The 72,089-nt window shown below is 38.5% G+C and overlaps 1 protein-coding gene across 1 annotated transcript; it reads right to left on the bottom strand.

Moving 5' to 3' along the window:
• Nucleotides 1-1,821: 1,821 nt before the first annotated feature.
• Nucleotides 1,822-55,840, bottom strand: il12rb2 (interleukin 12 receptor, beta 2a). Its single transcript, XM_039735517.1, has 16 exons — nucleotides 55,060-55,840; nucleotides 35,132-35,248; nucleotides 33,882-34,154; nucleotides 32,148-32,262; nucleotides 30,920-31,089; nucleotides 26,732-26,874; nucleotides 24,097-24,238; nucleotides 20,886-20,965; nucleotides 17,943-18,147; nucleotides 17,330-17,518; nucleotides 16,594-16,692; nucleotides 16,350-16,505; nucleotides 9,402-9,542; nucleotides 7,925-8,015; nucleotides 4,306-4,405; nucleotides 1,822-2,309 (listed from the first exon to the last, which is right to left on the bottom strand). Exons 2-16 carry the CDS (start codon nucleotides 35,214-35,216, stop codon nucleotides 1,836-1,838), a joined length of 2,463 nt encoding a protein of 820 aa, XP_039591451.1. The 5' UTR covers nucleotides 35,217-35,248; nucleotides 55,060-55,840; the 3' UTR covers nucleotides 1,822-1,835.
• Nucleotides 55,841-72,089: the final 16,249 nt, after the last annotated feature.

A 72,089-nucleotide genomic window follows, 5' to 3' on the forward strand; every position in this document is an offset into this window, starting at 1 on the left:
ACAGACCTCTACAGGCTAGACAACGGCATCTTGACTGCCATTAGGTATCGAGATGAAATCCTTGGACCCATTGTCAGACCCTATGCTGGTGCAGTAGGTCCTGGTTTCCTCCTAATGCACGACAATGCCCGGCCTCATGTGGCAAGAGTATGCAGGCAGTACCTGGAGGATGAAGGAATTGAAACAATTGAATGGCCTTCACGATCCCCTGACTTGAACCCAATAGAACATCTGTGAGACATTATGTTTCGGTCCATTAGGCGCCGCCAGGTTGCTCCTCAGACTGTACAACAGCTCAGGGATGCCCTCATACAGATCTGGGAGGAAATGCCACAAGACACCATCCGTCGTCTCATTAGGAGCATGCCCCGACGTTGTCAAGCATGCATACAAGCTCGTGGGGCCACACAAGATACTGAAAAGCATTTTGAGTAGCAGAAATTAAGTTTTGAAAAATGGACTAGCCTGCCACATCTTCATTTCACTCTGATTTTAGGGTGTCTACACAATTGAGCCCTCTGTAGGCAGAAAACTTTTATTTCCATTAAAAGACTTGGCATCCTTTTGTTTCTAAGACATTGCCCTGTCGTTATTTGTATAGATATCCAACTTCATATTGAGATCTGATGTATCTAATGTGTTTCTTTAAAGTGTTCCTTTAATTTTTGTGAGCAGTGTATTATATATATATATATTTTATTAAAAAAAATCTTGAGACGAGACTATTGTCAAGAGATTTTATTAAGTCCTGCCCTCCTCTCAGCCATTTATGGTTCACAGCCCACACTCCTGTCACTTCTCAATCGTGCAAATGCTTTTGTCAGACACAGCTCCTGTGCTCTCGGCTCTTATCATTTTTTACGTTTTCCTCACTTTAAATTTCCATTAGAACAAGGCTTATTATGTTCAAATCTTATTGAAGAATTTCATCCCGAAGGGTTATCAACAGAAGAAATGAGTTCACGGGCAATCCTAGCACCGAGAATCGATGAAGTCAAGCGAATTTACACGAAAATTGTTCATCGGTTACACAGTAAATTGTTTAAATGTGTATCAATAGACTCTTCTAGACAATAGAAGATGAAAACATCAACTTACAATAGCCCGTAGAATATCTACAACCGTTAACACCATCAGGTCTTCCACCAGCCGAATTACTGTTGAAAGGAGGATGTATTGTAATGTTATTTCGTAATTTATGTCTGAGTGATGGGTTATGCAATAGGACAAGATTAGTTGTATTCAAAATTGGTCGAACAATTCTGACATGTAGGCGACAAGAAAGGTAATGTAGTAGATCTTCAGGGGACAACATTAGACACCAAAGGAGATCTTGATATGCCATTCGTATTAAAACATTTACAGTTTCCTGTTAAAATACTTTTTGCTATGACAAAATAACAAATCACAAGGACAAACATTCGGTAAAAAGTCAGTTTATTTATTAGAGAGAAAGAAACGATATTCACTCATGGGCAGTTACACGTTGTGTTGTCTAATTACTCGCTGTAATGTAAAAGAGTTAGTTATATTATGCACATGTAACAATTATCATGAAAATAACAATCTGTTTAAATTGTACATCCGCTTCCTCATACGTGAGCGGCAGAGCCGCGAAGTGGCCAGTGCGTAGCGCCTGCACAGGGGTTGGCAAGCGAAGCGAGCAGGGGGAAGAGCCCCCTAGTGTGTGTGTATATATATATATATATATATATATATATATATATATATATATATATATATATACACATATATATACATACACAATATATATATATATATATATACAGTATATATGTAGGTATATTTTTCCACAGCCTCATAAATGGTGAAGTTCAGTCTAAAAAGGAGTTACAGTCAATTTTCACTGCGTCTAAGGTGAGTTTTCCACCAAACAAAATGAGAGGTTCACTAAATGGACTGCAGGGGAAAGGTGAAAATGAATCCTCCATAAATTCACTGCTTTCCTCTTGAGATGATTCCATATGTAGCAGATTTGATGGTATGTAATCCACAGTCATGTCCACATCACAGAAATCTGGGGCACAGCTGCTGATTTCGGTCTCTTGTGACATGTTTCGAATATATGGACTAGGTAACTGGTGTTTATATATTATCAGATCCTCTGGCCTACAAGTTGGTAACAGATCCAGCCTTACGTTACCTTCATCATTAGCTGTATTTTCATGAGTAGAATCCCACATTGGTTCATTATTCTCTAAAACCTCTTCAATTTCAAATGTTTCCGGTTCTTCCAAGCTTGACAGCGAGTCATTTTTTTGTGGGCTGTGAACAAACTTCTTTTGATCCTGATTGAAATAAAAGGCATCACATATATATTACTATTTTGATCTTTTTACATTAACGTATTTGGCTGACATCTTTATCCGAGGCAACTTAATAACATTTATGATACATTTGTCTCCATTTTTTAGTTTTCCAGTTGGACACAGGCAGGTCAAGTGCCTTGCTCATGATCGCACAGTGACAGTAGCAGCATATAAACCCACAAACTCAGCATTTGATGTCCAAAACCTTAACCACAACACTGCCTGCCTTTATACGTTAATAAACAAATGTGAACAAGTCAAAAACTAAAGGCAATCTGTAGGTTTTTAACAATACAAGATGAAACTTTACGCAAAGTGATTATAGTTACTTCCCCATCAGCCAAATCTAGTAAAGCATTGCCAGTTCCTTGCACTCAGAATGCTTTGTATATTTGAGCTGTAATTGTGATCAGTTTTCTCCTGTGCCAAAGGGATCAAGCCTTTTCAGATTTACAAAGGAATGTTATTTAAAAAAAGTTAATGAATGGACAAAGGAGAATTATTCAAAGAAAGATAATTAAAAATAGACGAAAACTGTTATAACTGTCAGAAAAAAAGAACAGAGTTTCACAAAGAAAATTTAAATTGGCAATTGTTTCATCTCAAATTAATAATGATCAATGGCAACCTTTGTAAAAAGTATGTGTACAAGTTAGTTTTTGTGTTACTTTTGCAAATTAGTGTGGTGCTCTAACAACAAGAGACTACTTGATGAATGCATTGCAGTCAGACATTCTCTTGGAGATGACGTGAGTAAAAAGATCAGGACACACAATGAGATAAAAGGTGGTGTTGTGTGGTTTGGTGTGCTGGTGAAGGCTTTGGACCTCAGACCTTGAGGTGGTGGGTTCAAATTCTGCTATTAATGCTGTGTAACCCTGAGCAAGTCATTTGACCTGCTGTGCTCCAATTAGAAAGACAAAAGAATTGGAACTCATTGCATCATGAATGGTGTAAGCCTCCTTGGTTAAAGGCATCAGCCCAATACCGTATATACTTGCGGATAAGTCGGAACTTGATTTTACCGTATAAATTCTGGTATTTTATAATGCTGGTCGTATAAGTCGAATGTGCAAAACTCACCCTATTGGTCCAAGAGATTACGATATGCTAACGCCCACCTGAGAGAGTAACCAGGGAGCACACAGTCTTTTTTGTCTATGTGGGTACAGCAATGCGCTGAATCTGTGTGTGCTCTTAACCTCTCTGTGCCTACGTAAACCACTTGGTAATACCCAAACTATTCCAAAGCAACGTTTGCACCGATTTGTGTTTTTTTTTTTTATCTCACACCCTAATATACCTTTAACATAAGAGCATCCCTTATCTACGATGGAGTGTTCGATCAGAAGAAAATATGAAGCTGGTTTTAAATTAAACGTCATTGAAGTAGCAAAGGAAATTGTTAACTGCACTGCTGCAACAAAATTCAAAGCGTCTGAGAAACTGATGAGAGAGATTGGAGGAGGCAAGAAGATATATATATATATATATATATAAAAAGGTGTCGCATTTTTAAACGGGCGTATAAATCGGGGTCTGATTTTATGATTGATTTTACGTATTTCAAGACACGACTTATACGCAAGTATATACGGTAAATGAATGTAGAAATAAAAGGATTGCAAGTCTTACATGACTAATTTTGTTGGTTTGACTGTAACTAGATTAAATTCCAAATATAACACATTAGAATGTACCTTTCGTTCAGTTAAGTTTGTTTGCGACTACAAGATATAAATTATCAATTTATTAATGGTAACTGAAAAGAATTTAAATGAAGGATGCACAAGAGTTTGTAAAGATCTTCTGTTCTTATTGTAGTTCAGCTAAGGCAAAGTATATTTATTTCAACAGGTTTCCAGAATTAATTATCATTAAAAAAGCAGTGTAAACAGAAGTAAAACATCTTTCAATCATCAGCTGGTGAAATCTAAATGTGTTTCTACAAATAGAGAATCCACCGTGCTCTTACCTGGTTGGAAGAAAATTCCTGTGCCCACTTGCAGTTGGCAGGATCAGGCACATGGTAAGTAAACCACTGAGGCAGCAACACAGAACACCATCTCATTACCCTAAAAAGGAACAGAGTCAACAGCCTTTATGCACTCATCCCTTTGATCTTTACGTTACAATATTCATTGTATTGTTGAAAAACTGATCTTCTTTTCTAGGATTATTAAAATAAAACAAACATATATACAATTTTTTAAAGCCAATTTTTATTAAAAGGTTGTTATATATTCCAATTATTTATTTAATTTTGCATAGTGCCCTCCAAACTGACTGCTCTGTATTAATTTATGAAGACAGTTAAAATAAAAAAACAAATACTATTTGATGACATCATTAAAACATTGATTACAAAAAAAAAAAAAGACCAAATACTGTATGTGGCAGAACACATAAAATTCTCAAAAGCCAACAATCTAGTCTTGAGGGTGCTTCAGCTAATCTATGCTGCATTTGCTGTATGGCAGGAAAGAAAATGCTGACACAGCATTAGTTTCTAGGTATGAAAAATAGTTTGTTAACCCTTTGGAAATTTCCAGATTATTGGATGAATATCCATCCATCCACTTTCTAACCCGCTGAATCCGAATACAGGGTCACGGGGGTCTGCCAATCCCAGCCAACACAGGGCACAAGGCAGGAACCAATCCAGGGCAGGGTGCCAACCCACCGTAGTTATTGGATGAATAGCAAGATGAAAATAAGTCAATCAGTGTTATTGGCAGCATTACTGACAGCTGAGATATGAAAACATTTTTTTAGCTTGAGATGCTGAGGTGCTTGCTCTCTGCCTGACGCACACATATTTTAATATTTAAAATGTGGTCATGTTCTGTCTGAATATTGCAATTTAGCTAAAGTAAACTATTTTGCCGGCATTTGTGTTGATACAGGAGGTACAGGTGCAGTCACAGGACATCTTATTTAATGTCACTTGTCAGAACACTAATACGCAATACAAGCAGTTGTGTGCAAGACGTTCTCAGTAAAATGTCTGTATATGTTACTAAAATGGCAAATTAATCACAACTAAAATGTAGTTTGAACAGATTTTTAAGAATAAGTCAAACATGTAAATTGGCGCCGATATATGTGAAACATGTAAAGTGACCTTCCCGGGGTCAAATAGCAAGTTGGGAGGGGAGGACTTATGAGTGGTCCTCTGAAGTAAATACAAATGCCCTAAGCCAGTATAGCATACGGCCTGCTCAGTTTTGTTGGGGTTGTAAATTTCTGATGGACTGTCATCCCATTCTGAAAAGGGTATTTCTGTGGCTGAAAGAAGGAATAGTGTAATTAAGTATCGCATACCCAGACTCTGGAATGTTCTACATCAAGGGTGTCAAACTCCGGTCCTCGAGGGCCGCAGTAGCTGCAGGTTTTCATTCTAACCATCTTCTTCATTAGTGGCCAGTTTTTGCTGCTACTTAACTTCTTTTGCCTTAGTTTTAATTAACGTGATTCAGGCCCCTTACTTGTTTCTTTTTCCTGAATTAGCAGCCAAACAATAAGACACAAAACGAGCTGACATATGACCAGCTCACCTCACACAATATCTGAAAATAAAGAAAGGTGAAGGTCTCAGTAAGGTTGATCTCTTGGGTCACCAAACCATTTTGATGGTGTTCTTAGAAAAAACAGAAACTCAACAGTTTTGGAAATGTTTGCTGTGGCAGGACGAGAGCAGCAACAAACCATGGAATTAAATAACGGGTTTAATTAACAGCAAGAATTGGCTTCTCGTTAAGAAACCGGTTTGAAGCCCCAGCTGGTCATCTGTTGGCTCGTTTCATGTCTTTATTTCTGTTTGGCTATTATTTAATGAAGAAACAAATCAATTCAGAGGACTAAACCCTTATAAACCGGTCCATTAAAATGAAGGGAAAAGGAGTTAATTAGCAGTGAAAACTGCTCACTGATTAGGAAAAGGGTTAGAATGAAAACCTGCAGCCACTGCGGCCCTCCAGGCCTGGAGTTCGACACCCCTGCTCTACACAGAAGTTCCATTGATCTCTCCATGTATGAAATCAGGGGTTAAGACTCGTTAATATAGCACAGCATTAATGCTCAGGTCATTTCACACTCTTACGTTACTTTTGATTTTTCTTGATTTGATATTACTTGGCCTTTCCATTTTTCTCCCTTCTTGGTGTCTGTGGTTTCAGTGGAAGTGTTGTTTACATTTGAGGCTTTTTCTATGGAAAATTAATATTTAAATTGTACTAAAGAGTAAAAAAGGTGTCCTTCCTTAGTTATTGTATCATTCCACAGACATTCCACTAGATGGCAGCACCACAACATTTGAGGTAGTTGACAAAATATTACAATTCTCTCTGTAGTCGGACTCAGTACAATTGGGAGGGAGGTCATACAAATTTAATCAAATGCATAGCTATGCACATTTGTTTATTTTTTCTATTAAAAATCTACATAGGGTACTGAAAAAAACAAGTTACCATTCACATGAGAAATGAGCAATAGTACAGTCTGTTGATGTTAGATTAGTCTCAGGCTCATAGCTCTCTCTATGGCAGAGAATCAGTCTCCACTGCAAGGGCCAGTCGATGTTGATCACAATACATTATCGAAGAACAGTGTAAAAGGTTTGTATTATTTACTTGTACATTAACTTTGCTAGCAAGCATCATGGTTTCTCCATTTTGTTCCATTCACCACCCTATGCATAGTAAAGTAGGGCCATTACTTTGCTTATATACATACAGAGCTGACATAGCTTAACTACTGTAATTCACTACTATATAGTGTGAAGACTATTTGTCACATTTTTAGCACAAGCTCTAGTTAGTTATAAATACAAAATATGCAACATGACCTACAGGAATCAACCTCTAAAAACATTTAAACGTTTTTATTGTTGGAACGTTTTTAGGCAAGGCACAAAATCAATAAAAAAAATGCTGAATATAGAGAAGATTAAAGGAGCTCATGAGAAGACTGTATATTGAGCTGGTGAGACTGCATCAGGAGTTCTGCACAACATTAACAAAATGATATCGGCACTGGAAGCCAAGGGCTCCCTGGACTATAAAGGGTTTGTCCTACGTAACTGCACTATGTTCATGTACCATGGAAATGCATAACTCAAAAGCTGTGTTTTAAATCATGCATGCTTGACCCATTTTACTGTAACTTTTGCACAAGTTGCACAGATACAGGAATTTTAAAAATATTTATGCTGCAACTGGAAAACTAAGATTTCACAATAAAAACATCATGTTTTACTATACTGAAAATAAAAAAGCTAGCGGAAACATTGGTTGCAATATGCAGTATCCTAGCCTACCTGAACAGATAAAGAAGACATCTCTTTGTGCTCCTTAAGTCGCTTGTTTTGAACTTCTTCAATCCTCTCTTACATTATCATGTGAAAGGTTTAGATATTTGTTTCCTTACAGTTTCTCACCAGTTAGTATATCCTGATGGAGTGCTGGCCAGTTATAGTTAGAGCGCTGAACATAACTTTCTGCTGATTGCTACGTGTTGTCTTTTAAATTGCCTTGTTTTGTTTTAAAAGCAGTTTTTCGGTATACTTGTGTTATAGCAAGATGGAACCGTCTTACCTTTGTCTGTCTAGTATTGTAGAACATACACAGAGCAGCAAACACACAATGACAATCCCAGAGGCCTGCATGATCAACTGGTCATATGTTTCTGAAAGACAAATACATGATCCGTTTTAATTGTATTTATAACATTGGTATCCATAAATGCAATGTCTTCCAAAACTAAAAACAGATGCTTAACAGATGTGTTTCCCCAGCATGACCTAGAAATCCCATATATGTGAAGTCAAATATTCTACTACAAACTGAGATATAATATCAGTTACACTTTAAACCAGTTCACTAGTTACTGTAAGTCATAACACAACTTCAATCCACGTGTAATAAAAAGACTAAATGTTCACAGTGATAGTTTGAGTGTATCACATATATACAACAATGTAGACCAAAGAATATTTAATGCACAAGCTGAATTCTGAGCAAAAAGAGCACAAACACGTCTATATTTATCATAATTCATCTTAATATTTCTGTGTTCGTATATTTTCACTGAAGCTGATTTGACACAACAATCTGACCATTTTCTAATCTACTCAAAACATTTTAAATTTACAGAACACTGGAACATACTGGTATAAGACAAGCCAAAATGTGAATAGTACTGTTGTCTCACAGACCCATTGTCCTGGGTTCAAATCTTCTTGCACTCACCTTTTTGCTTAATTTTGTTGTCAGTAATGTGCGTTTTTGACCAGCTAATAATTTATTGCTTCTAGTAATGAGAATCCTCCTTGTCTATTGTCTTGGCTGATTGTCCCAAGATATTTCGAGCATTTTTGAGCTAACTAAACTGCTTTGTGTTAAATTCTTAAAAATCCTGACAAAATTAAAATTTGTTAAAACTATACTTGGATATTGAGTAACAATTTGCAATGTCTTTGCACTCTAAGAATAATAAAGCAGAGGAATCCTGATTATTCTCGTCAAATATATTATAGAGAAGTAAAACTGAAGTTTAACACAAGAAAGTGGAGACACCCATTCACTTTATTATTTAAATTCTGATTTGTGGTACATGATTTAGAAGATCTGGATAAATTAAAATTATATTCACCTTTTTTAAACAGTTGTAACAATAAGAGACCACAGTCATCAAATCAAGAACCTTTTGGTTAAGACGCCATGCCCCCAAGCCATCACACCACAGTAACATCTGGAGCTAATTCCAGACATCCAGAGCCCATCCCAGTTATATTTCATGTAAGACCGATACCAGGCCGGACAGGACTCCAGTAGATCACAGGGGACAGTTGGATGTACCGATCTGGGGATGCCACTCAACCTAACAAGCATGTGAAAGGAAACTTGTGGAGGGCAGCTGGGCTGACTACTGTGCTACCATTTGCCTGCACAGTACTACTGAATATTAAATACAATGTGTTCATTTATCCAGCAAATTTGAATTGAGACAGATAATTCTGAAATACTGTAAACTATTACTATTTAATTCTTCTTTCATAATTGGACAACATACCTTCCTTATTTAAGAAAATAGTTTTCTTCTCGCTACTTTGTCCCTCGGCAGATCCCATAGAAGCAGTCATCCAAACCTGGTAATGTAAACCTTGTTCCAAGTCTTTAACAATGAATTCATTCTTTGAACTGTTTATCGAACCTGAAACAAAAATAAATCAAATCTGGTATAATGTTCTTTTACTAAATCACTGCAAAATTCTTGAATCAGTGCAACTACTAAAGAATATCAAGTAGACTGAATTTATTGACAGTTTAACTTGGGACGTCTGTGAATAAATAAAAGGTAGAAATTGCTATAGTTGAATTTGAACTAAAGCCTTGTTTAGTACATTTAACGATTTATCTTTTGTCCCTTTAGTCACTATGGCAGTCAGCATGAAACAGTAGCACCATTTTGACTAAAGTGTAATTCATGGATCAGTACAGACAAGAGACTTCAATTTCAAAAGGTAGACACTGACATCTGGCTCACCATTTTCCCCAAACTATACACTTGTGATCTATAAGCTTGTTAATGCTGGAATGAAAGTGCTTGTCACGTACATTTCCATTGTTTGAAATATTAAAATTTGTAACCTGGCACTGCAGTTAAAATGCTTTCCTAAAGTAAGAGTATATTATATTGAATCTAAATTGAACCACCAAGTCACAAATGAAGTCTACACTAATTTGTTTTAAATTGCAGACGGTATATGGTCCTGTCGTAACTTTTCCTCTTTGTTTTACCCTTTTACCTTGTTAAAAGTGTTCAGAAGTTGCTTTATGCTACTAGTTCAAATTAAAACTGCACTCAGTTTGTGTAGATTATACCTAGAGGTTTAAATTGAAGCAGCAACGCTGACCAGTGTGTCCATTTTAATAATCTGCTGCATATACTGTATAAGCTTTACATGCAAAGTAAATTTTTCACATCAAAGCATTTTAAAATATTTCCTTCTTCTTAACATCCACTGTTTAGTAAAGAGGTTCTGGTTGTTTTAAATTGTTTTAAGTTACAAATCTGATATGTTTTCTTACTTAAAATGACTTAGGGGTCTCACCTCCTGCTTTTATTTCTTTCAGTAAGTTGCAAACTGCAGGCTAAGCATGTGAACTCTGATTTTTACTGAACAGGTTTTAACACTTTCAAAGACTGAGACTGAATGCTGTTTATCAACTAAAAAAAATGAACACGTTCCTGACATCTCACAAATAAACTGCTTTAGCAAAAAATCACAAGTCTGGAAAAAAAATAAACCCAGAAGTTTAGTTAGTGGGTGATGATTTTGCAAATAGAACGATTGTCAGGACTTGAACAGTATCAGTAACCTGCAGGAGGCGCTGTGATGATCAAAGTCACTTCTTATTGTCTCACTTTCACAATATCCAATCCCGACATTCTCGTCTTTGGAAATGTAACTGAAAACCTCAAGTGCTTTATGAAATATGCAAGATATAAAAATGTAATTTTTTAACTTAAATCAAGTATAATTGACTTAAGCAATGTTTACTGTCAGGTTGTTCAAATGGTTCTTTTTCACCTAATGGTAAATTTATCAAGGATGATATCTCGAATTACACAATAATGTATTACCATGACCCTATAAATATAGTTATTCATTTTCTACACTGGTCTTCCATGAGAATCAATTTTAAAAACCTTCCTTTTTAAATATACTGTAAAGTGGTCAGTGGTTTAATTTTTTTTTTTAACTTACAAAGGCTTACTAACATCTACACTCCAGAGGACACATTACAATCACAAGATGTAGTGTTTTCTCAGAATTTCAAGGATAACTTCCTTCCTCCTTATAAATATACTTGTTTCGTATATATAAAAAACACTAACTTTCAATAGAGGACTTTTCCTTTTCCTTTATGGTTCATTTATGTATTAATTTTCTGAATCTGCATATTGAAATTAAGGGTGGTGAGAGTCTTTCATGGAAGCATATTGAGCAAGGCAGGAACCGACCTAGATGGGGTGCCAGTCTTATGCAAGGCACACTCGCACACCTACACTAACATACAGGGCAAATTTAAAGTTCACACTCAGTCTAACAGGCTACTGTACTATTGTTTGTGGTTTAATTAAGAATACCTGTAGCACAAATTTTTCCATTGAAGCACATAATATCACTCAGGGAATAACAGTTTATATGGACTGCACTGAGCAAATATCTTATAGTTCTTGAGTTAAGAAAAAAAGTAGCAATCCATGCTGTTTTAACCATTACTCAATGTGTGCGTTATTACAGGCAGAAGTCTGTTTTTTCTGACAAAGTCAATAAATGGTAGAAATGCAGTGCACATAGCTAGTGAAAATATTTATGAAATAGAAGTCAAGCCTGAGATGTTTTTGTAGGCACAGAGGAAAAGTAAGCCATGGAAACAATCAAAATCAAGTGCCCTTTGTTAGCAAATATGTATAAAAGACTGCAATTACCATTTGAAACAAAAAATATGTCCCATTTTATATGAAGTACAGTATCCTACACTGCTCGGTTTCCATTTCATTACTGTAATTCACCTTTTTAAAAGAGTTTCATGGAGTTATAAAAAAATTTTATTTTTTTTTAAATTAATTTCAGTCTGTTCTATGAAGGCGTGTAATGTAAATGTACAGTTATAATACAATATTATTGCACAGATAACTAATACAGAAAGAATTAGATTTTTATTAAGCTGATGACTTGACATGCAGCTAACCGAACCTCTCAGAGTGCAAGGCTTTCTGAAAGGAGCTCCTACAAGTAATTGGAGGTTAAATAATATTCTGGTTCCTATGAATAAAGCATGGTAACATTTAATTTGCTTATTTACACGAGAACAGTTTGCACTGAAAATCAGGTTTCTCATTTAATTAGCTATTTGCAGATCCACAGTGCATGTATGAAATTATTATGCAGAAAAAAACAACATTTTCCCCAATTCAATTGCCTCTTCATTTTTCTGTCTTATGAACATTTTCATTCCAGCACAGTGCCTTGTGCTTTTGGCTACTAATGATGATAGCTTGTCATTGTGCTACCTAAAAAATAATGGATGCTAAAGCCCAATTATACAACAGACACAACAGCAAACATATGTTAAACAACTGTAATGGAATTACACTTTAATTGGGGAGGCACTGTTCAAAAAAATTAGAAAAAGCAGGACAAAAGCAAAAGGGGAGCAGACACAGTTCCAATTCCATTATTATATTTGCAGATGACACTACTACCATAGTCTATCAATGTCATCATACAAATCAGACTGTACACCTGTACACACTTAATTAGTTATGACATTAATTATGACAGGTACTAAGCCTTTACAACCAACATTCTCTTCTTGGTACCTAGTAATGGTGCATAGCATCCCTACTTTGAACAAGAACGGTCTTCTGACATTGGAGTGCACACGAGGCATTAACTTTACTAGTTGCGCACCCACCATGAAACCTTCTACCAAAATTATAACAACAGCCTACACCGTAGCACGTTGGAAAACATCCATGGCGGTGCAAATCATGTCAAACCTGTTTAGAGGGAAGCTTTGCTTTCTCTGCGGCCAACTAGCCTTAGTGATGTAGTTGGCATTATAATTTACTTAACATTTTCAATGTCTTTTCTGAATGTTAGCTTGTGTTGTAGCTTTATTGGATTCATTTTTCTAAACGGTTTCATGGTACAGGGTGTATTCCAGCAGCACTGGGCGCAGGCCATGAACCAAACCTGAATAGGGTCCCAGTCACTGCCAAACATATTTACAGTAATCCCTCCTCGATCGTGGGGGTTGCGTTCCAGAACCCCCCGCGATAGACGAAAATCCGCAAAGTAGAAACCATATGTTTGTGTAGTTATTTTTATATATTTTAAGCCCTTATAAACTCTCCCACACTGTTAACATTATTAGAGCCCTCTAGACATGAAATAACACCCTTAAGTCAAAAGTTTAAGCTGTGCTCCATGACAAGACAGAGATGACAGTTCTTTCTCACAATTAAAAGAATGCAAATAGATCTTCTTCTCTTCAGGAGCAGAGAATTTCAGAGGGAGAGAGAGAGCGCTCGCTAAGAAAAGCAAACAATCAAAAAATCAATACGTGCTTTTAAGTTTGCCACGGCATGAGCGTCAGGATCTTCTAAGCAAACATCCTCTGTGCAAACAGCCCCTCTGCTCACATCTCCTCCGTCAGGCGCAGAGAACGTCAGAGGGAGAGAGAGAGCGAGATTAAAGCAACAATCAAAAAATCAATACGTGTGCTTTTAAATATGCCGAGCACCACAATAAAGCAGCATTTTTTAGAGGAGCGTCAGTATCTTTTAAGCAAACAGCCTCTGTGCAAACAGCCCCTCCGCCAGGCGCAGAGAATGTCAGAGAGGGTGAGAGAGAGGCAGAGACAAGCAAACAAGCTCCGCGCGGGATGCATATCTTATAGCATTGAGGAGTTTTAGTTAATATGTAATACATGCTCTGATTGGGTAGCTTCTAAGCCATCCGCCAATAGCGTCCCTTATATGAAATCAACAGGGCAAACAAACTGAGGAAGCGTGTAGCATAAATTAAAAGACCCATTGTCTGCAGAAATCCGCGAACCAGCGAAAAATCTGTGATATATATTTAGATGTGCTTACATTTAAAATCCGTGATAGAGTGAAACCGCAAAAGTCAAAGCGCGATATAGCGAGGGATTACTGTATACACACATAGTTCGGTTTAGAGTTGCGAGTCGCCTTAGCATACGCATTCTGACGAAGTGCACGTACAAATACGCAGGGAGACAGTGAAAGCCAGGAAAGTGAATGCAGTTTCAATGAGCTGTGAGGCGGTAGCACTGACTTCTTCATTCCCATGACACCCTTTCATGTTATGTATTATTTTAATTTGTAGATGTTTGGCAAATAAAACAAATTGAAAATGGAAAAATAAAATACCAGAAAACAGTCTGAATGCCATTTACGGTAAGTAGATGGCATAATCTACCTTTCACACAGCACTTTAGGAAGTGGCAGGATACTAGAGTACCTGGTAAAAGCTCGTTGTATCATTATAGAGCGTGCCAACACTGGGATTCAAAACTATGACTCTGAACCTGTGAGGCTGCTACAGGGCTGTGCATTTCAGGTTGGAGTTGTGGGGACAGCGATTGTTTTGATGGAGTCGGTGTCACAAACTTTTTATTTGACTCTGACTCCAGGACTTGAGTCTAAAGTGCTTTAATAATCAGGTGTTCTGCAGGAGAAATAAAACTCCAACAGTGCCATCTGTCCAGTTTTTAGTGGTTAACGCTCTAATAAAAGCACACTGTTATGCCATCTGCAAATATAATTTGCATTAAACTTAATTCTAGAATGTTGACACCCACACAAAGCTGCTGGGCTGGAAAGATGTACAAGGTTATTTTACATGATAAAAGCTATGCAGCACAAGTGAAAGATGCAAAAAAAGTAATGGGGTGACCTCGAATGCCAGTGCACATCTTATATGCACATCACAGGTGAGTGCGGAGCGATTTTTAATCCAGTTTCCACCGATATTCTGATTTCTCCCATTTGCTGCCCTATTTTACACTGAGGTCTGTCTGATCTCACAAATAATAAAAAGAATTTAAAATCTGATACCAGATGATTTTTATTTTAATGAAATGGACAAGGACACGATGGCGGCTTAGACTTTTACACAGGACTATCTGCTCTAAGCAGCTTTACAAAAAAAAGAGGTAAGTGCCTTCTTTATACTTCTTGGGAAAAAAGCCAAGAAGTGTGCCATTTATTGTACATGACAACACATGGGTTACTTAGATTTTATTTGGGGATAACCATTACAAACTTAAGATGCACAATGTAGGCATGCACTTTTGACACAAACATACGTTTTAATTTAGTGAAAGCGCTAGTTTGGCTTGAAAGAGCAAGTTCCTCTTTTGTTTAAGGAAATTGAATCCCATGCAGTAAGATGCGTATTAGTCAAAGACTCATTGAAGTATTTCTTATACAGTTACTTCTACATTTCAGAGATACTCAGAATTAAATTACAACAAAGCTTCTATTGTTTTAATAAGCAGAAATAGAATATGCCTGGTTATACTTTGATATATGCTGTATTGAATAGCTTTAAGCAAGCTGCACAATACCATGACCAATACCATAAGTTCAACATTTTGCTTCTAATGAAACACCATTTGCTTTGGCCAGTAAGTATTACAATGGCTCACATAGCCCGGACGCTTTCTTCTGAAAGTAAAACCAAACAAGAGTTTTCATAACGAATTTTGTTTTTACTGGAGCTCTGTTACATATTATAGGCAACTTGTTATCCTTCCATTTCTCAATGCTAACTGCTAATTCTTGTTGGCATGTAAATAAAGATCCTGCATCATACATTTTATGGTGAGCCCCGGCACACAACTCAAATGCACCCTTATTCACACACATTCTATATAAAATGAGGGTGTACATTGTGATTTACAATACTATAAATTAATCATTACCGACCCATTTGAATAATAATATCTCCTATTAGACTACAGTCAGAAACATCCTAAAGCTAGAGTTGGAGTCATTGTCATTTTTTTTTAAGCTTTCTGTAGTCACAGGCAGGCATTTTTAATTACTCTACAACCCTGGGCAGCACTGATAATAAAGGATCACTACTACTTATCATCTGTATTTCCCCACACTTTATAATGATATATTAATAATATAACAAAAATATAGTAACACAGCATCACCACTAGAACTTGTCACATTTGTCTGCAATTATGTATACATTTTTAAACCCACATATTTAAATACAGAGTTGCAAAGTTTGCTGACATTGAACTGGATAATCATCTTACAAAATGGATGGTTGGGTTTGGCAGCACCAGTACGACCAATTTACTAGGTTGGTAACAAAATGCATAATACATTATGGAATCAAATCTGAACGATTCAAGCAAGAACTTTTAAAAAAAAAAAAGAATGTTTAAATAATTTCTTTACCATATTTTAAAGGCTGTGAGACTTTATCAAGTCTATTAACATAAACATTGTAGCTTATGCATCCTTTTTGATGCTCAACATGGATGGCTTTCCAAGATACAATTATGCTGGTTTTGTTGAAATGTCGGACTTCTATTTCAGGGGCTGCTTTAGGAACTGTAAAGAACAAAGAATGGAGATAAACTGAGATAAAAAGGGCCTTCATAAATACCAAGTCTGGTCAAATGCAGATGATAATTTTTACCTGATTGAGTAGAAATTGCCTGTACAAAATCAGCTATTCCTATTCCTTGGTCATAAAGTGCAAATACAGTGATTTTGTAACAAACATTAGGATGGATTTCTGTGAATACAAACATTAATAAATAAAGCAATACTGTAAATTATTTCTTCAAAAGCAAAAGTAACACAGAGATGTAATATTTGATTTTAGTCCAAAATGTATCATTAAAAAGACTCAAAGGACTTGGCTGCTCTAAATTTTTTCATGTTTCAAAAAAATCAACTAAAACACATTTGCTCTTGATATCCTGATCTTATCAAAATAGTTATTCAGACCAGCGTCAAAGGCATCAACTTTGTTTTACAAAATGGCAAAAATCACATACATCTCTGTTTTACAGGTTTCAACCTTTTGCTCTGAAATGCAAATATTTTAAGATAATGTGAATTTCATACATTACAATACAGAATTTTATTATAAGAAATTTGACAAACTAGAGGAGACCATTCAGTCCATCAGGCCCAATTTTTTTAGCTGATAGCTAAGCTCTCCCAGTATCTCATCCAGATTCTTCTTAATGGCTCTCAAGGTTTCTGCTTCAACTCCATGTCCCAGATTCCCACAACTGGCTTCAGTTTTAAATGCATTTTCCCTTAATTTACACTGATGTCATTGTTAATATACTAATGTCTAAAATATAAACAAGACTTTTATGCTTAAAATTCACAAAATATCACAGCATAATTCAGATTTATACCTGATATATTCAGTGACAGTTTATCTTTTGCGAGTCGGATCCAGTTGAGATTACGTCTTTTTCGGCTATGCCGAGTCCATGACACAACATAGCTTTGCAATGGAGTCATTTCTTTCTCTGGTGGATTCCAAAATACTGAAATACTGTTGATGTTAGGCTTACAGGTTACTGTCTGTGGAGGAGGAAAACCTGAAAACCAACCGACAGTTCAATATAACAAGCAGAACAACACCTCACTTACTGTAGCTCAACAAAATATCAAGAAAGGTAAAAGATTTATGTAAGTATACTGTACTGCACAACTGTGTTTTTGAAATGTTCTAAACAGGTTTTGTAACTTGTACACCAAGTTTAAAACAGCATTAAAAAAAAAAAAAAAGGTTTACAGAGTCCTCATATTTTTATATTAATGAAATCAATCACTTTCTAAAAATTTAAATTAAATGTCAACCATAACATAAATGATATGTACAATTCATAAAGTATCAGTATGATTAAAAACTAGCCTTTTTGAAATCAAAGTTAAACAGAATCCACATTGATGTCTTACATTTAGCAGATATAATTAATATTCTTACAGACTGTCAAAAGACGTGTGAATGACATTTACTACCTGTGTTTATTGGTAAAGAAATGACTGCAGCCGGGGACTTTCCTTTAGAGTTGATAGCAGACAGCAAAATACTTCCAGATGCTTTTGGAATATGGATTTCATAATTGTTTTTTGTGACATTTTTTACATCATTGGTTTTACTTTGTATCTGAAGCTCCACTTCGTAATATAAGATAATGCCTCTTGATTCGGTTTCACTTAGGTTCTGTAAAGTAGTGTCACATATTCTCTAATTAGTCTAAATTCAAAAAAATGGTCATGTGAAAACTAAAATTAAAAGCTATATACGTAATAACATAAAATAACCTGTCAAATTCACATATTGTGTTTAATGATGCAGATTTTAGATTACCTAGGCAGGCCCTGTTCCTGCACATGAGAACAAATAAAATACACAGTATGAAAACTTCAACACTCGACGTCAACTAAAATTCTGTTTAAGGTAAAGGGGTGGGGGTTTTCCTTCTCACAAATGGTGAGAGTGTGCTGTGTAAGGTTTCTCATCGAGGGTTTTCAATTGTATGAAAAACAAGGTGATATGGAGACAGCATTAAAAACACACCATAAAAACTTACAACACAAGAAGACAGGGTAAGGAAGCCAAGCACAAGATCCCATTACATTATCCTATTGGACTTCACGAGCTCTTCTCTCAAACTATATCTGAGGATGGAAATGATCACTAGGTGTGAAACGTTTTCAGTCATTTTTCTCGAAAACCGAAACTGTTTCTTATAGTGAGACTTTCACACTACATTTTTATTGTTAAAGGCTGCCTTTTCCTTTTCCTGTCAAAGCAGTAAGTATAAAAAAAAAAAAACAATTTCCACAACATCCAGGAAAAGTATGTTATATAATATATTTAACAACATTTATTCTCACACTAACAAACAAACCAGTTAACCATGAATAGTTTTCATTAGTATTTTAATTTGGAAGGAGTTTGCACTGGACAGCTGGGAGAACTGATCATTTTATTCCACTTTTACTCTTTGTGTTGCACGTATATACCCCTTAGGAATAACATCAGTCCCACATCTGTACAAGGTAAGTTAGTTTACAATCCTACAAGGTGTGTATCAAGAAAGAAAAAATGTAATTTGATCAATAGAGCTGAAAACATTGATTTTATAAAGATTTACACATTGATTTAAGAGAGAGGTGCTTCACAAAAATAAATGCTGTTGCTTTTAATGTATAAAATATGACTTTATACAGCATATTCAGTACTTGGTTTGACCAAACAGAAAAAAACAGCTTAATGTATGCCTAAGGTTAAAACTAAATGTTAAGACTCGTTAGAAATTTGTTGGTTTATTATTCATTTATAATACTGCAATCGTTTAATGTCGAATCAGGTAGCTGCAAACTTTTTTCATACTAAACTGTGTTAACTTATGGCCATTAAGATGTTTTTGGCTAGTCTTTATATCTTTATTACAAATGTAAAAAAAAAAAAAATGATATCTTAAAATACACTACCGTGGCTGTCCATTTGTCTGTCCAGGATTTTAAATCACCTGTAGCTCGCAAACCGTTTGAACTATACTGACCTGAAATTTGGTACACATATACTAATTGACCTTAACTGTGCGCTTTCAGGTTGAGGATTTTTTTATTACTCTTTTTATTTTTGTTTTATTTTATTGTAGAATCAACTCTCGGCAGCAGCCAGCAGGGCGGCCATGCGCACGGGTGCCGCTCTCATTCCCTACCACCTTCACTTCCCCTAGCTCTTCATATCTTAAATCATTCTTGAGGCAGCTTAAGTGAAAAATGAAGAAAAACGTACCAAGTAATTGCAACACAAACACTGACTTAATCAGTTTCAACGTGAAAAGATGCTGACAAAAGAAGAGAAGAAGTGGGCCGCTAGGATGGAGAAAACAAGAGCTGCTCAGGAAGCAGCAAACAAATGCTAAACGTACAGAGAAAGAGTATGAAAACTGTAAGTCAAGTGTATTCATTGCACGTTATCGTGTAGTACACCGTTACTGGTGATTAAACAGTATATTCTTTGTGTATGATCAATTCCAGGTTCCTGCAGCCTATTGCAAGTCAAATAATCAAATAAGAAATATTTCACTTCAAAAACGAAAATGATGCAGATCATAATGGAGAACAATTCCTAGAAATCATCATCAAAAAGCAAGCAAGATTACAACTCATTCAATTCACAAGGCTACTTTAAGGGGCTCTACATACTGATGGATTCAGTACGCATTTTACTTTCTGAGAAGGTTGGCATCCTTCAACATCTGCAGTAAGATGCTGCAGATGTTCTACCAGACGGTTGTGGCGAGTGCCCTCTTCTACGCGGTGGTGTGCTGGGGTGGCAGCATAAAGATGAAAGACGCCTCACGCCTGGACAAACTTGTTAAGAAGGCAGGCTCCATTGTAGGATTAAAGTTGGACAGTTTAACATCTGTGGCAGAGCGACGGGCGTTAAGTAAACTCCTGTCAATCATGAAGAATCCACTGCATCCACTTAACAGTGTCATCTCCAGACAGAGGAGTAGCTTCAGTGACAGACTTTTGTCACCGTCCTGCTCCACTGACAGACTGAGGAGACCCCACACTATGCGACTCTTCAATTCCACCCGGGGGAGTAAATGCGAACATTAATTTTATTTTAATTTTTTTCATTTTTATTACTATTTAATTTAATATTGTTTTTTTGTATCAGTATACTGCTGCTGGATTATGTGAATTTCCCCTTGGGATTAATAAAGTATCTAGCTATCATTTGTTCCCCATCATGTCATGCATTAACATTTTAAAAGCAGAGGTTACAAAATTAAAAGGCACTTAAACTGAATCATGATGTTTAAATAATGACTGAGACAGAAGCGGGAGAATCAAGTTTTTGTTTGTAATATACATCAGACATAATCTAATTACCACATTTTTGCCCATCTTTTCTTACATTTCATTTTTACTTGCCTTCCAGAAAACAATGAGTGACTGGTCTGAGGACTCTGTATATTCCAAAAGAAACCAATAATCCAGCTTTGCCACAGGTGCTGCTCAAAGAAAACAAATATATATCTACTGTTACTGTTTATTTACTACACAATAACACATTGAGAAGCACCAGGCTAGTTCAGTAACGATTATCATAGCACTTTTGGTTTGTACATAACAGCTAAGAAAAAGACTTGTTGGAGTATAGAAATAAGTGTACAAACACTTCAATTTTTTAACCAAATAAACACTTTTTTTCTTAATCCGGATACCTTTTGATAGTATCTGCTGCCTAACAAAATAATTAACTTATTTTCCACATAATATATGCTATATATATTTGAAATAAGACATATAAATATGAATTCTGTATGTGCCATTCTTAGTGGCCTCAGCAGTCTAAAAGAAAAGTAACACCTTTCTGAATCATAGGGAAACTAGTGATGACAGCATTTCAGTACATTCAAGTCATTGTGGTTCTTTCTTTTTGAATCATTAATGCCACACTGGGATAAGCATTAAAATTTGAAAGACTGAATGGCATTTGATGATGCACAGTGAAAACAGAATCACAGCTACAACCTTAAAGTTAATAAGGGAGCTTTGTAGTAAAGTTATGGCTAAAACATGGCAAATATTCACTTGCTAAAGTGAAGCCATCTAATAGACTGTAAGAAAAAGCTGCTTTCATGGAAAACCCGAGTGGAGTTTGCATGTTCTCCCCGTGTCTGTGTGGGTTTCCTCTCACAGTCCAAAGACATGCAGGTTAGGTGCATTGGCGATTCTAAATTGTCCCTAGTGTGTGTGTGTGTGTGTGTGCGCCCTGCAGTGGGCTGGCACCCTGCCCTAGGTTTGTTTCCTGCCTTGCGCCCTGTGTTGGCTGGGATTGGCTCCAGCAGACCCCTGTGACCCTGTAGTTAGGATATAGCAGGCTGGATAATGGATAATGCCTGCTACAACAACAACAACATTTATTTCTATAGCACATTTTCATACAAAAAGTAGCTCAAAGTGCTTTACATAATAAAGAATAGAAAAATAAAAGACACAGTAAGAAAATAAAATAAGTCAACATTAATTAACATAGAATAAGAGGAAGGTCCAATGGCCAGGGTGGACAGAAAAAACAAAACAAAAAAAAAACTCCAGATGACTGGAGAAAAAAAATAAAATCTGTAGGGATTCCAGACCATTAGACTGCCCGGTCCCCTCTAGAGACCAATTCGAATTCTAGATATCCTAAAATATAAAACTATACAGTAAGCACAGTTTGTTGTAACATAATCTCTTGGTTTTCCATATTTTAAGGCACTTTTAATAGCACAATTACATTTGTTGTGAATAGATTTAAATTGAACATGCTATATTCTGAAAATAAATGTTACAGGAATATCTGCTTATATGGGGAAAACGCAAAAGGTTAAGTAACTTCCTAAAAGCAGCAGGCTTGTATTTAATAAATGATTTCATGAACACAGCACCAAGAGTCTGCAGCAGACTTTAGGACTTCAAAATAAAGAACAAACATTATATTCAGTTGTACTATACACCTTTATAAATAAATAAATAAATAAATAAATAAATCTCTTGTTCAAAAATAAATTATAATTATAGTCACTAATTACTTAATCTGATATTTTAACTAAAGCAAATTCACAAGCTGATATTAATTTATATTTATTATTTTCAAAGGAAGGTAAACTATATTAAAATGTTGTGGATTTTTTTATAATATTCAGCCAATGACTGTACATCAATTTATCTGTTAAATACATCTGACCAAGTATAGTATAAGTGGTTTTGCTTAAATGAATTCATTACACAAAACATGAATCCATAAATCCCTTATTAAAGCAGGTTAATCCAATGCAAAGCTTCAGGAGATAACAGAAATAGTTAACCATATTTTTAGATTGCGTTACTTTATTTCAGAATGTTAATAATTACAATTCTTATTAAAAAAATACAGAGGAAACTCATTTGTTGCAGATTATAATAAAAAAAAAAATCTGCTGATGAATTTTATTACCACGCATCTTTTAACTTCACCTGTTTGTTGTCCGGTACAAATCTTGCAATCGATATTTAATCCACTTCCTATTGTCCAAATGACTTGAAATTTTGCACACTTACTCACTTCCGATGACAATACACGAATCAATAATCAGTTTCACTAATTGATCGATTAATCCATGTTAATTAAGAAATGACATTTTCATATGAAGAATAGTTCAAGATCTCACCAATAGATGGTGCTAGTAACAGATAGAAATATTAAAGGAAGTGTTAAAATATTGATTACAAAATTATACTAAAACAAACCCAAGACTAAAAAGTTGAATTATATATATATATATATATATATATATATATATTAAATACAAGCCTGCTGCTTTTAGGAAGTTACTTAACCTTTTGCTTTTCCCCATATAAGCAGATATTCCTGTAACATTTATTTTCAGAATATAGCATGTTCAATTTAAATCTATTCACAACAAATGTAATTGTGCTATTAAAAGTGCCTTAAAATATGGAAAACCAAGAGATTATGTTACAACAAACTGTATATATATATATATATATATATATATATATATATATAAATACTTTTTAAAAACCACGCTTATATGAAGTTAAAAAGTGTACTAAAAAGTAAAAAATAAAAGTCTCTCATACATCACTCATAAAATAAAAGTGTGGGCATTTTTCATCAATCAATAAAATCTTAGCAAAAGCGACCACGCTGTTATTTTATGAGTGATGTATGAGAGACTTATTTTTTTACTTTGTAGTACATTTTTTAACTTCATATAAGCGTGGTTTTTAAAAAGTATTTTTGTATATATACATTTTCATCCATTCATTTACTTTCCAGTACAAGATCAAAGGGACATGTGCTATTGGCAGCAATCAACTCTGACCAGGGCTCCATTGCTGGATTCACTCACACAACCACATTCATTTACATTAGGCAATTTAGTGGGGTCAGCTCTCCTTAAATAACACAGAGCCAGGGGGAAGCAGACTCAAAGAAAACACTCGGCCTCCAAATAGATATTAGCTGAGTCAAATTAGGAGACATAACTCTAGGGATGCAAGTTTTTAGCACTAATTACTGTGTACTCTGCTACCGGTTACTGAGCATTTAGAAAACAAACATACTGTAATAATGAAAAAAGTCTATGCTTACCAGCTTCTTCAGTTCTATTAAGTATTGGTTTGCTCCAGTCACTCCAAACTCCTTTCATGATACTCATCTTGCTCCGCATCTGAATTTCATAATTTGTAAAGGGTTGCAGGTCTGTCAAAATATACATTCTTTCAAAAGAATCCTTGAAAAAATAAAAGCAACAGAAGTTACAATTTCACAAAGGTTCTACAAAGAGAAGACTTTTAAAAAAAGCTAAAATGTTAATTTTCTGAAAAATGGATTAAAGGCTTGTACATGCTAGATCAAATGCTTCTGGATTTGTACTGCTTCACTAAAAGGGAAATTAAAAATAAATCACTTACATTGACATATTTATCATTTTGTTCAAATGACATTTTATACTGTACTCTAGATGCAACTACTGGTTAGATTTAAAAGGTGAACAGTTAATTAAAAGTTCATTGTCATATATACAGAGTATAGTGACATTTTTAATGGCATTCCTCAATACACTAGTAACACTAGTATAAGACAAATAAGAAAAAATTAAAAGATACTGTAGACAGAACTTTATTTGTACCCAGGTCAACATTTGGCTTTTTACAGAAGCTGTTTTAATAATAAATAGATATATACATGAATATATATGCACACACAGCACACCCTAAACAGACAACAGAATGACTAAAATGGAAGAAAATTAAAAAGAAAGAAAAACTTCTGACTTGGTAGTCTCAATCACAGTGATGCGCATAACAGGTGTATTGCTGCTGGTATGAAGGAGGCCCTGTAGTGTTTCTTGACACACTTCTGCTAAATAATTCATTGCCTGAAAGTCCTCAGTGTTTGTGTGTCAGACAGAGGGTGTGCAGCATTGTTGATAATGGTACTCAGTTTTACTTTAATACTCTCCTTCACTACAACCTTTTAATTAGCTTGTTGATTCAATGGGCCTCTCTGGAAGTGATGTTACCTGCCCAGCACACCACAGCATAGAAAACTGCACTGGCCATCACGGAGTTGTAGAAGATGCAAAAGATGTTCCTACCCATATTAAACGGACACAGTCTCCTAAGAAAAGAGAACCTGTTCTGCCCTTTCTAAATATAGCTCCTCAGTGATTCAAGACCATTCCAGCCTACCATTGATGAGGACCACCACTATGTCCATTCCCTGAATAGATCAGTCAGAGATACTTTATTAATCCCAAGGAGAAATTTCACATACTCCAGCAGCAGCATTGGTGTGGCAAAAGGCAATAACCAATTCCTTGGTTTTGCTGATGTTTAGTTGCAGACTTTTTTTCTGCACTAAAATACTAATTTCTCAGCCTGACTGCTATACTCTGTCTCACACCTATCCTTAGAGTCATCTAAGCATTTCTGCAAGTGACCTGACCTGGTGTTATATTTATAGACAGAGGTGTACAGAATAAAAAGAAAAAGTGACAGGACTGTTCCTTGTGGATACAACACAGACAAATGAATACAATATCATATATTAAATTCTCTATCAGAATATATAAATATATTAACGTTCATGTACCATACATGATTGACTGGCATGCTGACAAAAAATCCTTCACTATTTGCAGAAGGCCTAAGGAAAATGGTTTACACAAATGGATCAACCTCATTGCACTTGTGCCCATAAACTTCCAACATCATTGGAAAGTTAATTTAATAGTTAAAAAAAACATTAAAAAACAATGATGATGTCCCACATTTAATAGTCAGAAAGGGCTATGTTAGTGCCAGGCCACAGTGGCTGAACAGTAGCACAAATGGTCGCAAGTCCAAGTGAAAGGAAGTGGTATCATTGTCTAACCAGTGTCCTTTTTCTAATCTTCTTTAGTAACTTGAATGTTATTGGTTTACACATCTGACTTGCCTGCAGTTTAATATTATCACTCAGGTTCAAAATTCCATCACTAATATTCTATTAATTGTTCTGTTCCAGTATAAACTATAATGGTAACTGAGAAATCTTCACATTTAAATGTTATACAACATCAAATACAGTGGATTTCATTTTCCAATCATCATGCAGAGCCTTCTATGTCTGCTTTGAGAGTGCCAACATTCATTTCTGACATCATCAAAAAAATAAATAAATAAATAAATAAATAAGTATCATTTTAAATCAACAGTTCTAGTTATGTTTTGTCTATCTCAGTTGGTCTGTTTTTTTATTCCTGGATCCTTAGCATTTCCTTGATTTCCTAAACACTGCTTTGGATTCTCCTTATGGTCCTTGTTTTGTTTTTGCTGTGCACTACCTTGTCTGTCTTGTCCAAATCCATTTTTTTCACAGACTCAGACTTCATCCATATCTAAGATGTAAGGTCATGCTTTTTACTGGTTGTCAAGTAAATAAGTCTAAAGGCTCACGTAACACAGTGAGCTCACCTCAATGTAATAATGGGTTTCTTGTGAATAGACCTTCTAATGTACAAAAATAAATAGATAAATAAATAATGAATAAATGCAAGTACCTTTCATAACTGACAATCTGTAATGTTTAATTATGAAAAGCAAATCAGACACATGAAAGACTTTTTACATAATCTATCAACTGTTAACTTATTGTGACAAATGGTTTAACATCTTCATTAAAAACAAATACTATTATAAATAACAGCCAACTTTATTTAAAAAAAAGCAGGATAGCTTACATTTATAAGATGAATACTCCAATTCTGATTGAGAGGCCGATATCGGATTTCCAAAACTGTTGTATTCTGTTCGTCTTCCCAATATATTATCATGTTTGAGAACGAATTATTTATAACTGTGATTCTTGGGGGATATGGCTTAACTACAAAATACAAAAGTAATATTATTAAAAACTTTATAATCAAAGTTAAATAAAACTAATATTAATTGAGCTGATTATCCAAAGTAATTATTATAATCAAATATTATCTAGGATGAGTATTCTGAAAACATTGTTGTACTAAGAACATCATAAATATTGTTTTAAGTCTGATGTATAATTTATGAGGTGTTTCCCAAAGTCCTTTGTAACTACAGTACAATGTCAAATCCTTCACAATCTAGGTGGCTCCCCCACTCTACTTGATAATCACTACATACTTCTTAATCTTGCTGCATCCTGAACCCACTGTAGCAACAGACAGTGGTAGCCTGACAGAGCACCTTAAATTCATGCTATGAGAATACTCTGAGAATTAAGAATACTAAGATTTACACTTTGACCAGATGACATTTTCATGGTGAAATATAGTGAAAAGTCAAGCAAAATGACACCTTTTTTGACACTAAAAAAATTACAATATGCAAGCTTTCAAGGCAACTCGGGCCCCTTCTTCAGGCAAGATGTAATCATTATCTATAAACCAGAAACGGCGTACTACCCGATAACATGCAGTGAATACACTTGACTTGAGTATTCCTAGTTTTCATCCTCTTTCTCTGTACGTTTAGAATTCGTTTGCTCAGAAGTTGATGCGCTTGCCGCTTCCTGAGCAGCTCTTCTTTTCTCCACCCTAGCAGCCCGCTGTTTCTCTTCTTTCATCGGCATCTTTTTGCGTTAAAACTGATTAAGTTAGTTTTTGTGTTGCAATTACTTAGTACGTTTTCTTTAATTTTTCACTTAAGTTGGCACTTAAGTCTTCAATCTGCCTCAAGAATGATTAGCGAATGTGGTAGGGAATGAGAACGGCGCCCATACACATGCGCAACACACGGCAACCCTGCTGCGCGCTGCCGAAAGTTGATTCTACAATAAAATAAAATAAAAAGAGTAATAAAAATCATCACCCCAAAAGCGGATAGTAGACGTCACGTAATATATGTGTACCAAATTTCAAGTCAATATGTAAAACGGCTTGTGAGCTACAGGTGATTTAATACCATGGACAGACAAACGAACAGCCATGGTAGCGTATTATATAGGAAGATTTTATAATTCAAATTAACAAAGACAAATGTAGAATCAAATGAATACACACTTTTACAACCTTACTGAAAGAGAATGTTCACAAATGCTAAACGAAATGGCCAGCAGTCGAAAAATTTGACTTCTTTGATTTGAATTATAAAACCTAAATGTATCCTAAAAAACATTGCATTTACAATCATTCAAAGAATATAAACCTTTTTTGGGACATAGTGTAGTATGCAAATTGTAATGATCATTTAAACCAGGCATGTCAAACTCACTACCATTGGTGGGCCGCTTCAACTGCCATATGTGTGTCAGCGGGCCGCACTGTAACAAATACTATTATAATATTATACAAAGCTTTCTTTCCAATACTGAAAACTTTAAAAAAATGTAACACTTAAAGTTTAAAGAAAAGCAATTTATTTCCATACACTCTCTGTACAACAGCGTACAATTAGAGTTTTAGCCTCTTAGCTAGGTCCTTATACTATTATATTCAATGCTTATATTGGAGTCCTACAGTCTGAGATCTATTTATTTTGTCCCGACACTTGGCATCTCTTGTTAGTAAACAGTTTGTCAATATCAGGCTTGAAATCTTGTGCAGCTGAACCTTTTATGAGGGATGAAAGGTGCTCGACAGTACGTCTTGAACGATGTGGGGTTTTGGTAGCTTTGGTAGCTAATGAAAACAATTGCTCACAAAGGTAAGTGCTTCCGAACATAGAAAGTACTCTCGATGCCAACTTACGGATCTGCACATACGAGGGTGGCAGGTAACCATACAAGCCTGGCACACCAACTTAGTTGTATTTTGCCTTCAGAATAGAATCTGACTGCACTTCAATCAATCCCATTTGGATATTCTCAGGTGCATTCTCAACGTTGTAAGAGAACAGAGCAAAGTCCTGTTCGTGTGAACCGAAATCACGAAAACGCTCACTGAATTTATTGCTCAGTATTTCAAGTTGGAAAACAAATCCTCCAAAAATCTAATTTTACTTTACTAAGTTTCCTTCAAAGTTTATATTGTAAAATAAGTCGATATGCAAAAAGCCCCCTGACCTACTCTAATTTTACAACCTCAAAATCACAAAAATATGTTAATAACCAACTCACCAACTTCTCGCGTCCACTTCAAATCTTCAGCTGTAGTCTGCACTAACTGTTCGTTACAACACTAGCACAAAATTACATAAAACTAGAGCAAAAAACGTGAAAATATGTGAGCTATTACTACTCGTGATGGTCAGTTCTGCCCAGTCTCAGCAGCCCATCCAGTAGTGTAGCCTAGCAGGGGCGGCTCTAGGCTCGTGGCGGCCGTGTGCAGAGAAAGAATCGGTGGCCCCTTCGCCCACCAATGTCAATATGGTATCTTATGCATGGCGGATGGCTACGTCCCTTGCGACACAATATAGCCGCCTCGTGCTCATGACACGCTGCTATATGCGCGTGTCGGTAACTTGAAAACCAGGTGGCGGCCCATGAAATTCTCATTACGGCAGAACGTTATAACACTACATATAGCTTACTGCTCCGAGTCTAGCAACATTAGTAAATACAGTGTACTAATTAACAAGAAACACAATGTTTTTCAGCCACATTGCCGTCAGCTGTGTCGTTATTTTCTGTTTCTGTTTTATATTCAATATATATTGGCGTGGCGGCCCTGTGCAGGTGCACAGTTTTCACATACCTAAAGCCTCGCCTGCTGCCCGCTGCTGCAGCCTAGCACTTCAGTTGTGACGTTGCGGCTCATTAACTTTGGTCAAGGCTCGTGGCTATACTAGCAGATGATGTTTCCGGTACCGTAATGCCATGGGAAAATGAGCTTGTCAGAAGGCAGAAATGATTTGATCACAAACGATAGTAATCATTTTGTACAAGTTCAGTTCTAACTGTCATGCCGGCCGCACAGATTTCTCTGGCCCGGGGACTGCGTGTCTGACATGCCTGATTTAAACAATTTCTACTGTTAATAATTACAAATTTATACGTTGACAATATTTCCGTTGCAGATGGTTACAGAAAGAAGTAGTAGGAAAGAACGGTAAATTACAGAAGCCGGGGACTGGTATGTTTGAGAAAAGATGTAATTAAGCTAAACCAGCTCCCAAGTATATCCAGTGAATTCTGTATCAGTGTTTCCGACTTCCACCTTACGAATACAAGTCTTACTCATTATTTAAAAATTGTTAGGGTGTAGCTCATACCTATTTACTACTCCCCGGCTTCCAGAAACCTAGTTATACTGCACTTACTACAAATGTTCTCTAAACTGAATGTTTCTGTTCTGTCTGTCTCTTCTAACCTGTTTGTTCTGGCTGTTGGAAAGGCTGCCATGTTGCTGACTTTACAATAACATTGTAGGGTGTATTTCCTGAAAGCATTGTAACACTGAAAAAATTGTAAAGTCCGTCATAAGATCAACTGTGAATTTAAGAGTTTTTCTGAAACTCCATCATAACTAAAATAGCATGTTAAATTCTTCATAATCTACATGCTCCGAGACCTAGTTGTTAATCGCTACATGCTTCTTAAACAGGCTCTCTCTTGTACTGAAAAATGATTGTATTATTGTAATTTTTCATTAGAGCTGGTGATCAAGTGTCCCATTATTTCCCTTTCAATAACTGTATCAAGCAATTAGCGTCTCCTACACTTTCCCATTCTTCATTTCTCTTCTTGGTGTCCACCACTGCTAATTATAACACAGGAGCTTAAAACTCATTATCAATTACATAAAATAGCTGTTGTATTTCACTATAATGACCAATATGTCTCAACTACTAATACATCCCAAAATGCCCAGGGAAAGGCTATGTAAGAAGCTAGCCAGCAGATAATGTTACCTTTGTAGACTAGAGCATAGTTTTTAATTAAGAAAAGAGTTAAACAGAGTACACTGCATCTTTGCTATTGGAAAGCAAATATGTATAAAGAAAAGGCTTACCTATATCTTGAAGGCTGAAATTTAAAATATGAGAGGATGCATTTCCCAAGGTGTTTGAAGCAATGACCCAAACAGAATACTGTGATTCCTCATCGAGCAAAGAAAACGTTACATCTCCAAAAGAAGGGTTGGTATTTATAAAGCTGAACTTGTGAGTCTTATTTTTCACCCTGTAAAAGAAAGTGGAAGAATTAAGACAGACTTGTATTTTGAATGCATTGTAAAACAGTAGGGCGGGATGGTGGCGCAGTGGTAGCGTTGCTGCCTCGCAGTTAGGAGACCCGGGTTCACTTCCTGGGTCCTCCCTGCGTGGAGTTTGCGTGTTCTCCCCGTGTCTGTGTGGGTTTCCTCCGGGTACTCCGGTTTCCTCCCACAATTCAAAGACGTGCAGGTTAGGTGGATTGGCGATTCTAAATTGGCCCTAGTGTGTGCTTGGTGTGTGGGTGTGTTTGTGTGTGTCCTGTGGTGGGTTGGCACCCTGCCCAGGATTGGTTCCTGCCTTGTGCCCTGTGTTGGCTGGGATTGGCTCCGGCAGACCCCCGTGGCCCTGTATTCAGATTCAGCGGGTTGGAAAATGGATGTAAAACAGTAAATTCTCAGTTTTGACTGCCACTGTTTATGTAAGTGCTGTAGTGGTAGATATGCAAAGTAAATTAAGAACAACAGCATGGGATCTTATGCAGTGTATAAGACTAATCAACGGAAAATGGTAATAGTAAACAATTTTGACAAAACTGAAGCCCCCCCTAAATACAAGGATGGTGTTGGAATTGTGGAAAAAAATAAAGTTTTGCAGATAAGGTAGGGAATATAAAAAAAAAAATCATGAATAATAAAAATCACAATTTGTGGATTTTTGAGAAGGAATTTTTTTGTCTATATAAATTATGGCAGCATTCTTTCACTTTCCTAAAAACCCATATCTTATTTAACTATGAAGGAACAACTACTGTATATACTTTACTAGAGAAAGCTGATACATTTCAAATAATGTGCCTAAAAGCAGCAGAGTAGCAAAAAAGAAGTGAAAATACATATTTGCGTAGCTAATACTGGATTGTAAATTCCAATGGTGCTCTATTCCCCTGGATTTGAATTTACTATTCAACTTTACTATCTGTGTCTGATCCTACTACCTGACAGTAAAATACAAAACAAAAAAGATTTAACTAATCACTTCCCAAAAAGAAACACAAAAGTACATATAGTATGGCCCAATCTTTCTTACCACAATAAAGAGGTAGTTTTAATAAGAGGATGTCTTCCTGTTTGCCAGGTACATGTGATGTTCCCAAATTCTCCTTTCTGAATGCAGCTCAAATGTGTGGGTTCTTCAGGTGGGTCTTTGAGATGAAAAAATTCAATAGTGTGAATAATTGGAGAACAGTTATTTATAATCATTAATTTATGTATGTTATTTATGCATACATTGGCTGTTTTAAATAATAAAATCTACTTAATGCTACTTTAATAGCATATGTGTACAGAATATTTTTTGTCCTAAATGTGTATGTGAACCACTTCGAGCATAAGCCGACCCGAATAAAAGCCGAGGTACCTAATTTTACCTACAAAAACTGGAAAAACGTATTCACTTGAGTATAAGCCTAGGGTGGGAAATGCAGCAGCTACTGGTAAGTTTCAATAATCAAAATAAATACCAATAAAATGACCATACATTAATTGAGGCATCAACTCATTAATTGAACATACAGCCCGGAATGAGTCTCACAGAGGCTGCACAGCACCACACAGAGCCCGCAGCAGTTCTTCTACCGCCCGCAGACCAAACCAGGTACTGTACCGTACACTCCAGCTTTCTGTTGGGATGGCAGGGGCAGCGGGACCTGACTCGAATAGAAGCCGAGGGTGACGTTTTTCAGCACATTTTGGGTGCCGAAAAACTGGGCTTATATTCGAGTATATACAGTAAATTCACAATGTCCTGCAATTCAGTCATAGAAACTAATGTACAGTACTTAAATGGAAACAAGTTTCTTCATTGGTAATGAAGACTAAATTATTAGGTACTTTTAATATTAATATAGACTCTGGCATTTAATCTCTCAATTGTTAATTATGTATTATGAATACAAATTTATGGTTGACATGTAGTTCTCCATAGCATAGATACCTGTAGACAATTGCCAAAACTAAACTGACAAGGATAAATTCACCTAATAATTTTGTGTATTTTAAAACTTTGACAAGAATTTAACTTTAGCAGCTTTATTACTGGTATTCTTTTATTCTTTTATTACTGGTATTCTAACAATGGTATACATTGTTTTTTCACTGGTAATTTGACAGATTTACTGGTGTTGATCTAGGTAATCATACTGCAAATCATGTGAAGAAAGTTAAATTAAACTCAAGACATCAAATATTCAAAAAAAACAAAAAAAAAAAACAACTTTCAAATTGAACCTGAAAAATAATTTTTTTTCATAATCAATATTTCCTATCTTGATTCCTGTATTTCTTTAGGCAACATGCACACAAAATATTTTAAGTGCTGTACAGTAAATATAATAGTTAACTATGAGCTACAAAAAAACTCAAACGGCATCCGTGAAAATCTAGTGGAATGGATCCTTTCAAATAGAATATACAAAATAAATAACCTAAACATTATGATCTGTTCCCTGATAAAAAGGGAAACAATGATAAATTGCACCAAAGCAGTAAATTTAGACTTGATCATGAGATTTTTTCAGAAGGTATAACAAGAACAATATTTATTAATATAGTACATTTTGTTGCATGAAAGTATCTTTAAGTGCTTTACAATAGTATTTATTGGGATAAGTATATATTAGGACATTAATTTTGGGATTATTTTTAATTTTTTCACCCTTTTCAAAAGGCACTATGCTTACTGTAATATTTGGTTAACAAAACGAATGTCACAATTTTTCAGAAAATAATCTGTCATAAAGGTTAATTAAAATGGACTACCTACATCCAAGTTTAATGTCAATCCCACAGGTGATAGGTTTGGTGTTACAATTTGTTTTGCAAACAAATGTTGTTTTGTTTACTCGGAGTTCCTTAATTTCTGAATAAACAGCTGTCTCATTATGTCGTTTAGTAGGTAGCTCAATATGATCCTGTAAAATAGTTTTCCTGCAGTTTTCACTCCCTTTGTTGTAGAAAGTACACCGAACCGATAGAGAACTTCCCATTTTCACCTCTGTTCCTTGGCTGGAGTTTATGGAACCCTGTTCACAGACAACTTAAAGAGAAAAAAAATCATGGAATATGAGTCACCTGTGGCATATTACATAACATTTATCATTTTCAACAATTATGTCTCTACGTAAAAAAAAAATTTAATTTAAATTTTCATATTAATGTATTCACCTAAATATACATTTTAGTTAGACTGTTAATTCTATGACTTTTGGTGATTCAATCTATATATCAAAGGTATGACTGCTTTGGAGATGAATCCAAAGGCAATAATATCAAAAGAAACAAAAAAGCACGGCCTACATAGAAAGGCATACAGACTGCTAAACATAACATGACTGCGGATCAAGATGGAAACAGTGGATTCTGCAAAGATGGAAAAAGCTGTAGTTAAATTGCCACAATATCTGACATCACGCAGACTCATAAATTTGTTGACATAAACCTTCTCTTTTATAAAAGCAAGGTATATTTTATGTTAAAAATAAATAAATACCATGGGATTTCACAAACTTTCAATCAGTACTGTGTGTTCTAGCATCCCATGCCGTACAAAATAACAAAACAAAAAAAAAAGATTTTTGCAAAATTTTGTTTCTTCTAGGAATTATTCACGGTGGGAATAATAATCCCACAACATTTTCATTGTTTTACACACCTAACTAATCAATTAACTGTTTTATTCTTACATACTACAAGTATGTTTAATTCTTTTAAAACAAAAGCTTTGAAGCTGGGGAGTCGCATAAGGAAATTTAACCAGATATACTCAAATTAATTGATAAACAAATGTATATACATAGAGCAATTTTTAAAAGCATAGTTTGTCTCCAGAATCATACAGCACATTTCAAAATGCTCATTCTTATGTCTCAATTTTTGTGCTGTTTATGCACCATTATATTTTATATTTTGCATGAAACAAAGTAATATTACAGATAAAACGAAAATTGCATTTACAAATCTGTATGCTACAGACTGCAATGACATACTGGCCAAAATTTAAAAAAATTAACATACCAACTTTAGCTCCTTTGACCTTTACTAGAGTGATCATATTCATGGCCATCCAACAGGCTGTAATAAAGTACCATATACAAGACATCTGGCTCCACTACAAAATAATTATAAACATTCCTAAAGAAGAAACACGAAAATCAATCAGACTCAAATTGCATATGTATCAGGAAAAAATTGAGATTTAATACAAATGAAATGCTGCCAAATAATAACCAAGGCATAATATTTTTAAAAACAGGTGGAAATAAATGTATCTGTGCCATTAACAAGTATTCATGAGCAGTCCCTAGAATTACTTACTACTTACCAGAAAGTACAAGCACAAAGGAAAAACAGTGTTGACTTACATTAGTTGGAGACAGGTTTAATATCCCATACATAGACAGTTACGGGCATCCACAATTCAGGGTACTTCAACACCTGCTATGATCAGCAGATGGAACTGGTTTAAATATGGAGATGTCTTATCTCTGCAGTTCTGCATGTTGGGTCTAGCTTCTTTTGACTAATGGCGCTTTTCCACTGCATAGTACGGCACGACACGGTTCAGTTCAGCTCACTTTTGGGGGGTTTTCCACTGGGAACAGTACCTGGTACCTGGTCCTTTTTTTAGTACCACCTCAGCCGAGGTTCCAAGCGCCCGAACCGTTACCAAAACGTGACGTGTAAACTCTGCTGGTCACTGATTGGCCGGAGAAAATCGTCATTGCTGCGTCACTGAACTTGAGACACGAGACACAACAGACCCGCTAGATTTTTAGCACAGCCAGCGAAGGTTCAGATGCACCATTTAGTTTTAACCAAAAATGGCTGTTTCGTGGTCTTTTGAGGAAGTATAGACATTCCTCTCGTTGGTAGCCGAGGAGCGGATCCAGCGAGAGCTGGATGGGGCGACGCGGAATGAAAAAGTTTTCAGGAGGTCGCCAGGCGCGCTTACGATGATGTCACGGCAGTAGAGGCGGCGCAACTATAACGACACGTGAATAATCCCGCCCACTCTAAAGCGGTACTAAACTGCAGTCGAGACGCAAACCGAGCCGAACTGAGCCGAACCAAGGTGAGCTGCACTGAACCGTGCTGTGCCGTACTATGCAGTGGAAAAGCCCCATAAAATATATGTGCTGCTTATCAGTTTCTGAGGTAATGGGTATGATCAGCATTGCTTAACATTAGTGATGAGCTGGCTACTCAAAAGAACTGAATTTGCTGCAAACACCAGCGAAATTAACACCATTAACAAAGGAAGAAAAGCATTTAGGTCCTGTCTGGAAGTATTTTCACATTTTAATTCCATAAACATCTGCCTGTCATTTAGTATTTAAATAAATGTCTCTAGTTAAAAAAGTCACTGGACTCATTTCCTGTCACAGGTAGTAATTTTCTTGAGAAGCGAGACGTGTGTTGTAATTGTTCCAGTAGTACGAAGCTCACTTTGCTGATTATAATGACAACTTTGGTGTTTGCAATATTAAAGATGTATCAGAAACATAGGCAATAATCAGTACAATCCTCCATGTTGCTTGAAGCAGACATACACCATCGGCCTCATCTGCTAGAATTAAGCAACAGGAAAGGGCAGTCACTAGGTAATGGCAAGGGATAGGTTTGAAGATGCACCAAATCATATCATAGTTTTAAAAAATGCACCTGCTGGTCCACATTGATGTGAACAGAAAAACTAGAATATAACTTTACTTATTTGCTATGCACTACTTCCGTCATAAAGCTAAAGGAACAGTTTTAGGAACAATATTCTGTGCTTTCCACCCCAAATTTTAAAAACCATCAAACATATTTCATGATTAGAAAATGACAAGCAAAGTAAAGATCCAAGCTCAGTTGCTGCAATTAATACTTTCATATCATTTTCTATCTGCTGCTACTTAAGATACTGGACACTTTACAAAGAGCTCTGTCTCAGGCAAGAAATCTTCTTTTGAAAATATAAAAAAAAAAAAAATAATGAGCCTTATTATGACATTTCCATTTGTAACTTTTACTGTGGGAAAAAAATGCAATAATTTAATATTTTGGACACTTAAGAAAACAACATAAAGGTTCCCCTGCACATAAATTTTTTATTAGATTTAGGTTTTCTTCCTTGTGATGACAGGCCAACTGCTTTTGAAGAGCTTGAGGATACTTTCATTCCAGGGCTACAGGCATCAATATAGAAATGGGTGATAATCTAGTTGATCCACTACAGGAGGACATTTTTCATGCGGTATGAATTTAAAAAATATGTTTTACGGTATGCTAAAACTAACTGAAAAACCTGTATACACATTTAAATGCAAACCTTAACATTGCCACAAAAATGCAAATCTGTGTATTTTTAAGGGAACCAGAAGTGTGATTTTTACATGTTATTAGTATATAAATGGGGAGGGTTACGTCAGGAAGGGCATCCGGTGTAAAATTTTGCCAAATCAATATGCGGACATCAACACAAATTTCCATACTGGATCGGTCAAGCCCCAGGTTAATAATGACCGCCACCAGTACTGTTAGCCAACAGGTTGCTGGCGGAAATTGGGCTACTGTTGGCCGAAGAAGAAGTAGAAGAAGAGGGGGGAGACGTGTCCGGAGGCAGGAGGAGAGGAGGAAAGTAAAGAGAGTGGAACTGAGGGTAGGAACTTTGAATGTTGGCAGTATGACTGGTAAGGGGAGAGAGTTAGCAGATATGATGAAAAGAAGGAAGGCTGATATATTGTGCATACATGAGACTAAATGGAAGGCGAGTAAGGCCAGGTGGATTGGAGGTGGATTCAAATTGTTCTATCATGGTGTGGATGGGAGGAGAAATGGGGTAGGAGTAATTCTGAATGAACAGTACATCAAGAGTGTTTAGCAGGTGAAAAGAGTGTCAGGCAGAGTAATGATTATGAAGCTGGAAATTGGAGGTGTGATGATGAATGTTGTTCGTGCATATGCACCGCTAGTTGGGTGTGCAATGGGTGAGAAAGAAGATTTCTGGAGTCAGTTGGATTAAGTGATGAACAGTGTACCCAAGATACAGAAAGTGGTGACTGGAGCGTATTTCAATGGGCATGCTGGTGAAGGGAACAGTGGAGATGAGGAGGTGATGGGTAGGTATGGTGTCAATGAGAGGAACGAAGAAGGTCAGAGGATAGTGGATTTTGCCAAAAGGATGGACATGGCTGTGGTGAATACGTATTTTAAGAAGAGGGAGGAACATAGGGTTACATACAAGAGTGGAGGAGGATGCACACAGGTAGATTACATTTTATACAGAAAAGTTGATCTGAAGGAGACTGAAGACTGCAAAGTGGTGGCAGGGGAAAGTGTAGTTAAGCAGCAGAGGATGGTGGTCTGTAGGATGACGTTGGAGATCAAGAGGAAAAGAATGAGGGCAGAGCGAAGGATCAAATGGTGGAAGTTGAAAAAGAAAGACTGCAAGGTTGAGTTTAGAGAGGAGGTGAGACAGGCACTGGGTGGCACTGAAGAATTACCAGACAGCTGGGAAACTACAGCAGATGTAGTAAGGGTGACAGCAAGAAGGGTGCTTGGCGTGACATCTGAAAAAAGGAGGAAGGAGGAAAAGGAAACTTGGTGGTGGAATGAGGAAATACAGGAGAGTATACAGAGGAAGAGGATGGCAAAGAAGAAGTGGGATAGTCAGAGAGATGCAGAAAGTAGACAAGAGTACAAGGTGATAAGGCGCAAGGTGAAGAGAGAGGTGGCGAAGGCTGAAGAAAAGGCGTATGATGAATTGTATGACAGGTTGGACACTAAGGAGTGAGAAAAGGACCTGTACCAATTGGCTAGACAGAGGGACCGAGCTGGGAAAGATGTGCAGCAGGTTAGGGTGATAAAGGATAAAGATGGAAACGTACTCACAAGCGAGGAGTGTGTTGAGCAGATGGAAAGAGTACTTTGAGAGGCTGATGAATGAAGAGAACGAGAGAGAGAGAGGATGGATGATGTGGAGATAGTGAATCAGGAAGTGCAACGGATTAGCAAGGAGGAAGTAAGGACAGCTATGAAGAGGATGAAAAATGGAAAGGCCGTTGGTCCAGATGACATACCTGTGGAAGCATGGAGGTGTTTAGGGGAGATGGCAGTGGAGTTTTAACCAGATTGTTTAATGGAATCTTGGAAAGTGAGAGGATGCCTGAGGAGTGGAGAAGAAGTGTACTGGTGCCGATATTTAAGAATAAGGGGGATGTGCAGGACTGCAGTAACTACAGGGGAATAAAATTGATGAGCCACAGCATGAAGTTATGGGAAAGAGTAGTGGAAGCTAGGTTAAGAAGTGAGGTGATGATTAGTGAGCAGCAGTATGGTTTCATGCCAAGAAAGAGCACCACAGATGCAATGTTTGCTCTGAGATGTTGATGGAGAAGTTTAGAGAAGGCCAGAAGGAGTTGCATTGCGTCTTTGTGGACCTGGAGAAAGCATATGACAGGGTGCCTTGAGAGGAGTTGTGGAATTATATGAGGAAGTCGGGAATGGCAGAGAAGTACGTAAGAGTTGTACAGGATATGTACGAGGGAAGTGTGACAGTGGTGAGGTCTGTGGTAGGAGTGACAGGTGCATTCAAGTTGGAGATGGGATTACATCAGGGATCGGCTCTGAGCCCTTTCTTATTTGCAATGGTGATGGACAGGTTGACAGACGAGATAAGACAGGAATCCCCGTGGACTATGATGTTTGCTGATGACATTGTGATCTGTAGCGATAGTAGGGAGCAGGTTGAGGAGACCCTGGAGAGGTGGAGATATGCTCTAGAGAGGAGAGGAATGAAGGTCAGTAGGAACAAGACAGAATACATGTGTGTAAATGAGAGGGAGGTCAGTGGAATGGTGAGGATGCAGGGAGTAGAGCTGGCGAAGGTGGATGAGTTTAAATACTTGGGATCAACAGTACAGAGTAATGGGGATTGTGGAAGAGAGGTGAAGAAGAGAGTGCAGGCAGGGTGGAATGGGTGGAGAAGAGTGTCAGGAGTAATCTGTGACAAACGGGTATCTGCAAGAGTGAAAGGGAAGGTCTACAGGATGGTAGTGAGACCGGCTATGTTATATGGGTTGGAATCGGTGGCACTGACCAGAAAGCAGGAGACAGGCTGGAGGTGGCAGAGTTAAAGATGCTAAGATTTGCACTGGGTGTGACGAGGATGAACAGGATTAGAAATGAGTACATTAGAGTGTCAAGTTGGACAGTTGGGAGACAAAGTCAGAGAGGTGAGATTGCGTTGGTTTGGGCATGTGCAGAGGAGAGGTGCTGGGTATATTGGGAGAAGGATGCTAAGGATAGAGCTGCCATGGAAGAGGAAAAGAGGAAGGCCTAAGAGAAGGTTTATGGATGAGGTGAGAGGGGACATGCAGGTGATGAGTGTGACAGAGCAAGATGCAGAGGGCAGAAAGATATGGAAGAAGATTATCCGCTGTGGCAACCCCTAATGGGAGCAGCCGAAAGAAGAAAAAGAAGATTAGTATATCAGTGTCTTAAAGGTAATGTCTTCGTGTATGGACCTGTATGTGAACTTTGTGTAATAATTGAGCCTAACCCTTTTAAGAATATTTGCCAGGGTTATGTGTAGCTCAGACTGACTGACGAATCAATGCTGAATCTAGACCAAAAAAATCTCTGCAACCGATTAAGTGGCTTAAAATGGTCAGATGTAATACAAAACACTGTCTTGTGCTATGTTAGCTCGACGGAGGTGTAATTAAATAGAAATAAGCTGAATACGTATTATCAAATTTATGTGGGTAGCAGAGAATTAACAATGATTTCAAAATATAAAATGGCAAAATGCACAGTTAATCATTAATACATGCATAAATAAATTTGTTAAATAAAATGTGTTTCGGTCTGAAAAAGTGTTCACAAATACATTATACAGGTATCTACTGAAGATTTTAGAATATTTAATTACAGTCTGATATGGATTTTTGGATATAGCACACACTCAAGATAAATACAGCTTAATCACCGCCTTCAACTGTAAATAGTCATGTGGATGTGTTCTTCTTTTATATTTGTTGAAAGGAATTACACATAATGTGGCACAATAAATTGGACAGTGCAGTCAGCCTTTAATTTACAAGGTTTTGTGGTTTCCTTTTGGTTGTATATAGTACATCTCCTTGTTGTGTTATATGGTTAGTTTAGACTCATTTGCATTTCATGTTTATTTTATTTATTAACACAATCATATCTTTCCACTAAATCAAGCTAATCCCACAGAGATTTCACAAGTGCCAGACTTTTGTCACTTCAAGCTTTTGTCATGCTACCCTTTTCAGTGTGTTTTAAGTGAAAATCAGTTAGGAGCTCTCAATCAACAACTTAGATAAGAAAGGAGAACAGGCTGCCAGGCATAAAATGAAGGTTTCTCCATTTAGCTTTGAAGTAGCCATCATACTTGATAATGCGGAGCTCCTCATATTCTGTCTATCTATTCATTTTACCATGCACGTATTACTCACACACAAAGTGTTACACACTGCTGTTTTGTTGATGATGTCAGTAAATCTATACCCAGCAAACCGCAGTTTTGAATCTGTAACTTCCAATAAATGAAATATTATATCAGTCTAGTATATCAGATATGATCTTAACACTAGACCATATACTGATACATTTATCATACACTAGCAGACCTCGTGCGCTTCGCTGCAGTCGCTGCAGTTGGAATAATTATGTATCTACATGCGACTTATAGAGCTTCTTTATATACAGCATTTTTGGTTTATCCTCCTGGAGCCAAAATATATAAATTTTCTCTATGACTAATTCGTGAACATGCTACATAAAAAATAGAAACGGGAAAAATGGCAACACCGCCGGGAACAACAGTAAATGAGATAAAGTAAAAGTCTACCAAATACTAAATGAGATAAAGTAAAAAAAGGGCAACAGCGCAGGGAACAACAGTAAAAAACAACAGTAAATGAGATAATGTAAAAGTCTACTAAACACTAAAGTACAAAAACGAAGTAGAAAGTAACAGTAAACCGTAACACCGCCACACCGCGTCTACTAAACACTAAGAAACACGAAGTAGAAACACTAAAGGAAAAAATACTATTCAGTAGGTTCTGCGTCTAGTAAACAGTAAATCAGTAAAGGAGAGAGGACTAAACACTAAGGAAAAAGAACGGCAAGACTGCGTCAGCTGCGGAGCTCAGCTCAGAGCGAAATGAAGTGAATGGGAGGGGAGATGATCACATGACTCCCCCACCCGCCTTAACTCTCCATCCCTCCACAAACACAGTCTCTCAGATCCCAACTCTCTTTTATATGTATAGATTATTAGCCAATACCGATATGTTGCACAGTTCCTCATGCATTCTTAATGGTAGTGTATAGTATAATGTCTGTAATGTAACGTCTGTATAGGTGAGCTAGATTTCCTCCAGGTGCTCATCTGTTAATACTGTCAATTGTGGTTACTTGGAAAGGTGATTACACACAACATACTGCAATGACACTGAACATATTTCACTCTCTACAGCATGTATCTGGCTCTCTTTCTCTATTCTTCTACCAGCCATATACGTAGCTTTGGCAGCTAGCTTTAAATGAACATGCAATTTATGTCCTGTTTTCTTGTGTATAGGTGTAATAATAATGTACATTTTTAATTATTGTGTTGATTTATCTTGTATATTTTAAATACATAGTATGCTATAGATGCTATTATGTGCATTATACAGTATGTTTGCTTGAGTTACTGACTCAAGAGCTAAGACGAATGCTGCTGTGTTTAAGACATTAAGACAGCTATTTTAGCCCCATTTTTATCTAGAGAAGTCCTCCAAGCCGTACGAAATCTCCCTCCCAAAAGGCTCAATGATTATGACTACATGAAGCAACAGACCCTCCTCTGCACGGCTGTGAGCCTGGTGGTCAAGGGGTGCCAGTTTCGGCTGTGGCATATTGATCCAGATCGCCCTTTACGAGGACAGATCCAGGGCACAGTGGACCTAATTCAAAGCTGGATCCACAGAGACCCTTTCGAGTGCATTGTGGAGAAGCTCGCTATCGATGCAGTCCTGTCAGGGATAGACGAGAGACTTTGTGAGGACATGCTACAGAAACCGGAGTTTTCCGGCAAGCTGGGGGACAAATCCTCATCCTCAAGTGACAACCCAAGACAGCTGGCAAACTCTTCCATGCCGTCGCACACATCAACAGCCTCCACAGACCGGACACTCAACACGGACCCGGACAAAGTCGAAATAGCAGTGGGAGGTAAGAGTATTTCTGCATGGACATGGTAGCAGTGGGAGGCGAGTGTGATTCTGCATCAAACACGGAGGAAGCAGAGACTGTCATCCAGGCGGAGTTTGCTTGCCTACAGTGCGCCGATAACAACTTGGATTTTGCATTCAGACAAGCCCACGTCGCAAATGACTCTTATTATCGGTATAGAGAGGACCCGAATTTTAAAACACCTCATTTTTTACTGAAGGATGGTTTTCTGTATCGGGTGATTTCTAATTGCATGGGTGATGGGCGTATTGAGCAGTTGGTAGTACCAAGTGAGCAAAGAGAGAAGGTTTTTTTAAAAAAAAAAAAAAAAATCGCTCACAGTCACATTTTGGGGGGTCACCTCGGCGTGAAAAGACAAGGAAACAAATTTCAAAAAGCGTTTATTGGGTGAATATGGGCCAGGATGTGGAGTGATTTTGTAAGGCCTGTCCCGACTTTCAAATAGTTTCCTCTCACAGACCTGCTAGGGCATCCCTTGTACCGATGCCCATTTTAGACGTTCCCTTTGAGAGGGTAGGATTAGATATTGTTGGCCTGCTTCCCAGTAGCAAAAGTGGCTTTCAGTATATGCTCGTGGTAATTGATTACGCCACAAGATACCCAGAAGTATCAGTGCTTCGATAGGCAGACGCCCACTCTCAGATATGTTCACACGTATTGGTATCCATTGCGAGATTCTCACTGATCAGGGCACACCCTTTATGTCTTGCATCATGAAGCAGCTATGCGAAAGTTTCGGAATCATGCAGTTACACTCCACACTGAATGTTTTAATAAAACCCTAAAACAGATGATTCGGCGGGTAGCACATGACAATCCAAGTTCCTGGGATACTGTGGTACCTTTCCTCCTGTTTGCTGTTCGGGAGGAAACGTAAGCGTCCATTGGGATGAGCCCTTTCGAATTATTATTTGGCCGGCAACCACGCAGGGTTTTGGACATTTTTCGGGATGAATGGATGGGGAAATCACGAAACGCCCCTGGGGGGAGGTTTGTCGATCGAATCCTTTTGCTGCAAGAGCAGGTTGCCAGATTGTCCTCTATTGCAGTGGAGCATCAGCAGCATGAGCAGAAGGCATAAAAATGTCATTATGATAAGACGAGTAAACTCCATGAGTTTAAGAAGGGTGTTCGCGTACTGGTGTTGATCCCATCTGACCCACATAAATTTTGGGCCAAATGGCAATGGCCGGCAGTGGTAGAAGAGCATATGTCCCCTGTGAATTAATAAAGTCAGAATTCCCGGGGGGTGGTAGCCCATACAAATTTTGCATGTTAAATTTTTTAAAGGAGTGGCATGACTGATACGTAGTCATAGTCACGGCCGCAGCAGCCCCTGACTGAGGTCGCTGTTGGGAATGATTTAACTGACACCCAGAAAGCGGAATTGCTATTGCTGATCGAGGGGAACTCGGACGTCTTCTTGGCCACTTCTGGCTGGACGACGATTGCAGAACAAAGGATTGTCACTCCACCTGGTGTTACTATACAGGTGCCCCATGTATCACCTACCACTAGAAACAAGGTAAGTGATACACGAGGAAGTCAACAGATGCTCCAATTTGGCCAAGCAAAAGCGAACGATGAAGCCCAACTGTACTCGTCTCGAAGTCCAACGGTTCAGTTCTGTATTGATTTTAGGCATTTGAATAAGATTTCCAAGTTTGATGCATACCAGATGCCGCGTGTGGACACGTTGTTGGAAAAGCTCGGGCAGGCTTCATATATCTCCACCCTTGATCTCATGAAGACATACTGGCACGTCCTCTTGGAGGAGTCTAGTTGTGAGAAAACCGCATTTGCCACTCCAGACCGGTTGTTTGAATTTATGGCACTCCCTAATGGTCTCCATGGCGCACCGCTGACCTTTCAGTGAATGATGGACCTGATCCTGTGTCCCCATTCTGCATGTGCAGGTGCCTATCTTGACAATGTGGTCATTTTCAGTAATGACTGGGAATCTCTTCTAATCTGCCTTCGGGTGTGCTCGACAGTTTATGGCTGGCGGGGTTGACTTCCAACCCTAACAAGTTCAGGCTGTGTGTGTCAGAAACCCACTACCTGGGATATTCCAGGGGGAAGGGTTTGCTCAAACCTCAAATGGACAAAGTGGGGGAGGTACTTGCATATCCCCGTCCCAAAACACAGAGGCAGATTTGTGCCTTCCTTGGGCTCGCGGGGAATTACAGACGGATCATTCCCAAATTTGCACATTGGGCTGTCCCCCTCACTGACTTGACAAAGAGCAGAAATAATCGCAAGGTTGTCTGGACTGACGCCTGTGAGACAGCTTTTGCGGACCTAAAAGCCACTTTATCATTCTGAATTTTCGAAGGAATTTATTCTGCCAACAGATGCTAGCACTTTTGGTTTAGGAGCGGTTTTCTCACAATGTTTTACGGGGGAAGAACACCCCATCACGTTTCTCAGCAGAAAGCTGCTACCCAGGGAGTTTAATTATTCGATAATTGAAAAGGAGTGCTTAGCGATTAAGTGGGCGGTGGAAGCCCTCCGTTAATATCTCTGGGGCCAGCGGTTTAGTCTGGTGACTGACCACGACCCACTGCAATGGCTGTACAAACAGAAGGATACAAACAGCCAGTTTACCCAGTGGTCTATCAGCTTGCAGGCTTTTGCTTTTGAAATTCGCCACCATCCCAGGGCTACACACACCAATGCTATTGTTCTCTTTCGCCCAGCTGAGCCCGGCTTGGATTGTCGCTTTGCCCACAACGGAGTGGACAAAGCTGAGGGGGGAGATGTAAGGTTTCTAAACTTGTGGTACTCCCTCCAATGGGACTACACGCTGAACACGTCCCGAAGCACGATTGGCACGTCTGTGGATGACAGTTTGTCGGTTGCCAGGGCAACCGCGGGTTCCCAGCGCTGTAGCAGCTCGCAGCTAAAGCAGATCCGAGTCGGTTGCGGTCACGCTGTAAGCGCTTGCCATCAATGGGTGATGCAAGGAACATTATAAATGCAGGGAACAGGATTATTTGGCCGCTAACCAGGCCACAACCCTGCCTGACTGCTGTGTCTGTGTATAGAAGAATGGTAGATCCCACAACAATAAATAACTGTACTGTTCCTGTTTCAAGTGAAATAAAGTCAGTTTTGCTGAAGTACCAAGACTCAGCCTTGTGTTTTGGAGTGCAAGACAGGGACTCACATGTCATAATACAATATCTATGCACACACAATATATATATTGTCATGCATGTGCATCAGAGGGTTACCTTCTGGACTGATCAGAGGTAAGCACTACCACCCTGGGAGACTAGGGACAGCAATCGCTAACTGTTCTGTCTCTTTTGTCACCCGTACCTCTAAGAGGGCAATTGACCCTGCCTCTTCCGGTCCAGGACATATAAAATCAAGGCACTACCTGAAGGTCATGTCTTGTTCAGAAGGTAAGACACCCAAACAACGGAGCTCCCCAGAGCCTTTAAGATATAGCCAACGGGTATATTTTTCTTTTATGCTTCTGGACCACACTAACGGGCTACTGGAAGTACTTCCGAGTTCAGAATAAAAGAAGCCCGCTGCCACTGTTCCGAGAGCCAGAGTCAGGAGGCGGTGGACAATGGTTGCTGAAGGAAGAGTGGAGGCAAAAGAAGAAAAAAAAGAAGAAAAGACAAATGTTTGGTGCTTGTATCTTTCCTGTGCAGGTGGGAAATGAAATGAAAGTGTTTCCTATAAGAAAAATAAAACACGTGTTGTGCTGAATTTATGTCAACATCTATTTGTGTTGGGTTTGGGTAGCTGGATTATAGATTATCTGTCTGTCTGTATATTTTCTATACAATCCTACACCCTTTGACCAATCTGGACCAAATTTTCTCACCCCATACAGATAATACAGACAACTTTGGAATCCAAAATCCAACCCATATCACCCCCCCATGCTCACCCCATGTGCTACAGCTTTCACATCAGTGCCACCTGCTGGCTCAGAGCGGGTAAAGCCTTGACCAAGAGTGGAACTGCTGCACAACAAAAAGGAAAATAAAAATAAAATAATAATTGTTTAACTCCTACTGTACTTTGTCAGCTTTTATTCAGAATTTAATGCACTACAAACTGTCCAACATGAGTCAGACATGAAAGTGCACATAAGGCGCTTTTCCACTGCATAGTACGGCACAGCACGGTTCAGTACAGCTCACCTTGGTTCGGCTCAGTTCGCGTTTCGACTGCAGTTTAGTACCGCTTTAGAGTGGGCGGGATTATTCACGTGTCGTTATAGATGCGCCGCCTCTACTGCCGTGACACCGTGGAACTTTTACAACAACACGCAGACAACGACAACACTTTAGCTCGACGACGCGCAAGGTTAAGCATCTAAAAAAAGCACATCAACTAGCTAACTTTTCTCACTGTTGCAAAGCATAAAATGAACTTAACTGCCAGTGTAACATTAAAATGCTGATTCTGTATATTACAGATCTTCCACATTTTGCAAAAAAGTCGCCGCAACAGACCATCTGTTTGGACATTTAACCGTGCTTCAGAGTGGTGGGATGTGATTGTTCCCGGTTTTACAAACACTCAGTGGCTGGAGAACTTTCGAATGTCTGAAGAAACATTCATCCACTTATGCAAAAAACTGCGTCCAGCGATGGAGAGACGGGACACTAAACTTCCGCGTGTGTACCTAAAAGAAAAGAATATCCAGTGACGCAGTAATGACGATTTTCTCCGGCCAATCAGTAACCAGCAGAGTTTACACGTCACGTTTTGGTAACGGTTCGGTGCGCTTGGAACCTCGGCTGAGGTGGTACTAAAAAAAGGACCAGGTACTGTTACCAGTGGAAAACGCCCCAAAAGTGAGCTGAACTGAACCGTGTCGTGCCGTACTATGCAGTGGAAAAGCGCCAATAGTTACAACCCGGCAAGGACTTACTACTATTCTGGAATCCAACTAAAGCCAAAAGGAACACATTCTCAATTCACAAGAGTAGAAGCATTCATTGAGTGGCAGTGCGAATGACAGATGGTAATAACAACAGGCTCACCATTTAAAAAACATATTAACCTTTGCTTTCTTTCCTTAACCCATTCTACAAATATACCCGGGCAACAATAAGTAAGAATTTAATTGTACTAACAGTACAGGATTGGCACTCCATCCTCTGTAAAAAAAAACTCACACTGTTCCATTCCATTCAAACTAGTGTGGTGCTGAGGTGTTATCCATTGCACGGCTGCACTCGGGTCCTAATTTGGGATCCTGAGGTGGTTCGGCATGTAGTGGGGGTGGCAATGCACTGTATCAGTTGTGACAGATAGGGGGTGCTGTCGTCCGCTTGAACCCTCAGACCAGATGCCAGACACCAGATAAAAGTCCAATAATTTGACTTATTATAATAAAGTGTACAAAGCACCCTACACTCCACAATACTCATACAATAATCACAATAATAATCAAATACACAATCCTCCTCTCCCAGATGCATTGTCACCCTGCCACCCGACTCAGCTCGTCCGTCTGGGATTTCCCAGAGTCCTTTATAGGGTCAGGTAAAAACTCCTCTTCTTCAACCCGGAAAATACTCCTTGTTCCTCCCTGCAGCTTTGTCTAGCAGCCCCCATGGTATCCAGCAGGGCTGTGGATAAAAATTCCATTGTCCAGGATTCCCTGCTGGCCTTCGGGGCACCTCCATGCTGCAGGGAGGGCTCCATCTGGTGGCCCGGATGAATGACTGGCCATATGCCACACAGTACAAGCTTCCAACCTGCCTCTCCTCTACGTACAGCACACACACAATATTAAACTTGAAGATTTGGAAAACAAATATCATTTGGTTCCTCACAATACATGTTTAATAATCCATCCATGACTAAACCTGCTTAATCTACAGTACTTCAGTTTTTAAGAATACTTTATAATCCATACTTCAGTCTAAAGCAGGGGTCCTCAATCCCAGTCCTGGAGAGCCGCAGTGGCTGCAGGTTTTTGTTCTGACCTGGTTGCTTAATTAGAAAGCAATTCTTGCCAATAAAGCACTAACAAGCTATGAAATTAAATTAACTCTGCTATGTCAGGTCATTCTCATATCCTAGATTTTCTTTCCCTTTCTATCATGCAAATGATTTGAAGGCTAAAATGGACGAATAATTCTTAGTCCTTCACTTTTTTCTCTTCATTTTTCTTTCAAGTATTTAATTAAACCCAATGGTGCAGATAAATACACACAGGTGTAAATGTAAATAAGCTAAATGGAGAAATGCTGCTCTCTCTTGTCATTTGCATGTTATTTATACTAAGGAGCAATTAAAATAGCTGTTTAAGACAAAATTAAGCAATAAGGGCTCAAAATCACCAAAGTGAAGCAGAAGTGTTACTTTAGCAATAAGTGCTTTTTATTAAGCGACTGGGTTGGAGCAAAAACCTGCAGCCACTGCGGCTCTCCAGGACCGTGATTGAGGACCCCTGGTCTAAAGGAAAGGAAAGGAATGCTGTGGGGATTGATACACGAAGCATGTACCAAAAGAATAGCAGTTCCATGTAATTCAAATCTAGGCAGAACGTGTTTAAAAGCCAAGAGGATTTACCATAACTTAATATTTGCAAACCCACTGCTTTATCATTGTAAAATAACAAAATTTTACACTCATTATAAATGTTAGCAAAAACTTCTAAATATAGTAAATTGTTAAAACAAAGAACAAAGGTTTTACAAAATTACCAGACTAAATGCTGGAAGTTAATGTTTAAGATAAGTTGCACTTTCTAGAATAACCATACAAAAAAAAAAAAAATCAGTGTTTCCAAACAGAGTTGTCTTTTACTTTCCCTAAACTTTTTTAATTCCCCTTAGCTAGAGTTTGCCATAAAAGAATGGTTTATAAAAAAATGTCATGTTACTCATTCTTACTTCACTTTCCATCTTAGATTTTTCCTATACAAAATGATGTCACCAAGGTTACCTTATAAGCTGGAGTCTGTGAGAAGAGAAGGTGTAAACGTCATTATAAATACGGTGTACGTGGGTGTGCATAAAATAGAATCTCTGTTTATTATATTGTTATACTTCTTCGCAGTAAGGAGACCTGGGTTTACTTTCCGGATTCTCCCTGTGTGGAGTTTGCATGTTCTCCCCGTGTCTGCGTGGGTTTCCTTCGGGTGCTCCGGTTTCCTCCCACAGTCCAAAGACATGCAGGTTAGGTGCATTGGCGATTCTAAAAATTGTCCCTAGTGTGTGCGCATGTGCCCTGTGGTGGGCTGGCGCCCTGCCTGGGGATATGTTCCTGCCTTGCGCCCTGTGTTGGCTGGGATTGGCTCCAACAGACCCCCGTGACCCTGTGTTAGGATATAGCGGGTTGGAAAATGACTGACTGACTGCTTTAATAAAATTGGTGTCATAATCATTGCCAGTTGACCCTTCACTATTTTCAGTATTTATTCACAATATCCTTTTGTGCTACTACTGCTATCTTGACCAAGATGCATGACCATGAAGTGACATTTTAAAAGTAGTCGGGAATCTTTAGTTCAAAACAGTGAAAGTCACTTGTCCAACTATTATACAAGTATACTGTTATTATTGACTCTAACATGTCTGTAAAGCGTCTTTAGATGTCAAGGACGAGAACTGTAACTATTTGATAAATGCTTGTACCTTCTGTTACTGTTATTTCACTTTCATTCGTGAGAAACATGTGGACAGCATGGAGACACAGCGGTTAATATCATTGTGCCAAAGCTCTTTAACACTGGTTTTGACTTGGTGGCCTCCCTTTTGTGTGTGCTTAGTTTGCAGGTTCTTCCTTTTCAAATTAAAATGCAAGTTCAAGCTCAAATTTATTATCAACTGTACATAGTACATTGAAATTCTTACATACTGTACATGTCTCCCACAGGAAATACTTAAAAAGTAATACATGAATATAAGTAACACTCCTGCAGTTATCAGTACGAGTGGCTGTTGAGTAGCTTTATGATCCACACACCAAAAAAAATCTCCCTGGATCTACCTGTGCAATTGCTTTTGGTTCTGTACTGTTTGTGAGAACAGAGAAGCAAGAAAAATATCCTTGGCGTGTGGTTTTCTGTGGATGCTTCCATTTTCCTCTCACATCTCAAAAATGAGCAGGTTAGTTTTAAACTTAATCTGAACATTAGAAAAATCTCGACAAGAACAGGCCATCCAGCTCAACAAAGCTTACTGATGATATCCACCTTATTTCTCCAAAATAACACCAGTGTGAGTTTTCAAAGTTCCTAATGTCCTACTCCCTACCACACTACTTGGAAATTAAGTACATGTGTCTATGGTTCTCTATGCAAAGAAAAACTACTTAACATTTGTACAAAACTTTTCTTTGACAATTTTTCACTCCTTAATCGGAGTTTGATTAAACTGAAATAGTTCTACTCCTTTAATCTTTCCTCATAACTACACCTCTTTAGTCCTGGAATCAGCTTAGTGGTTCGTCTTTGTACTTTTTCTAGTGCTGCTATATCTTTTTTTGTAAACAAAGCTACACATAGTAGCAGGTGAGGTGTAACCAGTGTGTATACAGTACAGGCCAAAAGTTTGGACACACCTCCTCATTCAATGTGTTTTCTTTATTTTCATGATCATTTACAGCACTCCATCTCTCTCCTTCTTGGTAAAATAGCCCTTACACAGCCTGGAGGTGTGTTTGGGGTCATTGTCCTGTTGAAAAATAAATAATCGTCCAACTAACTTGACTTCTGCACAACACAACTGCTGGTCCCAACCCCATTGATAAAGCAAGAAATTCCACTAAATGACCCTGATAAGGCACACCTGTGAAGTGAAAACCATTTCAGGTGACCACCTGTTGAAGCTCATCGAGAGAATGGCAAGAGCGTGCAAAGCAGTCATCAGAGCAAAGGGTGGCTATTTTGAAGAAACTAGAATATAAAACATGTTCAGTTATTTCACCTTTTTTTGTTAAGTACATAACTCCACATGTGTTCATTCATAGTTTTGATGCCAATGTAAATGGTCATGAAAATAAAGAAAACACATTGAATGAGGTGGTGTGTCCAAACTTTTGGCCTGTACTGTATACCTCTCCTGACTTGTACTCAACACATGGTGCCGTCACCCAACATTCTGTTAGCATTCTTTATGAGTTCTGTACACTGGATGTCGACAGTGACAAGTTTACTATGACACCCAGGTCCTTCTCATAAAGGTATACTTTCAACTTTCCACCCCACCTCCCACACACAGATTTATGTATTCAAATCTATCATTACTACTTGTTACATGTAATACTTTACTTTTACTAAACATTAAATTTCATCTGGAACAAATGTGTCCAAGTCCCTCAGTAATGATTTGGTGGATTCTAGATTACCTGTCATTCTACCTAATTTGGTATTATCTGCAAACATAATCAGCTTGTTATATAAATTTCTATCCAGATCACTTATATTATTTATTAGTATTACAAAATAGCAGCAGCCCCAGCACTGACCCCTGAGGACCATCACATTTAGCATTCACTAATTCCGATAAGGTTCCTCGCATCATAACCCTCTGCTTCCTGAGTTTGGCCCAATTTTGCTTCCATCTACACACTACACCCTGAATTCACAATTCTTTTAGTTTGATGATGCCCAACTTCTCACATGCAACCATATCAAATGTATTTTAAAGATAAAGATAAATAATACTATTTGCAGTTCTAAGATCGTAAGCTTCTGTTAATTCCTCATAGAATTCCAGCATTTTGTTAAAACATTACCTTCCTCGTCTGAACTCATATTCAGAAACATTACTGTTTTTGCCATGTGATGTGTAATCTTTTCCTTAATAATTCTTTCCATGAACATACACATGATGCACTTTAAGCTTGCTGGCCTGTAGCTACTTGTTCTGCCCAATCACCCTTTATAATATAATGGGATAACATTTGCTATTTGTAGTAGTTAGGAATATCTCCAGTATGTAGTGACTTACTAAAAACATGGGTTAAGGGTTTGTATATGTATACACTAATCTCCTTTAGTACTCAAGGATAAATGTTATCTGGTCCTGGTGATTTGTTAGATTTTATTCTATTTAAGCAGTACTTTCCCTCTACAATTTCCAAATCACTAAGTACTTCCTAAGCAGTCCCTGTAACTGCTAGAAAATTATCCATGTCTTCACATGTGGAAACTTCAATTCACTTCCTCCTTGACCATTCTTTTCCTACTAAAATACTGAAAAAAAAAATCTTGTGCCTTTTCTGAAATATTTCTCATTTTTAATGGTTGCCCTCATGCTTTTATTCACGGTTATCACTCGAGCTGTTAATCCTATGTGATATATAAAGGTCTGCGGTGGGTTGGCACCCTGCACAGGATTGGTTCCTGCCTTGTGCCCTGTGTTGGCTGGGATTGGCTCCAGCAGACCCCCCCGTGACCCTGTGTTTGGATTCAGCGGGTTAGAAGATGGATGGATGGATGGATGGAAATATAAAGGTGTTTTTCACTTCTGCTCGGCCTCTCTTTATGTCCTTATTTGCCCAAATGCAGCATTTTCCTTAATTTCTTACTACTACCATTTTAATTTCTGGTCTGCTGTAATTGATCGTACAAATGTAAGTGAGCAAAACCTGTAACAGAATGGTGTTCTCTGTAAAGTTTGGTCTTGTCTTGTATTCTTTGCTGAGGAGTTTCCTGCAACCCTGAAATTGGTGGGTTCAGTTGCTGGATGCATATTTTATCGTTTAATTGTTTTTCTGGGAGAAGTCTGTACAACATTTATAAACTTCTCTGTTATTGTTCATTTAATTAATATGTGTGTTTTAAATAAATAAATATATATATAAGACTGATGCATCCAAGAAGACAAGGTCTAACATGTTAAATGTGCAATACTCAGATCATCTCAAACATAGTAGATACTTTCGGGCATACAGGAAAATGAAAAATATATCATACATGATAAAAAGTACTCATTGTAAGTAGATGTGTAAGATGTGATCAGATAGATAGATATGAAAGGTAATAAATGACATATACAAAAGGCACAATATAAAAGATAGATATGAAAGAATATATAATAGACGGACAAAAAAAGTTAAGTTTCTATATAATACACAAGTTTATACATCAAATATTTTACTCATTCAGTTTAGCAAAAAACGACAATGCCTGTAAAGGGAAAAAGATATTTAAAGGAAACCATTTTTATATTCCAACTCTGGTAACTTTTTTTAGCTTGAACAAAACAGAAGACAAATGCTTAGGTCGAGGCGACTTTACTAAGAAATAATAAAGATATTAAAACGAATAGACAGGGCTTTTGAGATTTGATTAGATTAAATTAGATTAGAATTAATTCCAAGGGGGAATTCAGATGCATATAGCTGCGGAAACATAAAAAAAACAAGGATACACACTCACAGGACAAATAATACAGCCAATCTGTCAATTAATCGATAAGCAAATACATCAAAAGTAAAGCACATCAGGTGGAAGTATTTAATTGCTTGATAGCAGTTGGCAAAATGAGTTTAGTGCAATGAATAAAACGAACGGTTCCCGATTTAAAAGTTTGCACCTACGTGCAGCAAAAATGCGTCCCGCTGAACGCATTAACGCAGTAACTAAATGCCATACAGAACTTACTCGAGCCATCTCACATTTGTAAAAGACCCCTTCTGAAAGAGTTGTGAATTAACACGTTTGGCAAAAATAACCGAATTCCACTTACCTCTTGGACGCATGTTAGAGTAGCATGTGCACAGGCGCGAGTTCTTTCCTTTTTCGCCCCAGGTGAGCTCCTTTACTCCGCAGCACAGCTTCTTCCATCGCCGTCCCATTCCATTGCTTTTACGTGTCGTTGTCCCGTGTTCTCCATGAACCAAATATATCGACTGTCCTGTCCTTTAAAACGACTTCACAATATTGCTTCTTGGCAGGGATGCATTTTAAAGAAAATCAAATGTATGTAAACTGCACAAAACGTTCATTTTTTCCGGTCCATCGTTGGACAATTGAAAGGGGCTCCTATCGGCGCCAATAAACACACACTACGATCACTTTTACTCACCAACCCCACTGCCGCGTTCAGAAGTGGCAGTACGGCTTCAGGCAAGGTCTACGAGTACGTTGCTATTTTGAGTAATTCTCCTAAACGGCGGATGATTTAAAAGAATCGCTCGACTTGTGATTAGTCACCACTACCTCCAGCCGCAGCGAGTCACAAGAGCAGGGCGCGCGCTCCCAAAAAGACGCTCGTCAAAGCTTTGCCCGCGCGCACCCAACCAGATGGCTCGCTGACTCTGCGCTCGCCCGCACCTCAAATCGGGATCTTTGTTTCCGTTTCTTTTACTTAATCACTTCATACGCGCACACACATAACTTTATCATTCGTTAGACGCTCCTGCGTAATAAGCGATTTTGAAAAAAAAAAAAAATCGTTTGCTTTGACTGAGTTTAATGCCTGGACGTGCGTGCCATCTTTTTCGCACTGTACATTTTTCTAAGAAGTAGTTGCCGTTTGTGTGTATTAAAAGCAAGCCGTCATTCACAAGGTTGCTTGCGTTTCCGTGTAGTGTTGGTGAGTTCTCTAACACTCAGATGTTCTTTTTTAGAGTTTCTTTTATCTTCGCCTTTCGTGATTATTCTCAGTTTGGCCACAGACATACCCACTTCCTTGGCAAACACAAGGCTTCACAAAGACTCAGTAATACAACATAGCACTCCCAGTGCCGCCTAATAATTTCCCGTTTTCAATGCCATATTGATCATATTAAATGCAGAATGCAGGGCCCTGGGCAGCTGCCCGGGGCCCCATACTAATCTATGTAAGTTGTGACTTGCTGTGAATAAATAAATACGATACTATACTAAAATATAAATATTTGTTATTGTGTTACAAGTGGACATTGGCATTCACCTCTAATTTAGTATCACGGTCACCTCTGCCACCTCACGTGCATGTACAGTATGTGTGCGGATCTCACGCACTACATAACATAAAAGCATTTATGTTAATGTCACTTCAACTCAGTCCTCTGCAAAGAAATTTTACAAATGTTAGTGTTGAACTCTTCATTAATATTAAATAATTCATAGTAATTTCGTACTGTGCCATCTCCGTCTGGTTTTCCAATTGGGTATCATTTATATGTTGAAATTTTTGTTTTTCAGCATTTATTTCTATAGCACATTTTCATACAAACAATGTAGCTCAAAGTGCTTTACATGATGAAGAAAGAGAAAAGAGACAAAAAAAAAAAAATTAGGGAACACTAACTAACATAGAATAAAAGTAAGGTCCAATGGCCAGGGAGGACAGAAAACACAACAAAAAAAAAACTCCAGACGGCTGGAGAAAAAAATAAAATCTGCAGGGGTTCTGAGGCCACAAGACCACCCAGCACCCTCTAGGCATTCTACCTAACATAAATGACCTCTCAATTGGTCCTCATTGTATTCAGGGTTCACATGGAAGAATTTGACGATGACAGTTATGCGGACTTCTGGCCTTTATTCCTTCAATGCAGGGACATCACGGTGCTTTGATCAGGTGGTGGTGGCGCAGATCACCACAACAGAAAACTGGAAAAGGAACAGAAGAGAGAGTAGGGGTTAGTACGGATTTTGGAGCCACCATGAACAATAATGATAATTAATTGAGTATACAGAGCATCAGGATTTAACTAAGATGAAGCTTTGAAAGCCACGTTAAGGTAATGATTTTTCAGCAGTTTTTTACAGAGCTCCACCGTATTAGCCTGGCGATTTTCCTATTGGCAGGCTATTCCAGATTTTAGGTGCATAACAGCAGAAGGCCGCCTGCCTCACCACTTCTTTTAAGTTTACCTCTTGGAATTCTAAGCAGACCCTCATTTGAAGATTTAAGGTAACGATTTGGAATGTAAGGTATAAGACATTCTGAAATATAAAATGGAGCGAGATTATTTAAGGCTTTGTAAACCATCAACAGTATTTTAAAGTCAATTCTGAATGACACAGGTAACCAGTGTAGTGACATCAAAACTGGGTTGATGTGTTCGGATTTTCTTTTCCGAGTTAAGATTCTAGCAGCTGCATTCTGCACTCGTTGCAAACGATTGATGTCTTTTTTTAGTGGTCCTGAGAGGAGTGCGTTACAGTAGTCTAGTCGACTGAAAACATAAGTGTGAATTGATTTCTCATCATCTTGCAAAGTTATAAGAGGTCTAACTTTTGATATTTTTCTTAAGTGAAAAAATGCCCGCACTGCTTTACCCGGGGGCCTATAATGCTATTAAGACGGCCCTGGCTGGATGGCATAAAATGTTCTCCAACTAAACAAATCCGAGACAGGTGTTATTCTTTTCGGCCCTTACAAACTCTACCAATATAATCCTCTTTAATAAAACCCCTGTGTGCGTCCAGGTGTCTGTGTGTGTGTGTGTCTTCTGGTGAAGTGCGCATGCGCGGGGCCACACAGCACGTGTTCAGTCTCTTCCTGTGCATTCCCTGTGCAGAGAGAGAGACAGACACACACACAGGCGCGCACGAGACACACACACAGGCGCGCACGAGACAGACACACACACACAAAGACAGACACACAGGCACGCACGAGACACACACACACACACAGGCACGTGCAAGACACACACACACAGAGAGAGAGACACACACACACACACAGACACAGAAGTGCGCGCTTAAGAGAGAAACACACACACGCCAGAGACAGACACACACACGCAGGCCCGCGAGAGAGAGACACACACACACACGCAGGTGCGCGCGTGCATTGCTGCAATGTTACTTTTCTTGGTTGTTTATTAAATTACGGATTTTTCAAATGTTCATTATTTTCCCTGTGCCTAAAACTCATTAAAAAAGGTGTTTTTAGCGAGCAGTTCGTAGCGCTATAGTCTGAACTCTTGCAGTGTTAGTTTTCTTAGTGTTATTCAATGTTTTTACATTTAGTTTACTACTACGCTGTGCATTCAATGGTATAGTTAACTATATTTGTGCATAAAAACTTAAAAAAATATATTTACATACAGTTCATACAGTCTGGAACGGATTAATTGTATTTACATACAATCCTATGGGGGAAATTACTTGGGTTCACGACCAAATTGTTGAGTTTTGGAACGAATTATGGTCGTGAACCGAGGTTCCACTGTATTACTGTCAGACAAAATTACAGGCATTTTATGGAAATACAAACCAGCAATACTGAGAGAGAAAATTAAAGGCACACAATACAGTGACGCATATTACAGCCTCATACAAGGTCCCTTGCCATTTAATATAGACTGTTCCTACTAATGTTTATGCACTACTGTTCTAGCGCCCGTTATTGTAACGGACTTAATGTCTAGTTGTAAATAATCTGGAATCATTAATTCCATATATTAGGTCACATCTAGGTTTGATTTTTGACTCCAAACTTAAACTTGAAAAACAGATAAATGCTGTCGTAAAAAGCTGCTTTTTTCAACTTAGGACTATTGCTAAAGTCAAACCTTTTTGTCATATAATGACTTACAAAAGCCTATTTCATGTTTTTGTCTCCTCGCGCCTGGTTTAATGCAGCTCTCTCTATGCTGGTGGCGGTTGGTTCTGAATGTGGCTGCAAGGGGACTGGCACCTAAAAAAGAAAGCATATCTGGCTTCCCTGTACTGGCTTCCAGTACAGCATAGGGTGAATTTTAAGATTTTATTATTTGTGTATAAGGTATTGCATGGATCTGATCCTTTATATATTACTGAGCTTTTTACCCAATATCTACCATTCCGGACCCTCAGGTCCTCAGATCAGTTATTATTATGCCTCCCACAGATACTTTGGAAGGTAACAGGTGATCATGCTTTCACAGCAGTGGCTCAGAGGCTTTGGAACACTCCTTAAGAAATTACAGCTTCTTCCTCAATTTACAATTTAAAATCTAAACGGAAAACATATTTTTATTCATTGGCTTTTGGTGCAGACTAAAGGCTTATTCTTAAAATGAGTCTAGATCCATATACAAACACTGCGTGTAGCTTTTAATTTATTTACTTATTTATTTGTATCTATACTATTTAATGTGTTTTTACTGGATATTTGAGTTTTTTTATTGTAAATCACTTTGGTCACCTCGTAGTTGTGTTAAATGTGCTATTTAAATAAAACTGACTTGACTTAATCTAGTCACCTAAATGAGCATCACAGCATTCCAGTCAGATCCCAGCCCAGTTGGTCTCTCACTTTTAAAAATAAAGGTTTCAAAGACGTTCTTCTGTGTGATGCCAAAGGGGTGAAGGTTCCAGAAAGAACATTTACTTATTTATTGGATCTGTAACAGGTGTGACTGGGGGCCGGGTCCCATGCCTGGCCGGGACGCCCCTTCAACACTGGATCCGGGGGAGCAGCCATGGGATGATTGGTGGCAGCCCTCCTGGGTTACATCGGGGCCACAGGTGTGGGACTTCAGGACTCAGACCTGTTGGGCTCCATAGCCACCACCCGGAGGAGCTGAATGGCTTAACGAGCCTCTGTGGGCTGGAATGCACCCGGAAGTGCAGCCTAATTAGGCCAATTACCACCTGGAGCACTTCCGGGAGGGCTACAAAAAGAGCCTGCAGCCACTACTCAAGAGCCAAAATCGTAACGAAGAGGATGAGGCTGCCTGGGAGGAGTGGTGGTGCCATTGGATTGGATTGAATTGAGTGGAGTTAAGTGCTTGTGGGACTGTGTATTGCCTGTGGGGTTCACGGGGAAGACGTACCCCACAGGTGAAGAAAAATAAGAGTCTTTATGCTTTTACACATGCCTCTGGGTCAGTCTGTGCCAGTAATGCAATATCGCGCCTTCATTTTACACAGGGTTAGTAAAATGTTATTTCAGAGCCATTGTGTTTGAGGGTGCAGAGCCCACTTACACGCACAGCCACACAGACATTCACACAGGGGCTAATTTTGAGACCTGAGAGGCATTGTTAAAATCAACTTTTATTAAACATTAATTATTAAATGGATATAATATTGCTGCTTAATATTTAATTCTAAGGTAATTGAAGATTTTAGATGAAAAGTTAACTGCTTATCAACTAACAAGAATGACTAAAAATAAATAGTTGAAACAGCTTAAAACATTACAAAATAAATGCAATCATGCTGTATAAAATTGATTTTGAATTCAGATTAATAATTTCTGTCAGTTTTAAATGACTTCAGTTTGCACAACAGTAATTACATTCAAGTTCAGGTTTATTGCAATGTGTGCATATCAAAAGCACACAAACATAAGATGCAACATATATATATGCCTCGGACTCCCACAGGGCTTCATGAGAGATGGAGTTCTCTACAGCCCTGTTGGGATCTGAGGGTGCTGCCAGGGGGTACTTAAGCTTTTCCTGAACCTGTGTGGGCAGTTCCAGGTGACTTATATAAGGGACCAGCAGAGACTACTCGGTGAGCCAGAGTCAGGAAGAGGAGTGGAGGAGAAGGAGGAAAGAGAAAAGAAAGTAAAGTATTGTGTTTGTGCTTGGACTGTGTTGTGGGCTTGTGGGAATGGGGAAGACGTTCTCCACGAGTGAAGAAAAATAAAAACATTTGTGTTTTTATAAGTGTGCCTCCTGCGTCTGTCTGTGTCGGATTAAGCGCTGGTATAGGGCCATCTATTGTCACAATATATGATATACATATACTGTATGTTATGCCCAGGATGGAGGAAAATTCCTTACCCTCCCAGGATGCCACAACAAAAGGATGGGGGCGCAACACCTTGCTGGGACACCTTATGATTCCCGTGCTGATTGGGATGCCCCAACATTCTGGGTGTCAGTGTCCTTCATGTAGAGTCCCAATCTGGATACCCACAGGGCTACAAGGTAATTGGAGTCTGGAAGTGCAGCCCTTTGGGGTTCCTGGGGGTATGGGAGGGGGTCCTGCCAGGTGAGACTCTCCCTGGCTTTCTTGTAGCTTGGATGTGCTTCCAACTGGGCATGTAACATCACTGGAAGTACTCCCGGGTTCACCTTAAAAGGAGCCTGCTTCCATAGCTCTTGGAGTCAGAGTTGGAAGGCAGTGGGCAGCAGTCAACTGGATGAAAAAATCTGCAGTTTATTTTGTTTATCTATTGTATTATTATGGCATATTACTGGGAAGATTGGGAAGAGGCGTATTAGAAGAATAAAAGCCTTTATTTTATTCATTTAACGTGGTGCTTTGGTGTGTCTATAGACTGGGGATCTCTGGCACCCCCTTGCGGGCACCTACCAAATAATACAACTAGTCACAACACATGTTTGACCCTCATTGGGGCTCATCAGTTATATGCACTTTTGATTCCCCTGGCAGGGATCGAACTGAAACGCCAGGTTAGAAGCCAGCTGCCATAGGGTTAACTAAGAAGATACATGAATAAACAGAAGCAAATACAATACTAAGTATTGTCCTTTTGTAATTTGCATAATTCAATGGAAAGCAGAAATTTAATTGCTATTCTAGCTAGCAAAGCTATCTTGAATAAGTAGAAAAGCCCTGCAAAATATAATGTAGACACTTGCCCAATTCTTGTAATGCAAATCAATGTGATTCACACTAGCGTATTTTGAATTAGGTCTTGTCCCATTTTCAAATTGGTTTGGAGTGTTTAAAAATGAATGTATGGATGTACTCTGTATAGTCTAACAAACTGCATAAGCTTTTCAGTAGCTTTTTTCAGATAACCTTAGACTGTAAAACAATAGAGTAATATCTCTCTATTATAAAAAAAAGTCTTGCGTTAAGACGCGGTCTTTGGAGGAGAGGCAGAGAGACAGAGAGACACTTTCACGTCCCGCGAGACAAAAGGGCAGCTGCTGTACAGGGTTTTAAACATTTGAAGCGCTGCACAAAATGCAGATCACGCGGCACAGCAGCAGCAGCAACCCAGCAGCTGATCGAGCAAAGAGGAGGTAAATAAACTACTATTATTTGTTTCCCATTGTATCACCCATTAAGAGGGGTTTCAGAGGAGCGACCGCATCTCCTTAGATTGCGTTCAGCCCACCTCTTCACATAGGTGTGTAGTGCTGGTGGGGGGGGCGGGAGGTTCGGCGAAGTGCAGATCATGTGGCACAGTAGCAGCAGCAGGCCAACAGCTGATCGAGCAAAAAAAAAAAACTGCGCTTGTTTCCCATTGTATCACCGTTTAAGAGGGGTTTCGGAGCAGCAGCCACGTCTCCTTGGGAGGCATTCAGTCATCCTCTTCACAATGACGCGTATCGCTGGCGAGGTGGGGAATGGTGTTGGTGAGCGAAGCATTTATATGCTTTACTCACTGCTCAAAACTCTTTATAAAAGTGAGGTGGGGGCCATTTCATCCACCACTAATAAGCAACATCCACCTGGATGATGCAACGACGGCCATTTTTGTGCCAGTATGCTTACCACACATTAGCTGTTAGGTGGTGAAGTGGTGAGAAATAATTAGCCAATTAGAGACAGGGGTTGATTAGGAGGCCAAAATGACTAGGCTGTGGTGGGCAGTTTAGCCAGGACATCAGGATACACTCTACTCTTTACAAAGGATGCCCAGGGATCTTTCCTAACCACAGAGAGTCAGGACCTCATCTGAAGGATGGTGCTATTTTTACAGCACCATCTCCGAGTCATATCACTTGGACTTTGGGATCCAGACACAGACCATAGGGTAAGCACCACCCTGCTGGCCTCACCAACCTCTCTTCCAGCAGCAACCCAGGGTTTTTCTAGATGATTTCCCATCCACGTACTGGTTGGGCCTGAACATGCTTAGTTTCAGCTGGACTGATCTTGAACATGAAGTGAATTCAGCTTACAACTCCTAATGTTGCCATAATATGCCTTTGCTTCATTCCTCCTTAATACTTATATTTCCGCTTTGGAGACAGACACCAAATAAGGGTGCCATGGAAAATATGAAACTTCTTGAATATTCCTCATAAACCTGAATACTGCAGAATTCTAGTTCACATAACCGGTCTGGCCAATAGGGGGAGGCAGCTTGATGGCCGAGGCCTCCAGGACTCTGAACAAATCCAAATCTTATTATGTGATATCATCTACCTGTTAAATTCTGCTCTGTACTTGTAATATTTCAATTGTATTGATGATTCCTTGTGTTCTGGTCTGTGTATTGTATTGTATTGACCCCCCTTTTTTTGACACCAACTGCATGCCCAACCTACCTAGAAAGGGGTCTCTTTTTGAACTGCCTTTCCCAAGGTTTCTCCCGTTTTTTCCATACTAGGGTTTTTTTGGGTGGGACTGACAGGCGGATCGGTGCGGCATCCGCAGTAATGCGGGCTCTGCATCGGTCTGTCGTGGTGAAAAAAGAGCTGAGCCGTAAGGCAAAGCTCTCAATTTACCAGTCGATCTACATTCCTACCCTCACCTATGGTCATGAGTTATGGGTAGTGACCGAAAGAACGAGATCGCGAATACAAATGGCTGAAATGAGTTTCCTTCGCAGGGTGTCTGGGCTTTCCCTTAAAGATAGGGTGAGGAGCTCAGTCATCCGGGAGGGGCTCAGAGTAGAGCCGCTGCTCCTCCGCATCGAGAGGAGTCAGATGAGGTGGCTCGGGAATCTGATCAGGATGCCTCCTGGACGCCTCCCTGGTGAGGTGTTCCGGGCACGTCCAACCGGGAGGAGGCCCCGGGGAAGACCCAGGACACGCTGGAGGGACTATGTCTCCTGGCTGGCCTGGGAATGCCTTGGGATTCTCCCGGAAGAGCTGGAAGAAGTGGCCGGGGAGAGGGAAGTCTGGGCTTCTCTGCTTAAGCTGCTACCCCCGCGACCCGACCTCGGATAAGTGGAAGAGGATGGATGGGTTTTTTGGGAGTTTTTCATTGTCTTCTTAGAGTGTTAAGGCTAAGGAGCTGTCAAGAGGCAGGGCCTGTTAAAGCCCATTGCGGCACGTCTTGTGTGATTTTTGCCTATACAAAAATAAATTGTATTGTATTGTATTGTACATACAAGGCTGCAGACTGAGCAAGTCTTCAATTTACTTCCTCGATGAAAGAAACTTCTACAGCTGGAAGATCAGATTATAAAAGTGTCTGTTGGTACAAGTGGGTGCCATGCAGAAAGTTCTATTCTGAACATACAGTACCTGTATAGGCCTCAAATGATGTGATAATGAAAATAACAAATCCTATAGATTATAACCGTCATGCTAAGGAGTATAATTATCTGATGAACTGTGAAATGTATTAAGGATTTCATAACTCATTTTTTCTCTAAATTTGCTCTTGCAGGTTATTAAGTGATAAAAGGTGATCAAAGTCATTATGTCCTACTGCAGTTCCAGCTCTTGAATCTGTGGGTATTTCCAATGAAGGTATTTGCCATTCTTTTCCTGCATTTTCTAACCACGTAAATAAGGTAAGAGCAGGATGAGCAATAGCCCAGTGACACAGAAGAAGAGTACATAATGAGCAAAAGCCCAGTGACATAAAAAAGAAGAACTAACAAAGATCAGAGAGTTTGACAGTGAACTCACTGAGGGTTGATGGATGAGCAGCAAATGACAATTTAGGAGAAGGGTCTCACTTTAGTTCACACAGCCCCAGATACATGCAGGTGTGTAAGGCCATATTTTATATGAAAACTGGACTTGGCTCTAAAATATTTAATAAATGATTTTTTTTTTGCAGCTTTGTACATGCTGTCATGTATGACACAGAGTGAGATACACTGGTATTTTGTAACTTGAAATATTTTTTTCAAGTCAGGCTACATTTCACACAGGAAACCACTTATTCTGCCTCAAAATACATTTTTACGCATTTCCAGCAATGATGTTGCAGCCCTTGTGGTGCATCTTACTATATTCAGTTCAAAACAATACCAAAATAATATAAACATATAAACATTTATTTTACTTTAAATATTTAAATATAATTATGCCATACATGCCAGTGATAAATTGTAAATGCAGTTTTATAGAGTTAGTATTCCATTAACACCACCCATTTGTTAATCATGCTATCCTTTTCTTGCTTTCTCAAGAAAAGTGTCATAAATGGGAAACTGAAAATAACAACTATCTGATTATCATAGGCACACTTTTTTTTAACACATTTTGTTTATTACTAAACAGCACAACATTGAGCAGGTTAAAAAAAATGGATGAATGGTTGGATTAATCTAGATAAGAAAATAATCTAAAAAGAAAACTTAGAAGATAACTGTGACTGTTCTTTTTATTTTTAGCCAAGTCAGCAGTTTTCCCTTCTTTTTAGCTTTCTTTCCTTTTTGTCATTCAGGTGTGAATTTAAGTGAGTGTTTGTTGTTTGTTATAATATAATATTTATTTATTTTTTTATTGAGCTTCTCTACAAATTTCCCCCAGCGGACAAATAAAATGCAATCTATCTACAGTGGCAAGAAGTTTGTGAACCCTTTGACAATAACTTAATTTATGCATAAATTATAATAACAAATTTATAATAACGAACAAACACATTCTGTTCTAACTAATAACACACAAATTATTGTATTGGTCTTGAACATATTGAATACATCATACAGTGTACTGTAGGTTGGGAAAGGTATGTGAACCCCAAGGCTAATGACTTCAACAAACGCTAATCAGTGTCAGGAATAAGCAAACTGGGAGTCCAACCAATGAAATGAGATTGGAGGTGTGGCTTACAGATTGTTTGACCTAATAAAAAGAGACTCGGACATTTAGAGTTTGCTATTCACAAGAAGCATCTGCTGATGTAAAGCAGAACTTGCAGAAAATCAGATCTCAGGAGATCTACGACCAGGAATTGTTGATCTACATAACAATGGAAAAAGGCTGAAAAGTCATTTTAAGCAGTTTAGATGTTCATCTGTCCACAGTTAGACAAATTGTGTATGAATGGAGATGATTAAGTAATGTGGTTACTCTTCCTAAAAGAGGACACCTGCCAAGATGACTCAAAAGGTACACCCAGAATGCTCAGTGAACAAGTCAACATCTCTTCATGAGTCTACCATTCACAAAACATTGAACACACATTGTGTCCATGGCAGAACACCAAGGAAGACTCTTGGAAAAAAAAAAAAAATTCTCCATACCTGAAGGTTGCTAAAGACCACCCTGACACTCTAACATGCTATTGGGAAAATGTTCCATGGAATGATGAAGCTAATGTTGAATTGTTTGAAAAAAATATGCAGAAGTATGTATGGCATCAAAAGGGCACAGTATACCAACACAAAATGATAAAGTACAAGGCAGGGAGAATCATGATTTGAGGCATCTTTGCTGCCTCGGGGTCTGGACAGCTTTCCATAATCAAGAGGCAAATGAATTCCCAAACTTATTAAGGTATCCGACAGTGTAATATCAGATTCGCCTTCCACCACCTGAAGCTCAGTAGACATTGGGTGATGCAACTGGACAATGACCCCAAATATCAAAGTAAATCTACCAGAGAATAGCTCCAAAAAGGAAACTATGTCTTTTAGAGTGGCCCAGTCACAGTCCAGACCTTAACCCAATAGAGATAATGCGGAATGACATCAAGAGAGCTGTTCACACCAGACATCTTAAGAATATGGCTGAGCTGAGGCAGTTCCATAAGATGGTAGGGTTCAGACTTCTTCCCGAATCGTGTACAGGTCTGATCTGCATTTACTGAAAGTGCTTATCTGAGTGTTATAGCTGCCAAAGGAGGTTCAACCAGTTTTTGAACAAAGTATTCACTTACTTTTTCCATGGCACATTGTGAATGTTCTACGGTCTATCTATCTATCTATCTATCTATCATATAGTGCCTTTCATGTCTATCTATCTATCTATCTATCTATCATATAGTGCCTTTCACATCTATCTATCTATCTATCTATCTATCTATCTATCTATCTATCTATCTATCTACAGTGGTGTGAAAAAGTATTTGCCCCCTTCCTGATTTCTTATTCTTTTGCATGTTTGTCACACAAAATGTTTCTGATCATCAAACACATTTAACCATTAGTCAAATATAACAAAAGTAAACACAAAATGCAGTTTTTAAATGATGGTTTTTATTATTTAGGGAGAAAAAATCCAAACCTACATGGCCCTGTGTGAAAAAGTAATTGCCCCCTGAAACTAATAACTGGTTGGGCCACCCTTAGCAGCAATAACTGCAATCAAGCGTTTGCGATAACTTGCAATGAGTCTTTTACAGCGCTCTGGAGGAATTTTGGCCCACTCATCTTTGCAGAATTGTTGTAATTCAGCTTTATTTGAGGGTTTTCTAGCATGAACCGCCTTTTTAAGGTCATGCCATAGCATCTCAATTGGATTCAGGTCAGGACTTTGACTAGGCCACTCCAAAGTCTTCATTTTGTTTTTCTTCAGCCATTCAGAGGTGGATTTGCTGGTGTGTTTTGGGTCATTGTCCTGTTGCAGCACCCAAGATCGCTTCAGCTTGAGTTGACGAACAGATGGCGGACATTCTCCCTCAGGATTTTTTTGGTAGACAGTAGAATTCATGGTTCCATCTATCACAGCAAGCCTTCCAGGTCCTGAAGCAGCAAAACAACCCCAGACCATCACATTACCACCACCATATTTTACTGTTGGTATGATGTTCTTTTTCTGAAATGCTGTGTTCCTTTTACGCCTGATGTAACGGGACATTTGCCTTCCAAAAAGTTCAACTTTTGTCTCATCAGTCCACAAGGTATTTTCCCAAAAGTCTTGGCAATCATTGAGATGTTTCTTAGCAAAATTGAGACGAGCCCTAATGTTCTTTTTGCTTAACAGTGGTTTGCGTCTTGGAAATCTGCCATGCAGGCCGTTTTTGCCCAGTCTCTTTCTTATGGTGGAGTCGTGAACACTGACCTTAACTGAGGCAAGTGAGGCCTGCAGTTCTTTAGACGTTGTCCTGGGGTCTTTTGTGACCTCTCAGATGAGTCGTCTCTGCGCTCTTGGGGTAATTTTGGTCGGCCGGCCACTCCTGGGAAGGTTCACCACTGTTCCATGTTTTTGCCATTTGTGGATAATGGCTCTCACTGTGGTTCGCTGGAGTCCCAAAGCTTTAGAAATGGCTTTATAACCTTTACCAGACTGATAGATTTCAATTACTTCTGTTCTCATTTGTTCCTGAATTTCTTTGGATCTTGGCATGATGTCTAGCTTTTGAGGTGCTTTTGGTCTACTTCTCTGTGTCAGGCAGCTCCTATTTAAGTGATTTCTTGATTGAAACAGGTGTGGCAGTAATCAGGCCTGGGGTTGGCTACGGAAATTGAACTCAGGTGTGATACGCCACAGTTAGGTTATTTTTTAACAAGGGGGCAATTACTTTTTCACACAGGGCCATGTAGGTTTGGATTTTTTTCTCCCTAAATAATAAAAACCATCAGAAACATTTTGTGTGACGAACATGCAAAAGAATAACAAATCAGGAAGGGGGCAAATAGTTTTTCACACCACTGTATCTATCTATCTATCTATCTATCTATCTATCTATCTATCATATAGTGCCTTTCACATCTATCTATCTATCTATCTATCTATCTATCATATAGTGCCTTTCACATCTATCTATCTATCTATCTATCATATAGTGCCTTTCACATCTATCTATTTATCTATCTATCTATCTATCTATCTATCTATCTATCTATCTATCTATCTATCTATCATATAGTGCCTTTCACATCTATCTATCATTCTATCTATCATATAGTGCCTTTCACATCTATCTATCTATCTATCTATCTATCTATCTATCTATCATGCACACATAGAAACTTTTGGCATTCCATATAAGTAGTGGTCGCTTTGGTAAAGCAACTTACTGACAGAAAGTGGTTACATTTATTTGGGCAGATGAGTTAATGAAGCAGTTCACAGCTATTATTTTAACTGGCATATATACAAATCACAGCCATAACCTTACATCTATAATTCTACCGATTATGACCTGAAAGTCAGACCACAGCGACTTTAAAAGAGAGATTGTTATGTTTGTTGAACGTGTATTTCAGTAACAGTGAAAACAACTCAGCCTGATGATGATTCATAAAGAACCATGTATAAGGTCAAGTGTTAATTAATCTTTAAGAGCTAAGAACTTGTACTTATTGGTTCCTGTAATGTCCATGGTTTTAGTTATGACTAAAGAGGTAAGAAAGTTAAAATAATTTAACTGCAGATTTAAATCAAGAGAATAATGTAAACAAGCAAATCAGGAATAGTCTGTTAATGAACTTTACAGAGTTGTAGGTCATTGCCAGGATATTTGAGTTCACTTTCACAGTGGTACAGACTGCACACGCATTGGATTAACCAGAAATGAAGGAGTATGATTAATTTAGATATTTCACAATGCATACAAACCAGCCTGTCTGATGTCATATATGACCCAATGCCTATTTAGTGAATTTATGTTGATGTTTTTACCCCTTCCTGTACTTTACATTAGTAACAGAAGTATTGTCCAATTATTGACATCCTCATGAAAGTATAGCAGACATTGTTGATGATCAACATGAACGAGCAGAGCAGGAAAAGTCTTTATTTACATTAAGAAAGCAGTTGTCTGGTGTGACATTGATGTTAGCTAGTAGTGAGTCTCTATGCGTCTCTCATTGCTTGGCAGCACGGACTCCAGCTCATTACACAACAGAGTGCCATGGATAATATTAATTTTGCTACTTAAATTTGTACTCTTGCTTTGTTTTTTATACTTCCTTGAGGTGATATGCTTCATGAATTGAGATATTCTGTATAATATAAACATTATTGTTTGATAATTGTGTTTGTAAGAATTGCTTTTTTTTATTATCCGGCACCTTCTGACTCATTGCTATGAGAAAACCCACACATACTGTAAGATCTACTGTTCAACTCGCCTTGATAGCTAGTTAAGCAAGACATCGAGATTTTTGGCACTAATTCTGAGGACTTTTTGGATCACATTTTGTGCAGGAAATTACACTCTTATCATAAAGTAGCAACCAAAAGGCATTGTGAAAGATGGCCGGCAGTTTATCCCAGCCAACACCCCCAGGCCGCTAGATGGAGTCCTCCCTGCAACATGGAGGTGCCCCGAATTCCCGCAGGGCATCATGGACAATGGAGTTCGGCTTCACAGCCCTGCTGGATACCGCGCGGACCGCCAGGGAACGCTGCAGGGAGGCACAGGGATTTATATTTTCCTTATAGCCCGGAAGTACTCCCTAGTCATGGGGACGGAAGAAATGAAGTACTTCCTGGCTGAAGAAAAAGTAGAGTTTTCATCTGACCCAGAAGTGCTATGGAATCACATGGACTGAAGGACAGAAGCACTTCCGAGTCGAGCACTATAAAAAGGACTATGAGAAACCCAGCAGACTGAGCCGGAGTTGGGAGGGAGTATGACGGAGCTGCTGGGTGGAGAGGAGGATTGATTATTGTTGATTTATTAATATTATTGTGTTGATTATTGAGTATTGTGGAGGTGGAGGTGCTTTGTGCACAGTATAGAAGAAATTAAAATTACTTCTGATACTTTTACCTGGTGTCTGGACGTCTTGACTGTGGGTTACATGGGGCAACTGCGAACCCTAGTGTCACAGCATCTACAGTAAAAGTGAGGAGCAAGACCTGAAGTTGCATGCCACATCAAATGACCCATGGGGTTCAACCTACCCTAATGTGCTATGAATGATCAAAGTTACTCCTTTTCACAAAACGTAAAAAAAATTAGGATTGGTAATATAGGTATGTGGGGTGTCATTTTATGTGATTTCAAGGTTGTTGATCATGGATATGATAAGACAGGGAGATTCACTTGAAAGAGGAATATTCTGTAATAACTGTTGCTAGGACAAAGCAATCTGAACGAAACATGCAATGTGCTCCTCAGTATATGGAGCAATGAGGTAGGTGCCAGACAGCTGTCACGATGTATAACCTCCATTTGCAAATTCTGGGTGCATAACACCCGTACCCCTTCACTTAGTCACCTCATCGGGATGGTGGTGTTCAGTATGTAGCAGCGCCTCTTCATGGTGTGAACCTATTGGATCTCCAAACGATGTCAGAATCAAGTAGATGATCATGAGTTAACGGAAGGTTACTCCTTGCAAGATGGAGCAACATGTCACACATCGGCAAGGAGCATGGCAGAAATGGAGTCCTTCTCCGGCAACAGGGTCATTTCAAAGGGGCAAAAGGGCCACCACGGTCGCTGAATCTGACACCACCAGACTTCTTCCTTTGGGGTCTGCTCAAAGGAAAAGTCTATCGTAACAAGCCTTGCACTGTGGATGATTTGAAGGAAAACATCCAATGTGAAATTGCTGCTATTCCCCCTGAGACGCTTGCTGATATGTTTAGGAACAAGGAGCGCCGCGTTGAAATGTTTCTGGCGGAAAATGGAAACCATTTCCAGCATTACATGTAATGCAATCGATTACACAGACGTCAAGGTATAGAGCGGATTTTTTTGGCTCAGATTGCTTCATCCTAACGGGAGTTACAACAGAATATCTGGGGCCGCTTTTGAGCCAATCTCTCTGTATTATTGACATTTCATTCTTTAGCGGTGTTCCTAGCCCTCTAAGAGCCAGTCTCAAAAAATGGTATTGTTTTAGACTATTTCAAGGTCAGTGATTACAAATATGATTGTTTTGTTAATAGCGATACTTTACTAGGTGTCTAGCCCACTATATATCTCTATCACAGGTGAAATATAACAGATTTCTGTCACAACTGAGAATATGTAAACTTTAAACATTGAAACAGAAGCACACATTTTAATATTTCAAATATTTGACAGGGCTCTTTTTGTTTAGATAGA

The sequence above is a fragment of the Polypterus senegalus genome, chromosome 14 (genome assembly GCF_016835505.1).
Source record: "Polypterus senegalus isolate Bchr_013 chromosome 14, ASM1683550v1, whole genome shotgun sequence".
NCBI classification, from domain to species: Eukaryota; Metazoa; Chordata; class Cladistia; order Polypteriformes; family Polypteridae; genus Polypterus; species Polypterus senegalus.

Coding starts and splice junctions, on each gene's coding strand:
- il12rb2 (XM_039735517.1), bottom strand. CDS start 35,216: ATGTCTTGTATATGGTACTTTATTACAGCCTGTTGGATGGCCATGAAT. Junction 20,966..24,096: donor TAATAGAACTGAAGAAGCTG/GTAAGCATAGAC, acceptor TTCTTTGAGCAG/CACCTGTGGCAAAGCTGGAT. Junction 2,310..4,305: donor AGGAATTTTCTTCCAACCAG/GTAAGAGCACGG, acceptor TATTTCAATCAG/GATCAAAAGAAGTTTGTTCA.